Source organism: Ursus arctos, unplaced genomic scaffold (assembly GCF_023065955.2).
Source record: "Ursus arctos isolate Adak ecotype North America unplaced genomic scaffold, UrsArc2.0 scaffold_23, whole genome shotgun sequence".
NCBI lineage: Eukaryota > Metazoa > Chordata > Mammalia > Carnivora > Ursidae > Ursus > Ursus arctos.
Window position 1 is genome coordinate 40,042,110 of NW_026622908.1, and position 62,841 is coordinate 40,104,950.

The 62,841-nt window shown below is 52.9% G+C and overlaps 4 protein-coding genes and 1 long non-coding RNA gene across 7 annotated transcripts in view; 2 read left to right on the plus strand and 3 right to left on the minus strand.

The window, feature by feature from the left end:
- Positions 1-729: 729 nt before the first annotated feature.
- Positions 730-9,098, minus strand: LOC125282572 (phospholipase A and acyltransferase 5-like). The gene is made up of 3 exons (XM_057317606.1): positions 8,678-9,098; positions 5,714-5,822; positions 730-3,460 (listed from the first exon to the last, which is right to left on the minus strand). The coding sequence occupies exons 1-3, from the start codon at positions 8,804-8,806 to the stop codon at positions 3,129-3,131; spliced, it is 570 nt and encodes a 189-aa protein (XP_057173589.1). The 5' UTR covers positions 8,807-9,098; the 3' UTR covers positions 730-3,128.
- A 3,038-nt stretch (positions 9,099-12,136) lies between these two features.
- LOC125282588 (uncharacterized) lies at positions 12,137-19,955 on the minus strand. The gene is made up of 3 exons (XR_007189659.2): positions 19,439-19,955; positions 15,196-15,428; positions 12,137-14,984 (listed from the first exon to the last, which is right to left on the minus strand). It is a non-coding gene; the product is annotated as an uncharacterized LOC125282588 (long non-coding RNA).
- Positions 17,638-27,830, plus strand: LOC125282587 (galectin-12-like). Of its 3 annotated transcripts, none has more exons than XM_048217689.2 (9): positions 17,638-18,696; positions 20,374-20,462; positions 20,589-20,802; positions 21,620-21,739; positions 22,259-22,297; positions 22,924-22,950; positions 23,481-23,569; positions 26,498-26,651; positions 27,184-27,830. In XM_048217689.2, the coding sequence occupies exons 1-9, from the start codon at positions 18,628-18,630 to the stop codon at positions 27,328-27,330; spliced, it is 948 nt and encodes a 315-aa protein (XP_048073646.1). In that variant the 5' UTR covers positions 17,638-18,627; the 3' UTR covers positions 27,331-27,830. The 3 variants fall into 3 exon arrangements, with proteins under 3 accessions (XP_048073646.1, XP_048073647.1, XP_048073648.1); XM_048217690.2 differs by having other exon boundaries at positions 26,501-26,651; XM_048217691.2 differs by having other exon boundaries at positions 18,380-18,490.
- A 13,653-nt stretch (positions 27,831-41,483) lies between these two features.
- On the plus strand, positions 41,484-48,851 carry PLAAT4 (phospholipase A and acyltransferase 4). Its single transcript, XM_026487638.4, has 4 exons — positions 41,484-41,688; positions 44,783-44,891; positions 45,880-46,148; positions 47,517-48,851. Exons 1-4 carry the CDS (start codon positions 41,680-41,682, stop codon positions 47,613-47,615), a joined length of 486 nt encoding a protein of 161 aa, XP_026343423.2. The 5' UTR covers positions 41,484-41,679; the 3' UTR covers positions 47,616-48,851.
- Positions 48,852-59,176: 10,325 nt separating this feature from the next.
- LOC125282586 (phospholipase A and acyltransferase 4-like) overlaps positions 59,177-62,841 on the minus strand; it is a 7,360-nt gene continuing 3,695 nt past the window's right edge. Inside the window, exons 3-4 of the mRNA XM_048217685.2 lie at positions 61,884-62,152; positions 59,177-60,512 (exon numbers count right to left, since the gene is read on the minus strand). Of these exons, the coding sequence (XP_048073642.2) occupies positions 60,414-60,512; positions 61,884-62,152 (368 nt within the window). The 3' untranslated portion in view covers positions 59,177-60,413. The remainder of the gene's footprint in view (positions 60,513-61,883; positions 62,153-62,841) is intronic.

Genomic DNA, 62,841 nt, shown 5'->3' on the forward strand with positions numbered 1-62,841 from the left:
ACTGTCTCTCTTTGTCAAATAAATGAATGAAATCTTAAAAAAAAAAAAAAACTAAGAGGAACATACTTTATAAAACATACATTCCTGGTGGTTGGGTTTTACTTCCAAGGAAGTCTCCACCTGGACCATAACAAAGGAGGAGCTGAAGGAAGTGGCATCGGGAACTCAGCGGATTCTGGGGGGCGGGGAGGAGATGATTGGAGGGACTCAGGGTAATAAGGGCTTTATCCTCATCACAATCCACAGAAATGAGGGCATATGCTCTGCCTACCAACCCCCCGGAACAGCCATGCAAAGCAGAGAGAGAGGCCATTGGGAAGGGCAGATGGAAGACAGAGACACACACCCAGACTCCAGCGCCTAGAGAATAGGAGGATGCAGCCAAGTTCAGATGCTAAGAAAAGAATCGGGGGGGGGGGGGCGGTAATGGAAGAGTTTCACTGCGGGTCTGCTTTGTCCAAATAGGAGAAAGGCTCATGGGCGATCCTAACAGATCTCGTGTGAAATGCTCTGGGCTCTCCATCCTGTGCTTGTTCCTAGCCATTCTTTTTTTTTTTTTTTTTTTTTTTTTAAGATTTTACTTGTTTATTTGACAGAGAGAGCGCGCACGCACAAGTGGGGGGGGCAGCAGAAGCAGAGGGAGAAGCAGACTCCCCGCATAGCAGGGAGCCCGATGTGGGGCTCAATCCCAGGACCCCGAGATCATGACCTGAGCTGATGGCAGATGCTTAACGACCGAGCCACCCAGGCGCCCCGGTTCCTAGCCATTCTGAGAGTCCCTTCCCAGATGCCTTCAGCTCTCAACGGGCACCAACCATCCCTGGTCATAATTCTAGATCTGCCGTCAGGCCAACAGCGGTCAACACCCAAAAATTGCTCCTTCCTCTCCCTCATGAGCACAGAAGTCCACTGAGGAAATTATTTTAAATACTCGTCTGAAATCAGTGAAAATACCAGTTTCAAATCTTCTGATGATTCTAAGGTAGAAAAGCCAAGTAAATGTTGATTATACTTTAAAGCAGAGGGTGTTAAGCAACAAGGAGTGAGGCCGGCGTGGGATTTGGGATTTTGGATTAAGCCCAGATGGCCTTGAATAGCAAGTACTGAGTTTCCGTCAAGTCTCCTCCCCCGCACAGCGCTGCGGGTCAGAAAGAGCAGGGTTCGCGCAAATGCAAAAAAGCCGGAGACATTCGAGTTCAAGAACAAGAACTTCTGAAAAAGAGCTCTCCGTTCCTGGGAATGTTCCAGCAGAGGTTTCCCGGATGGCTTAGGTGGGATTCAAACATCACAGACCAGAGTCAGCCTGAGAAACGAGCAAGGCCCTTCCCACAGGGAGGGAGATAACGAGCCTGCCAAAGGCCTAGCACGGTGCCTGGCCTCTCACGGTTACGTACTAATAAATATTCACTTCTTCTCACCCTGAGAGTCCACGGATCTGTGATCACATATATTGGATGTATTTCTGGAGGGGTAATTGGATACATTCTAGATTCTTCCAGAAGCTCACAGTTTTCTCGAGTCGGGCTATGGAGAGAGAAGGCAAGGGGAGGCAAGGAGGCACATGGTCCTTGCGGATGGCAGCATTTCTTCCTCCGCTGGGAGTCCGAGAGCCTTCAGGCAGTTACGGGCTTGGGCCTTATGCTCTCCACAACGGCGGAGATGACCGCGCCCGCGGCCTTGGCGCCTTCCATCAGCACGTGCTCTACCTGCAAAGCAGACCGGTTCACAGGACTCTCAGGGGTGACCCCAGGCTTGTGCCCTGCCCTGCCCCTACCGCACCACTCCCCTTCAGCAACCGGCCTGCCTGGAGGAGGAAGCCACCTGTGCTAGCCTCCATTACCAAAGATCCTAGAGCTGCAAGGGACCTAGAGAAGTCAGGATGGCCCGAGAGGGACATCCCAGGCAGATGCACTCCCTGTCCCCCCGGGGGCATCCATAGCTCCTCGCCCCCTTCCTCCCTCAGGCCAGGTGTCTGCCTCTCGTGTAGGGCTCAGAGGCAAAGGACCTCAGAGCGGCTCAGCCACTGAGGTCGTCACTCTACACACAGGGAATCTGAGAGCCAAGGAGGAGAGCTCGCTTGGACAAAGTCACGGTAGGAATTCGTGTCTCCTCCGTAGAAGGCCCCTTATCATCCATTTGGTCCCTGGGGCCTCTTGTCATGTACAAATGCTCGTGGGACGGGAGAGCCCTTACACCAGAGCCTCCAAGCCTCCCGCACTGGAGCCAGGCCTCCGCAGAATGGAGGACAGGCCGGGAGAGGACAGAATATAAAGGAGGAAGGTGCAGAGAGTGGAGGGGGAGGGGTGCGTGACCTGCTCGCACCCACTCGGCAATAGCAGAGAGACCAGCGTTGGGATTTGAGCCCAGCGACCCCAGAGAACATAAGAACCACAGAAAAAAAGCAGAAAAATGATGTTCCTCCTTTAACTCATCATTTCTCAATCTATTAAAAAGGGGATAATAAATACACCCCCCCCTCCTCTCATGGGGTTTTAGTAAGGATCAAATAGGAATGAGGGCTGCTCAAGTCGTCACACGTATTTAGAGCTATTGTCCAAAGCTCTTGAACGCACAGACTGTGCCTCACCGGGTTATCCCCGCCCTGGGTGGTGGGGGGTCACGAGCCCGAATGCAGCCCGGACCAGGCAGGTAAGGTGGGCGAGGCTGGCAGGTGGCACGCCAACCCGCACACGCCCCATCTAAAGAAGCAGCCACTGCTCGGCCCCACGGGGTGTCACCAAACAGGAACAGGGGCCTGATGGCCTGATCAATGAGTTGTTCTAGAAAGGCTGTCAATCCAGATCTTTCTACATAAAATTTCTATGTTTTTAAATGTTGGCAAGTAATACAAATTAAAAAAAACAACACTATTTGTCCAAGCAAAACATGTCTGTGGGCCACAGGTAGCTGAAAACCTCACTTTATCCCTGTTTTGTAAGAGAACAAACAGCTCAGAAATAAAACGGTCTGACCAAGGACACCCATCGCCAAGCCGGGACCCCCAGGGTCCTAGCTCTGCAGCCCGGAGCCTTTGCGCTCCTCCACGGCCTAATAGACCCATCGGGTCCTGCCGAAGTGGAAGCCCACCAGCACCACAAAGAGCATGAAACCACTGACCACCGTTCTGATCACTGATGCGATGACGAGCCCCAAGACGGCTCAGCCAGAAGCCACCGTCCCAGCAAAAGGCGCCCTACCTGCTGGCTCCTGGGCACACCGTATCTGAGGCCATTGACAAAGTGCTCACAGTTCCCCTCGATCAGGCTGTACTGCACTATCTTGTTGACCATCTCTTTTGTGCGCTGGAGGATCTGGTCCACGGGCAGCGGCAGGTACGTCCCGTCCAGCTTGTTGTTGACCTTCCAGGAGCAGCCGTGCAGCACGTCCTCCAGACGACTGTACTTCACGACGGCGCGGTTGCTGAAGACGGAAGTGATGCTGCCGGCCTCGAATTCCTCACCTAGAGCCCAAGATGAGCAGAGGCTGGAAAGCTGCGAGGGACAGCGGGGCAGAGCCCTGGCTCGCTCTAAGATGCGGGTCCAGCTGCTTGCCTCCGAGGGCTCGGCGTCAGCTTCTATCAAAGGCGTGGCCGAGGATAGGGAGCTGGATGGGGTGAGTTGCCCCCAGGAAGACACCTGTCGCCTGGATATCAGCCTGCCTCTCAGCCTTTTTTTTTTTTAATGACCGATGATGTTGAGCATCTTTTCAAGTGCTTATTGGCTATGGAGAAATTTCTATTCAGATCCTTCTCCTGTTTTAAAAATTGGGTTATTTGTCTCTTTATTATTGAATTGTAAGAATTCTTTACATATTCTGGGTAGTAGAACCGTGTCAGATCTGTGTTTACAAATGCATTTTGTATTCTGCGGCTTGTCTTTTCACTTTCTTTTTTTGTTTTCTTTTTAAGATTTATTTATTTATTTATTTATTTATTTATTTATTTGAGAGAGAGAGTGTCAGAGAGAGCACAAGCAGGGGGAGCTACAGAGGGAGAGGGAGAAGCAGGCTCCCTGCTGAGCAGGGAGCCCGATGTCGGGCTCGATCCCAGGACCCTGAGATCATGACCTGAACTAAAGGCAGACGCTTAACCGACTGAACCACCCAGATGTGTGTGGCTGCCCGGAACCACCTTTCCCAGGAGACTTCTGCCCTGCACTGCACGCCCCATTGTCAGCGATCTTCCTCATAAAACTCTAGAAGTACCTTACAGTGGGACCCCAGATTCCATTCGTAGTATACGGACCTGACCAAGTCCTAGGACTTGAGTCTTGCTTTACTAACCAGACTTCAGTAATTTTCACAAACGTGTGCTAAGCACCCTTACGTGTGAGCGTCGCTCCTGGCTGCGGGGCTAGCATGGGGCTCTGTGACCTGCCTCCCTCTGCAGCCTCGGCTGGGCACAGGGGACGCCACGCAGACAGGGCCCTGGGTGCCACCCACTCAGCTTCCGCCCAGAGCCACACTGCCTTTCTCCCCACTCAGATATTGGGATTCAAAAACAGGTTCCACAGATTTGAAAAAAGAACGATTTGAGAGGAACTATATTGTCATATTCAGTCCCTAGAGGAGACAGATGTTCAGAGAGGGTGAAGAACCCGCCCAAAGCCAGGGCCGTCGTAATATAAAACCAAGACCGTTTTTCTGCTCTGACCATATGGATAGGCAAATGCGTGTACCTTCCCCTGCAAAAGTCGACCGAGAACAAAAAATGTCCCTTGTCCTCTTCTTACGTACTTGAAGAATATCTGCTGATTTTAGGAAAGCTTGCAGCGGGCAATTCAGCTTTCAGGAACAGAATTCATTTTTAGAGAAAGATCTGATGGGGAGGGTGGGGACATAAGAGTTAGCGACCTCCTTGGTTATACAAGAGGGAGGCTCCTGGACTTAGGGGATGTGGAGGTGACATGGAGCACTTTTTACCTTCTCAGCATGTAGGCGGGGCAAGGGGGAGGGGCTCCCTGCAGGTGAGAGCCCGGGTGGTGGGGGAGCCCAAGGAGGAGGATGGAGCCCGGGGGTGAGGGCCTTTGGTCTCAGTGCCCTTTGTCAGGGTCATCCTGAGTGGGCAGTACTCACACAGGATACAACATTGAAAAGGCATCAGACCATAAGCAGTGGTGTCCCCCAGCCTCCCCTTCTCCCAGCGCCTCCCAGTCCCTTCGAATGAGGAGACTCCTGTGACTCACTGTGTCTCCTGTTCTATCTTCTACCATCACCCCGTTCTCCCATCAAATCTCCACTAAATTTTAACTAGCCACCAGTTGGATCTCAGCCTTGTGTTAGGCAACCTTGAGGAATGAAAGGAAGGTTGTGTCCACGCTGAGGCGGGAGCAGCCTGGGACAGGCAGAAAGAGCAGGGAGATGAGCCAGGGAGGACGTGCCCAAGCCATCAGGAAGCCGGGAGCCGCATTTGGGGGCCATCGGAACATGGAGGCATCTGCACCCCTCCTGGGGAAGCCTCCGAAATAAGAGGAAGGATACGGAGGCTCAGCGAACACGGGGCCACCTTGTGCATTGCCTCTCCCTTGGCGCTGGACACTCGGTATGTTTGGCAGACAGAGATCGAGCTCCGTCACCCAGTCGACTAAGGGCCGGGAACGCGTTGCGTGTGTGCTTGTTAATGAAGGGAAGCAGCTGAGAAACAAGAGCTCATGCACGTCTTACTCCGCTAACTTCACTATCAATACCAATATGTCAATAGAGTATCCACCCTTACTCGGGGCTGCCAGATGGACCACGCAGTCATCTTCCACGTAGATGGCCCAGTGCTCATAGCCGATTCGAAAAATCTCAATCAGGTCTCCGGGTCTGGGTCTGGGTTTGCCCTGTGACGGGAGAAATAAGATAACATAAAGAAACCGCACGTGGCCCCGGAGCTCCGGAGACCCTGTTTGGGGATTAGCTACAGCTCGGCCTGAAGACACTGGGTTTCATCACTTTCTAGAAATCCAGGCTGCCAGACGCTTCCTTCCCAGGCAAGACCAAAGACCCCCCACACACACTGTCACTGGAGTTATTAAAGCCACAGAGGCTAACTGTGCCACCTATCGACGTACTGCCACTGGGCTCCAAATGCACCGTCCAGCTAAGCTCCGTGAAATGTGCCCGAACTCTTTTAAGCTTTTCTCCTTGAAAATGAGCGCGTCGTTAAGCATTGCAAGAGGAGAGGGTTCCCCTGCAGTCTGGCTTGGGGCAGGGGATGGGGAGGGCGATGGTGAGTAGTGGGGGTGTGAGGACTTCTGGTGGAGCTCTGCCTGAGCCAGAACCCTCCAATAATAACCTTTCTGAGCCCTTTGACAGAGAAAGCAGTGCCGACGCCTCCAGCGCCTGCTTGTGTCTTGATTCCCTCTGCACGTCTCCCATGTGGACCACGTGTGGTCCAGAGGGGTCCCCCCTCCTCTGTGTGCTCAAACCACCTGCTGACAACACCCCCGCCCCCGGCCTACACTCCAAAAGTTTGTACTTGCCCAGGAGTTACAATGCCACCCCAGCCTGGGCAAACCAAACTTCTCTGCTCTCCCCTCTAAGGAGGTGTGAAGTCCTTCCAAGCCTGTCCTTCCCTGAGTATTGTCCCTCAGCCCTGGGAGGCCATATCGAGGTTCTTCATTTCTTGTAGTTACTCATACACAGTTTAACAATTCTTTATAGTAAACTTCCTCCTGTTTAATCTACTGGAAGTAGATTCCCCCTGTTTAATCTAATTTCTATCTCTTGGCTGGACCCAGAATGCTGATACTCTGTCTCTTCAAAGAAGCCTGGGGAGGAGACAGTGTGTGTGTGTGCACAATATAGTATTGTACACTTAAAAATTTATTAAGAAGTTAAATCTCATGTTAAGTGATCTTACCATAATAAAAACAAACAAAGAAAAGAAATCCCAGAGCTTTGCAATTGCAAATCCAAACTAAAAAAAAAAAGAAGAAGAAGAAAGAAAAAGAGAAAGAAGAAGAAAAAGAACTCTCCTATCCCCTCCTTCTGTAAATATGCATCCCTCCCAAACTGTCCCTAAGGGTGTCCAGGAGGGGTCCTGGGCAGAAGTCCTGCTCACTGATAACTCCTGAGAAGGCGAGCTGGGCAATCAGAGCCTGGGGAGCCCGAGGGAGCCCATCACACCGCCCCACCCACCCATCAGCTTGACAGCGGCTTTGTCACTTAAGCACAATATGCCAGCTTTAGTCTAATTTGCTCAAAGCTGCATCTCGCCTCCCAGTTCCCAGCTCTATTTCCCTGGTGGAGGACAGCCCTTTGCCTGGCAGAAATTCACAGAAGTACAAGGGGGCTTTCTACCTGTTTCTTTTCTGAGATGCAATTTACAAAATTTGTGTAACCATCACCACCCTCCATTGTACTTCATCAAAATTTAAAAATTTTGTTCTTCAGAAGATATTGTTAAGAGAGTGAAAACACAAGCCACAGACTGAGGGAGAATACTGCAAACACGTATCTGATGAAGGGCTCGCACACAGAATTTCTGAAGAAACCAAGGGAAAAAATGGGCAAAAAGATTTGGACACTTCACCAAGGAAGATACATATGGAAGATGTTCAACATCGTTAGTCATTGGGGAAATGCAGATTAAAACCACAATGAGATCCCTACAGGCCCATGAGGATAGCTACAATTAAAGAGACTAGCCATACCAAATGCCGATGAGGGTGTGGAGGAACTGGAACTTTCACACTCTGCTGGTGGGAATGTAAACTGGCACAACCAGTTTGGAAAACAGTAGCTGAAAAATACAACTACCGTATGGGGGGCGCCTGGGTGGCTCAGTCAGTTAAGCATCTGCCTTTGGCTCAGGTCATGATCTCAGGGTCGTGAGACTGAGCCCATCAGGGCTCTGTGCTCAGCAAGGGAGACTGCTTGAGATTCTCTCTCTCCCCGTGCTCCTCCCCATCACTCTCTCTCTCTCTCCAAATAAATAAATAGAATATTTAAAAAATACATCTACCATATGATCTAGCCATTTCATTGCTAGCTATTCACCCAAGAGAAAAGACAACATATGTCCATACAAAGACTTGCACACTGATGTTCACAGCAGTTTTATTTGTGATAGCCAAAAACTGGGAACAGCCCAAATGGCCATCGACAGGTGAATGGATAAACAATAGTGTATCCATACAATGGAATACTACTCAGTAATAAAACAGAATGAACTATTAATCACATGCAGCAATATGGATATAACTTCAAATAATTACATGAAATTATGTGAAAGGAGACGGACAAAAAGAGCACAGAAGATATGATCCCATTGACATAAATCTCTAGAAAATGCAAATTAATGTATAGTGACAAAAAGCAGACCAGGTGCTGCCCGGGGATGGGGGCGAGAAGAGGCGGGATTTACAAAGGGAAACAACGTTTTGGGAGTTACGGAGATGTTCACCATCTTGATTGCGGTGATGGTTTCACGGATTCGCACATACTATACCAAACCTAGCCAAGCATATATTCTAACCATGTTGCATTTTATCGAATGTCAGTTGTAGCTCTGGAGTTACGCTCCAGTCAAGCTCATCAGGGTTCAACAAAGCTGTTTTAAAAAAATTTTAAGGCACAACCAACATCCCAAATCAGTATGCACTTCCACCTGCCACACAGTCTAAATAAAGTACAACACAGTCTGCAGAGAAGTCGCAGTAAAGATGTGGCTAAGAGCTCTTGGGACGCTCACCTCCGCGGCTTGCTTTGTTAAGGTCCCAGCACTCTCAGGCTTCGGGGCTGAATTCCACTCCGCTCTTTTCTGCTTGGGTGTGGTCTCCAAGTTCACTACCGGCTTCTCCCTAATGAATTTTGTGATCATAGAATCAACAAGTAACACTACTTCACAATTACTGGAAATTCTGCGTTACTTCAGATCTGTGATTTTCAGAGCTCTTTCAATTTCGAGACCCTAGGAAACATCTTCCCTGAAGCTTGTTTCCGGAACCGCGCCATTAGCAGCCTCACAAAGTAATCACCGTTGACTGCTTTTCCGAGGAGTGTTAAACTGCTAATGAGAGCAGTGAGCAGCTTTCAGGGTTTTTTAAATAGCTGATCATCTTTCTTCCATGTTTATGAAAGTGACTTGCACATAGCTTTACAAAACTGGTAACGGTACGTAATGGCTTCTAATGAAATGCAGCTGGCCTCTGCTTCCTCCCTTCTCTCTGCCCATCCTCCTGGGAGAGGCAAGCCCCTTAAACGCTTGAGCTGTTTCTTCCAACAACTAGTTCCATATTTCTGAGAAATCGCATTAAGCCTCAATACTATAACTGCAAGTATCGTGAGAGAAATCCGTATATTTTGTCCCTTGAACCAAAACGTTGTTAGCAGAGGACTGAAACCAAAGGCAGGAATATGCTTTGGGATAGTACAGTGAAATATATTGGGGTCACAAAGGCCTGGGTTTGGGGCTCCTGGCTGGCTCAGTCAGTAGAGTGCTAGAGTCTGTGACTCTTGATCTCGGGGTTGTGAGTTCAAGCCCCACGTTGGATGTGGAGATTACTTAAAAAATAAAATAAAATCTTAAAAAAAAAAGAGCTGGGTTTGAACCCTGGCTCTGATCCTTGCTGCCCAAGCTTGAGCTAGTAAATGAATGTGTCTGAACACCAGTTCGATTATCTATGAAATAGAGATGAGAGCATTTGTCTCGCAGAGTTGTCGAGGGGGTAAAGGAGAGAGCGGGCACACACGTCTAGTACATTACCAACCAAAACTGGCATTTTCTTTGCCTTTCCCCCACGCTTTACCTCTTCCAAAGTACAGTGTATGGGGGTGGCGTATAGCTCTTTGGGGGAACATTCAGACCCTTGAAATTTTAAAAAGAAGCAAACTGTGTGTTTAATGAAAGTAAATTGAGGAAATTTGCAAGATCACAGCATTCATTAGTGAGACCGAGTGGCCACGTGGAAAGAGCCAGTTCTCAGGGTTCTGGAGGTCTTGGGGCTAGAAACTGCTACCAGGCAGGTCTCATCAGTGGGCCCCAGGCCTGGTGGTAATCTGCTGTCTGGAGCACACCAGCCTTCCCTTCACTGGTTGGGGGGTGGTGTAGGCTGGTTCCTATGGAAACCCCTCAGGATTTGCTTTATATAACTGCCATCAGAGTTGGTTCTTCAAAGGCTTCCCCTCCCTAAGACCCAGTCCTTCCACAGCGAGACTCTTACCCCTCCTGGATGCTTCTGCTCAGCTCTGAGGCTCCCTGCCGTGGCTCCTTGGGAGAGAGCTGGACCAACGCTTGAGATGGTTCTTCTAGGGGGTTGGGGGATGGGAAGAAGATGCTGTTTAAACCACAGCTGCCTCCTATAGGGAGCCAGATCTGTGAAGGGAGAGTCAGAGCCAGCACCTTGACGTCTCTGTGAAGGTGGGCTCAGAGCTCCAGTCCAGAACCCTGCCTGGCCTGGTCAGCACTCCACCAGTTTGGGGGTAAAGGAGGGGGATGGTGGGACTAGGTGCTGGAGAGGGCTCCGTTCCCCTGGGAAGGAGAGACTTTGGAACTCCCACGGATGAAACTGGGAGAGGATGAGGTGAGATCCCAGAAATCTGGGGGCTAAACCTGAGCGCAGGAGCTTCTGAGGCCTCAGAGCCCTAGAGCCACGGTCAGGTCTGCTGGGGAGCGGCCACCTCTGCTTCCACTTCCACCCGAAGTAGAGTCGGAGGCTGGATCCCCGAGAGAGACACTGGACGCCTGGCTCGCTTTGATTGAATTACCAACAGAAGGTCATTCCCCAGTATGTGCTCATTCCGGTTAAGGGGCATTGGCAGGACCGACACGGAGCTAGGAGAAGAAGCCTTGAAGGCAACTCTGGTGCCTTTTCCGGGGGTCCGACGGCCCGCTGGACCTGAGAACCCCCCCCCCCCCAGTAAGGCCTGCAGGCCGCGGCGCCGCGGTTCGGTGGGGAGGAGCCCGGTTCCTGTGGCCGGGCCTAAGGGGCACAGCTGAACCGCCTGGGGCTGGTGGCCTGTCCCCAGGCCGCTTACCTGGGGCTCGAGGGGCGGGGCCGGGGCGGGGCCGGGAGAAGCGAGAGAGGCGGTGCCTGCTCTCCCCGCTGGCGGCCGGGGTGAGGCCCATCCCGCTGCTGCGGCTCCGCGCCTGACCGGGCCCAGTCGGCTCTGCCTGGGGCTAGCGGAGCCGGGGGGGCGGTGGAGGGCGCTGGCGAGGCGCAATGAGGCTCTGCCTAGGGCGGAGGGGCGCCTGGCTGGGAACCCGGGGCGCGCAGCAAACGGCGGGGGCGCGCGGGCGCCGTGCGCACGGGGGAGGGAATGGAGAGGGCGCTCAGAGGGGCGCTTAGAGGCCCAGGAAAGGCGGTGGCGGAGGTCATCGGGGGTGGAAGGTAACGGAGAGCAGTAGGCACAGAGGCCGGAGGTGCCATCCGACGTGGCTGCAGAAGCCGACTGAGCAACTAACGCACTGATGCCAGATTAGGAGGGCCTGGGAGGCACGCTGGGGAGTTAAGATCTTGAGGGATTCAAAGTTTTTATTTGAGGGGCGCCTGGGTGGCTCAGTCGGTTCAGCGTCTGCCTTGGGCTCAGTTCATGATCCCAGGGTCCCGGAATCAAGTCTCCTGTCCATCAGGCTCTCTGCTCAGTGGGGAGCCTGTTCTCCCTCTCCCTTTGCCTCTCCCCTGCTTGTGTGCGCGCACGCTCTCTCTCTCTCTCTGTCAAAAAAATAAATAAAATCTTAAAAAAAAAACAAAGTTTTTATTTGAATTATTTATATAACTTAAATTCTATGTTATGTAACTAATTATGTAATATATATATAATATATACAAAAGAACACATGGAAGGCCCCTGGGTGGCTCAGTTGGTTAGCTGTGGGACTCTTGATATGGGCTCAGGTCTTGATATAAGGGTCGTGAGTTCTAGCCCAAGGATGGCTCCAGGCTGGGCGCTGAGACTACTTAAAAAAAAAAAAAAAAAAGCACATGGAATACATGTAGTTGTGAAACACAGTAAGATTACTCCCCAGGAACACACCAGTCTACTTAAGAACAGGAACGTACCCAGCGCGGATGCTCCTGCCTGTGTCCCTCCCTTATCCCATCTCCCTGCCTCCCTCTGCCAGAGATAACCTCTCCCCACTCCTGTGTCTATTATGCCCTTGCTCTTTTTTTTTTTTTTTAAGATTTTATTTATTAGAGAGAGAGAGAGAGCCTGACAAGGGGCAGAGGGAGATGGAGAAGCAGACTCAGCCCTGGAGTGGGGAGCCCTTCCCAGGCTCTATCCTAGAATCCTGGGATCATGACCTGAGCTGAAGGCAGACGATTAACCAACTGAGCCACCGAGGCACTCTCATGCCCTTGCTTTTTAAGATAGCTTTTTAAAATCCCTTCTTTGTACTCCTCCTACATCATTTCATTTTGCATATGTGAAGCTTTATAAAAATGGTATGCTGTATGCTATCTTCTGCAACTTGCTTCTTTCAAGGCTGTTTCCATAATACATACATAGTACTGTATACATCTGTAATTCATTTTCCCTGCTGGAAAATATTCCATTCTGTGAATATACCACAATTGATCGACCTGGTGATAAAGTCACATGATTTTTTCCTAATTTGGAATTAGAAACTATTGAAAAGAACCCAAATTGTGCCCTGACGGATGCACACAAGAGATTCTACAGAATTTAGTACCTGGGAAGGTATGTAAATATTCAACTTTACAACAGAATACTAAAACATTTTCCCAAGTGATGGTGCCAATTTCACTTCTAGCAGCCATGTGTAAGCATTCTTGGGGATTTACATCTTCTCCAGCACTTAGTACTGTCATGCTTGCTTTCTCCAGGTAAATGGATAGAACTAGTATTTTACTAAGAAGTCTTACTGGAAGTTTCAATTTGCATGTCACTGATCACTAAGATTGAAACCTTTACATATATGTATCAGCCATTTAGATTTCCTCTTGTAAAAAGTGCCTGTTCATGTCTTTTGCCCAATTTTCGATGGAGCTGTTTTCTTGTTAGCGTGTTGAGGCCGTGTATGTGTTCTTGGCGCTCTCCTTTGTCAGTCGTGTTTGCTTACACGTATTTTCTTCCAGGTCATGGTTTGTCTTTTCACTTTCTTTATGGAGTCTCCCAATAAAGAGAAGCTATTAACTTTAATGAAGTAGAGCTTATCAGTCCCCTTTTTTGTAGCTAGCACTCTGTGTCTTGCCATGAAGTTCTTTCTTGCTCTGAAGTCAGAAAACTATTCTTCTATCTTTTCTTGTAGAAGTTTTAAACTTTTGTCTTGTTCATTTAAACTACCTGGAATTGATTTTTCCCCATATGAATAATCCCCATATGATTTATGTCAGCCTGGCATATTCATAGTTTCTTCTTCCCCCAGGAATGAGCAAGACCACCTCTGTCATGTGTCAGGCTTTAGTGAATGAGCAAGAAAATCGTTGGCTATATTCTACTCCATTGGTAAATGTGTCTGTCTTTGTGCTCCTATCATGTGATCTTAATCACTCTATCTTTAGGATAAATCTTGATATATGGAATTCTCCAGACTCCTCTCCCCATCCCCTTAGTCTTCCACAGAAGCTTCTTGGCTTTTTGCCCTTCCATAAATATTAGCTTGCTAAATTGCTCAAAATACTCTGTTGACATTTTGATTGAAATTACATTGAGTCGGTATATCAATTTGGCAATTTCAACATCTTTACAAAATGGAATCTTCCAACTGATTACATATTATCTCTGTTTGTGAGGTCTTCTTTAACATCTTTCAGTGAAGTTGTTTTTTTTTTTTAAGATTTTATTTACTTTTATTTGACAGAGATAGAGACAGCCAGTGAGAGAGGGAACACAAGCAGGGGGAGTGGGAGAGGAAGAAGCAGGCTCATAGCAGAGGAGCCTGATGTGGGGCTCGATCCCATAACGCTGGGATCACGCCCTGAGCTGAAGGCAGATGCTTAACGACTGAGCCACCCAGGCACCCCCCATGAAGTTTTGATCTTTGGTATATTACATTTTTCCCTCTACTCTTTTGGAAGTTTACACTCTATTCTTTTTTTTTTATTGCCCTTGAAATTTTACCATGCATACTCAAAGTCTAAAAGTAATATCTTAAACACCCCTCTACAACAATGCAAGGACGTAGAACACTTGCCCCTGTCTTCCTCTCCTGTGTTCTTTTAATTTTACCCTTTTTTAAAGCCTGAATTCCCTTTATCACCATTCATATACTACACAGACACGGGTATAGATTTGCCTGCTCACCACTACCTTTGCTCATCACTCCTTCCTGCATTGCAGACCTTCCCTCTGAGGTCATCTTTCTTCTTCTTAAAACATAGCCCTTTGGAGCTCCTGTCATGAAGATCTTTGGTGATTCACTTCTGACTCTCACGGTGCCCCGATGAGGACCCCAGTCGCCCTTCCAGGAAGTAAATATGTCTGCTTCTGTTTCTTTCTATGGTGTCACCAACATTGATGACCAGTGCTAAACTCTATTGACTTTCAGTAACCAAAAGTGATGGCAAAGTGACAGGAACCCAGCAGGAAAGAAAGAGTCAACCTACATGGTCAAGAGCCGTGGGTGGAAAAAAATCAAGCTACGTCACGTTTTTGGTTGAGATTCGTCCATAAACTTATGTTCCGTGGGGGAGGGAAGAAGGTTCATAGGATAAACATCAAAGGAATGAGAAGGGTTGTGTTAGCCTACTGAGGTTACGGGTGATGCTTGCTCTTCCCCCATTTTACAGTATTTCCATCCAGATGGTTCGATCTCTTTGGGGGGATAAAGGTAAATAAAAAGCAGCTGGCTTTGTCCTATTGGTTTTCTCCTTCAAGTGTATGTGGTCTCTCTCCAATTAGACTGAAATCTGCTTGAGAGTGAGAGTGATTGCCCCTCCTGTAATGACCACAACGCCTCGTCATACAAAATGGCCGCAGCCACAAAAACTCCCTCCCAGGGTAGAAGATCATCCAAATAAGTTGAAACTGTCTTCTCCAGAGTGTATTACCATGCTTTCAGGCCACAACACCTTCATTCCCTCAACAGATGCTGACTGAAATACAAACAATTATAAGAGAATATTATGAACAATTATATGCCAACAAATTGGGCAATCTGGAAGACAGGGATAAATTCCTAGAAACATATAAACTAACAAATGTTCAGGAACTAAACATCCCCTGTCTGGGCCATTTCCTGCCCCGTCCCCTTCCTCCAAAATGGTCCTGACTGGAATTAGCCAGCTCCCACCCTCCAGATTATACCTGCAGCTTCTCTGTTTTCCATTAGTACTCCAGACTCTTTCCAATCCTTTGGTTCAAGATGCTGGAAGCTTTTTTTTTTTTTTTTTTTTTTGGCCCCTTTCCCTCCTCTTTTTCATCAGCCAGCTATCCAGTTCTGTTGATTCTTCCTGTCCGGGATTTCTGCTCATACTCTGTTCCAGGGTGGTGCAAAACTCGTCCCGAGAGAAAGAGGATCCATGACGCTCTCCAGTGACCTAGAAGGGAACCAGATAGAGGAAGGGGGTAAGATGTAGACCAAAGTAGGTGAATCTGGGTATAAGTCTCTCCCTAGGCCCAGAGTTACACCCGTTCAGGAGCAGGGATAGGGAAAAAAGTTGCTGGATCAAAGAATGGGGGAGAGGAGGGCACCCTGAGATTCCTGACCGCAGATTATGATTCCCTGGCTACTAATTGGTTACTCATAGATAAATAGATAAATTTGCCTCAGTGAGGATCTGTGGCCAGTGAGAAGAGCACCTGCCTAGTGTATGCTTGGGCCAGGACTCCACACCTGCTGGAGGAGAGACAGAAGGAGCTGGTGGCCACATAGGAGCCAGAAACCACGACTCCCAATCATTCATTCCTTAAATACACCGAGCAAGTGCTTTATTTATTTAAGATTTTATTTATTTATTTGATAGAGACAGCGAGAGAGGGAACACAAGCAAAGGGAGTGGGAGAGGGAGAAGCAGGCTTCGTGCCGAGCAGGGAGCCCAATGCGGGGCTCGATCCCGGGACCCTGAGATCATGACCTGAGCCGAAGGCAGATGCTTAATGGCTGAGCCACCCAGGCGTCCCTGAGCAAGTGCTTTAAATACACCGAGCAAGGCATTGCTTGCTGCTGAGGGTTAAGTATAAATTTGCCCTCATGGAATTTATCGTCAGAAAGTAGGGGGAGGGGGAGACAAATATTAGACAATTCTTCGATGTATAATGACCAGTTATGATCAGCACTCTGAGGGACAAGCCCAGGTCTAGGGAGCTGGGGTGGGGTGGGGGGCACCAGCCTGGGGCAGGGGAATCCCCCGTCCTGTCAGGGTCAGGGTCATCATCAGCCCTTTCCCTTCTCCCACAAGTTCGCCTCCCTCTGGCTCAGGAAGAGGGATTTGCCCCCTCCCACCCCTGGGCAGACCAACAGACACTAAGGCCCTCCCTGATTCTGGAACCTTCCATATTCAACAAGCTCTGGAGATACACTTTAAGCCCTGCCAGATTCTCCCAGCTGTCAAAACCTGGGGCCAGGAGAAATGAAATGCAGCACCTCCTTCCTTCTCCTGCCTCGCCGCCTAGTCAGCCCCCACTCCTGACCCCTGCAACGGTCTTGGGGTGCCAGGGTGAGACCAGATATAGCTATTACTCTGTTATAGGCTGAATGGTGCTCTGCCCCCCAAAATCAGATGTTGAAGCCCTAACCCCCAGGAACTAGAATGAGACTATATTTGGACATAGGCCTTTTTAAAAAGGGTGATTAAGGTCAAATGAGTTCATAGACATAGAATTCCATATGACTGGTCTACTTAGAAGAGATTAGGACACAAACACACAGATCAAGGGGCAACGCTCTGCAAGCCTCAGGAAAAAAAAATCCTTGCGGACACCTTGATCTTGGGCTTCTAGCCTCCAGAAGTGTGAGAAAATGAACATGTGTGTTTAAAGAGCCCAGTCAGTGCTATTTTGCTATGCCACCTCCTGCCTTGATTCAGACTGAAGACTGAGGCTGGGCTGGGGAGGGGGGCAGGGCACATTTGCCTCGGGCCTAAAGATGGGCACTGTGAGGCTGGGACCAGGACCCAGGCCTGCCTCCCAAGGGCAGGGCCCCCTGCCTTGCCCAATGGGATTCTCCACCTTGGTTTCTCCTCCTTGGTATGTAGATTATTCTGTCTGAACGCACCGCACCGAGATCGAATTTCCCCACACAAAGCACCATCTGCAGCCCGGCTCCTCCTACCCAGCAAGACCTGAGCAAACTTCCTGGTTCTGTACCCCAAGCCCTGCCCATTAAAGCCTAAGTCAGTGAGTGCTTCTCAAACACCGATATGCATCAGAATCACCTGGGGAGTATGCGAAAATGCAGATTCCTGGGCCCCCCTGCCAGAGAGGTTCCTCTTTCCTAGGTCTGGGGTGGGGCCCAGAAGGACACATTTCTAACAAGCTTCCAGGCCTCACTGATGCCACACTTGAGAAGGCCCGGCTCAGATGCTTTTCCCCAGAGCTGACCCTGCACCTGCCTGGCCATCAGAGCAGCCTTATTCTTCCCTCAGCTCCCCAGGCCTTGGAGCCTTTGTCCAGCCTGGAGTGCTGCCAGGAATTCCCTGCCTCCAAGTCTGACAGGGTGCTCGGATCCTGGGACCTCCCAAATCAGGATAAAGTTGAGGGGTTGTGCTGCCTTTTAAAGGGAAGGCTTTACTGGAATTTGAGCCAGAACTGGAGCGACGCTAGTCCAAAGAATCCTGGGGGATCTTGATTAAAAGGCAGATACCTGGGCCCACCCCCAACACAGACCTCCTGTGAAGACACTCTTCTGGAGTCACCCTCTCAATACAGAGCTGAGCAAAGGGAGTCACAGAGAGGGCAAGTGACTTGGCCCAGGGCACACAGCATGTTAGAGCAGAGGCTGAGCGAGAACTCGGGTCACCTTCAGGGTGGAGTATATGGCCCACTGAACCTCGCTGCCTCTTCTGAGCCTCCGGGGTGGGGGGGCCCTCCTCTCTTCCAGCCCCTTCCTCACCATCTTCCACCTCCTTTCTGGTGACCGCAGCTGGGCCCTGGCATTTTTAGCTAAAGCTGAAATGGAGCCTCAGGGGACTAGAAATCATGCAAAAGGGAGAAAAGTGGGGGAACGGGCACGGAAGCCAGGGGAATGAAAATCTCTCAGGTGGGAAGGGGAGTCAGGAACCAGAAGCCACCCCATGATATCCAAGCAGCTGGGGCGGGGCTTCTCCTGGGACCTGCCCACGCGTGCCACCACTGGGGCCTCTGACCGGGGAGGGCTCCGATGGGAGCCCAGGAAACCACAAACCCTTGCAGGCCCTAAAAGAGCCTGCCTCTAACCTCCCTCTGCAACAGCTCCGTGCTTCAGATCTAAGTGCAGCTGGAGGCCGGGGTGCTGGTTAGTTAGTTGCTTAGTTCAAGCTTCTGGCTCCTGGACCCGGATTTCTGCTGACAGCCCCAGGCCAGCTGGTGGGACCGGATCTGGGGTGTGGACCAGGGGCGGACCGCTGCCCAGACCTGCCTCTCACGCCTGCTGCAAGGGGCACTGGGACCCTGCTGGGCGCAGGTGAGGCGAACAGCTGGGGGAGCTGCTGCCCTGGCCCCTCAGATCCTGGCTGGGAAAGGCAAGTCCGGCCAGTGGGGGCAGGGCCAGGGCTCCTGGAATCTGGATCTGCAGGCTGAGTTGGAGGCGCTCCACGCCCCATGTCACCTGGAGAAAAACTGGACCCACTTCCTGACCCCTTCATCCTGCAGCCGCCAGTCTTCCACCCGGTGAGCAGCCACTCTGGTCTGGAAGCTCCAGGTCTCAGCCCCCCCCCCCCCCCCACCGCTCCCTCACTCCAGCTGGACTCACACTCCTCCCAGGCGGTGGGTGGAGAGGCCTTGGGTCTTGGGCCCGGCTCCCCCGACACCTGCTCATGGACCTGGAAGGCCCTCCTGAGCTTAGCTGAGTGGCTGAGCAGCTAATTCCCACCTGGGTGAGAATGACGGGCTCACAGGGTCCTTACATTTTAAAAGTAATAGAGCCTGGAGTCAGAGCTGTGCTGCTAATGCCTGGCGGGGGGCTGGGAGGATCCGGGGCTACTGTGTAGTATCCTTGGGGGGGGGGCACTGAGCATCTTGGGTGGTCTCATCTCCAGCCTGGAAGAGAGTCAGCTTGGAACCTCCAACGGGGGGCTGGGTGTGGGTTCCCCTCACGCGGATTTTCCGAAGTCTGGCCTTGCTTTACAGGAGGCTGAATGCCCAGCATATTCTGCCCTCTCATTAATGAACGCTAATTATCACTTTCTCTTGACTTGGCCCTCTCCCTCCAGGAGAGCTGCATCAGCTCCGCAAATATTACCAGCCAGTCCTAGAGCCTGGGAAGTGGGAGGGACTGAGGTGCTGAGCCTGGCTGAGCTGTGGGCCCTCCGACAGCCAGGAGCTCCGGCACCTCCCCAGGTGCCTGAGTAATGGGGCAAAGCAGCTGCCCAGGTTGCAGCCCCTCCTCGCTTTGCAGGCTGCGAGCTCCTACCTGGAGGGCAGCACTGTTGGGGCTCAGCTCCTTCTAGATGGTTCGGACAACACGTGGAAGGCAGTCTTGTGTTATGCCGACCTGTATACACCTGGGACACATCCACAGTCGTTCCGCAAACACCTATGCAGAGCCCACGCTGTGCCAGGCCAGCCGCTGAGCACAGAAGGGAAAGGCAGGGCTTCTGCTCCGAGTGGCCTGTGCCTCCAGCAGAAACAGCCAGCCCCCTGGTCTCCCCGTGAGCCCGCCAACGGCCAAGCTAGCCATGCCAGTGAAGTGTCCTGGGAACACAGGGGAGGGAAGGAAAAACACAGTCACCATAGCAGGCAGCACTTGGAGAAGGTGTCAGAGGATGTTGAAAGTCCAGCTGGATCTTACAGAGCCGAGGGAGAGCAGAGGAAGCGCCCCGAAAAGGCAGGGAGCTGTAAACCTGTGTGTTGCGCTTTAGGAATTGGGCACAGCTTCTATGTGGGCGAGGTGAGCCTGGGAAGGTAGGCGGGGCCATTGTTGGGTGTCTCTCCAGGAATCCGTATCAGGGTCCCAACTTGTCCAGCCTTCTGCCCGCCTCCCCGCCCCCCCCAGTTCCTGGGCTCCAGCCAGTAAACAGTCCTCAGGATCTTGATACCAGGCTTCTGGAGGCCAGGGCCAGTCTCACAGAGCCCAAGGAGCTAGGGAGAGGGGCAGGGCTGGTGTTCTAAGTGGGCGATGGAGCTGAACTTGGCTTCCCCAGGGCAATGTGGCTTTGACATGTGAGAGTCTGGGAAAGGGGAGAAGGTGGAAGAGAACCCCAATATTTCCCCATCAGGACGTTTTCTGTTTGGGGCAGGAGAGTGGAGTTTTCTTGTTCTTCCCTCCCCACCTGCCCACCTGGCACGGGGCTCCCTCGTAAGACCTATTCTCCAGCCGCATATGGCTAGTTTTCTCCCCTTGTTCAGGTGGTTCCTTATGTCACGACAATTTTCGGTGGCCTGCGCGCGGGCAAGATGGTCATGCTACAGGGAGTGGTCCCTCTAAAGGCACACAGGTAAGGGGGTGCTCCGCGCGGGAGCTGGAGCTCAGCCCCAGCGGCATCGAGCTGGAGGCTCCTCTCTGCCTTCGGGGTCTCGGGGTTCCCGACCAGGGGTGCCCCTTCGAGAGCACCTCTCACCAGGTTCCAGGTGGACTTTCAGTGCGGCTGCAGCCTGCACCCCCGGCCGGATATCGCCATCCACTTCAACCCGCGCTTCCACACCAGCAAGCCGCATGTCATCTGCAACACCCTGCGCTTGGAGCGCTGGCAGGCCGAGGCCCGGTGGCCCCGCCTGCCCCTGCAGAGAGGGGCGCCCTTCCTCATCCTCTTTCTCTTCGGAAATGAGGAGATGAAGGTGAGGGGAAGGGATGGGCGTCGGTGTGTAAGACCTGCATCCCTCCACTGCTCCTTCCTTCTGCCGAAATCCCCACGTCACTGTTGAGGAGGGGTGTCACCCGCCGGGAGAGCCTGAGACCCGAGAGGACAGAGCAGCCGCCCAGCCCCGTCCCAAGCTGCCCGGGGCCCACGTGGCCTGGGATCCGGGGTGGCAAGAAAGGTCTCCCGCGCCTGGCCCTGGGGAGGCCCCCACTGCCATCGTCCTAGCAAGCTCTTCAAGAGCGCCTGCAATATGCTGGGCTCTGTTCTAGCCCCTAAATATCCGCTGGGTAGGTCCTCATGGGGCGGATCTTCACATCCTCCCCATCTCTGGGCCTCAGTGGAGGGGGGCGGGGCGCAGGGACAGAGACCTCCACTTCAAGGCTTTCTCCGTGGATGGGAACTCCTGCCAGGAAGATGCCAGGACCTCGACCTCTCCAGGGGAAAGGGGAGCTGGTGGGAGCAGGCAGTGGGGGGAGGGGGGAGGGGTCATCGGCCTCCTGAACCCCCATTTCCTCTCCTGGGGCTGAGGCTGCTGCAGAGGGATGGTGTGGGCAAGTGCCATGGCAGGGGCAGAGGGAGAGTGACAGGGGCTTTGGTTCCAAGGCCAGCTGGGCAAACTTGGGAAGGTCCCGGAAGCTCCCCAAGCCTTGGGCACCTCGTCTGTCCAACGTGCCTGCCTCTCAGAGTGGGTCTGAAGTGAAACGAGGGACATTTCAGGTCAGAGCGCCCAGCGACGCCAGGCACGTTAGTGCGGATTCAGTGCTGCTGAGCTGTCTGTCTGTCCGTCCTTCCAGGTGAGTGTGAACGGACAACACTTTCTCCACTACCGCTACCGGCTCCCGCTGTCTCGTGTGGACACCCTGGGCATATTTGGTGACATCCTGGTGGAGGCCGTTGGATTCCTGAACATCAGCGTGAGTTCCCTGAGTGGCAACGGCCCCTGTCTTCCCCTGGTGCCTGGGCGGGCCCAGGACCCCCCACCCCACTGCCCCAGGCAGGCCCTGTCACACCCGTTTTACCCAAGGTGGAGGGGATCCAGCAAGTTGTGGGATACGAGTGGGGTGCAGAGGGTGCCCACCGAAGGGGACCCGAGAGCAATGGCCGGGAGGTGACCCGCTTGCGCACCTGGAGCCATGGGGCCCAAACAGCAGCTAGCTCTGTCATTCGCCCCAGAGCGCCTTATTAAAAGTGCAGATTTCTAGGACCTGCCACCAGACCTTCAGATCAGCACGTGTGAGGAGGGGCCTAGGAATCCGCATGTTCAAATGCCAGGCTTGAGAACGGCCGGCAAGGCTTCCAGGGAGAATGAGGAGCTACCAAAGCAAGCCTCTGCCCACCTCCCGGCACGGCCAGGGGGCGGGAGCTCCGGGAATGACTCACAGGGCCTGCAGAGGGCCTGAACCCCTCGTGTTGCTTTTCCTCTTTCCTGACAGCCGTTTGCAGAGGGCGGCAGCGAGTACCCGGTTGGATACGTGAGTCTCCAGGGAGCAAGGTTGTCCCTTGTGGTTCCGGCCACACTAGCTGAGCCACCGGGGCTCCCATCTCCCCCGGCTGGACCTGCCGGTCACGGGGCTGCCGCCCAAGTTGGCGAAAGCCAGCTGCCCTTCCCTCACTGGGCAGTTGCCATGGATCCTGTCCCCCACCCCCAACCCCCGGTAGCTGGCAAGCCTGGATTCTCCTCTGGCAGCCCGAGCTGGGGCCAGCTTGGGAAGATGGACGGGGTGGGCTTGCTGCCCAGGATGGGCAGAGCCCCAGGACTCCTATCGGAAGATCCTGCCAAGTTGCAGCTTTCTGTCCTCAGCAACCGGCAGAGGCAGCCAGGGTCAGCCCGCAGGACAGGGGGACAGATGAGGCCCAAGGCCACACAATAAGTGAATGCCAGACCCTCTGTCCTGTTCTTCCCCGTTCTTCCAGACCTAGTGTCTGCTGAATCCAAGAGGGGCCCCCCGGGACTCTAACCGTTCACCTGTGTTGCGTTTGAGAGAGACAAGCCCCAGATCCCCCCAGTTCTTAATAATAATACTGAGAAGCTTTCCTTCACTGAACAAACACCGCATGGTTTCTATGTCCCCTTTCTCTTTCTTTCTCCCCTTGACAGCCTTTCCTGCTGAAGAGCCCCAGCCTGGTGAGTGACCTCCCTCCTGGGTCACCTGGTGGGAAATGCCCTCAGCATCAAGCTTCCCCCTTCCTTCATAGACACCTGCGGGCTGCAGTGGGCCAGGCAGCTTCAGGCTGAAACCCCAGCCTCGTTTTACCTTTTCTCCATTTATTCTGCATACAATTATTTGCTACTCTTCTGTGCCAGGCCCGGTGCCGGCTCTAGGATAGAGGGACCAGCCAGTCCCAGCACTCCAGTTGCTCGCAGGCTGGTGGGGAGACAGACTGGTGAACAGGACATTACAGTTCAGGGTGCAGCAATGGGGGATGTGTCTGGTGCTCCTGGGCCCCGGGAAGGGGGGCGGCCACTGAGCTCAGCCCTGAAAGGCCAGGGAGAGCCGAAGCCTGCGGTAGATGTTTGGTGAATGAGCAGAGCTGAGTGTCCTCTTGGCTGCGGGCCTTGAGGCCGACTTACCAGCCCCAGGGCTCCCCTGGGGGCAGCCGCTCTCCCCAGACCCCTGTGTGCCCCCTTCTCAGTCATCTCCCCTCTTCCTACAGGAGCTGCCCTGCTCGCATGCCCTCCCCCGGGGTCTCTGGCCCGGACAGGTCATCGTACTGCGGGGACTGGTCCTGCCGGAGCCAAAGGAGTGAGTATCCAGATGGAAGGGAGGGAGAGGCAGCTCTGATGGAGCACGAGCTCTACAAGCGTCCCCTCTGCCATCTCCAACACCGCTGCCCCATCGTGGAGCTTGTGGTTGGAAGGGTGCTCAGTGCTCAGTCCCACCAACTGAGCACTGGTCGGTGCTCGGTGCTCAGGCTCCCCCCGCAGCCCTGACAGCCCCAATTCTGGGAGTACCTTCCCCGCCTGTCCCTCTGGTCAGGCCAACCAGCCTCTCATCGCAGGTGCCAGCTCAGGCCTCCGGAAAGGTCCTTTAAGGGCTCAGGCTGAGACCCAGAGAGAGAATTCAACCTCCCAGGGTGACAGAGTGCCCTAGTTTCCGGCGGGGGCGGGGGGAGGCCCAGAGCCAGGCAGGAGGGGCTCAGAGCCACACACCAACTACCGGGACGCTGCCTCACCTCTCCCACAGGGGGCGCTCCTGCTCAGCTTCCCCAACCTGCAGGCTCCAGGCTGCTTTCGCTTTCTTTTTCCTTCCTTTTTTCCTTCTCCCCTCTCCTTCCTTCTTTCCCTCCTTTCCTTGCTGGAATTGCGTTGGATGTCGTGACTTTTCTGGGCCAGGTCGCCTGGGTCTCACTTCTGCTGAGGACACTTACTGCCTCTGTACCCCTTCAAGGAAGTTACTTTTCCTTTCTGTGCCTCAGTTTCCTCGTGTGTAAAAAGAGGTAATGATTAGTGCCAGCTTCGGGGGTGGTGTGCATGCTTAGAACTGGGCCAGGCGCATCGTAAGCGCTCGACAAATGTCATCAAAATGGTCTCTGTGGAGGGGCAGGAGGGAAGGGAATTGCCCTGTCTTCTTCTGTTTCGGTTTTGTTGTCTGGAGTCACTGACCTCACTAAACTCTTGCCCTGCCTGCTCTTTCTGGAGCGGTCCTGTGAATTCTGGAGCAGGCATGCAGCACAGCCCCGGGCAGCATGAACCTCCAAAGCCCGGCACAGCGGGGCTGGGGTCTGGCTTGTGCCTCTTATAAACTGTGTGGTCTTGGGGAAGTCACGACACCTTTCTGAGGCTGGAGTCCTGAGTTTCCCCATCAGAATAAAAGGAGAAAGATCATCTCAGTCCTAGAGGGAAAATGAAAAAGTTCCCAGGGGTAGAAAGAACACTGTCCCCCCAAAAAACTTGGGAGACGTGACACCAGGTTCATGTCCTAGCTCAACGTCGAATGGTTATTATTAGGGACGCGGCAGGTGACTTAACTGCTCTCTCTCGGGGACCATGAATTCACACGCCCTCCGAGGTCGGACAGGTGACATAAATAGTGAAGCCCTGGTTGGGAAGGGAACTTGGAAAGAGTATTTCCATAAAGCCACTCAGGCCGGACCTTCTGATTATTTTACAAAGAGAAGCTGGAAGCCATCTTTCATATAAACTTTCCCAGTTTGGGCACGTGGTATTGCTTTGAAGTTGAAGAACACTGTGGATCCGCCAGGACATTTCTACAGGGCCACTTCCGCCACAGGCCGCCAACATCAAGACTTGGCGTTTAGCCAGCCCGCAATAAATGCTGTTACTGTTGTTTTCTGGAAGCGACTGTGGCTTGAATTGGACAGAGGGAGTAGGAGTTGGAGGGCAGGGAATTCGTCTGCATTAAAAATCCGTCCTTCCCTTTCCATCCTTCCTCGCAAGCACCGGGCAGGTGGGCGGCTGCACCTGCTGAGAGCCAGCACGGAGCTCCGCTAGGGCATCTGGAAGGAGTCGGTTACCTGGCCCAGGGCTGTGCTGGACAGGGATGAGGTTGCGGGGGTGGGAGTTGGGGGCAAACACCGAGGCCTCCAGGAGTTCCAGGCCAGTGGGAAGGGCATGGGCTGGTGCTAGAGGCTCCGTGCGGTGCACTCTCCAGGGCCCCTGCCTTCCAAGCTTCTTCCCAGTGGTGAGCCCTTGCTGGCTCCTTCCCAAAGCTGGAGAATGTCTGCGGCATCCTCCTAGAACACATCCAGCTGGAGTCCCTGAAAGACCCGCCCAGGGCACACTAACGCCCCCTTTTATCCCTGCCCTTTGCCTCCCGGTCTTCCAGCAATCAGGCTCTTATCCACCGCTTCCTGCCGAGGTCTCAGGCAACAGTTGAAGGGGTGTTGTTTCAAAGGTGACTTTGGAAACTTCCTGGACATAAAACAGAATCCGGCTGCCCTATGAGGGGCAGGTGCCAGGCAGCAGAAAGGCACCCAAATCTGGAGCCCTGCACTGTTGCCAGCCCGAAGCCCCGCAGCTATTACTAGTGACAGGGCCAGCCACGTGACTTCCTGTCCTCGTCAGTTACACGGGCTGCTGAACCTCAAGGCCCAGGATTTCTGGGAGGACTCCGGAAATCACCTACTGTGTGCCAGGCACTCGCTCGATTCCACGTACATTATCTCCTTTGTTCCTTCCGTGGCCCTATGAGGGAGGTATTGTATTCGAGAGTGACATTTGTTACACATGCCCGGTGCTGTTCTAGCACTTTACACAGGACGACTGGTGAGGCAGGTACTCTTCTCCCCATGCTACAGATCAGGAAACTGAGGCACAGAGACGTGAAGTGACCTCCCCAAGGTCACAGGACTGGAAAGAGCAGAGCAGGGTTGAAGCCGGGTAGCCTGGCTCTAACCCCCACGCTATTTGCAAAGCACTTCAGGCGATACCTAGCATATAGCACCCAATAAATCTTAGTTACTATTAATATAATGCTCCCATATCGAGGAAGGGAAAAGGAGGCTCAGGCAAGGTAATGTGCTCCCCAGGGTCCTCCGGCCAGTGGGTGGCAACGTGGGGATTCAGTCTCAGGTGTGCCTGAGCCTCGCTCAGGTGTCCCCACCCCTCTGAGGTGCCGAATCTTCCAGCTGCTCTCCCACATCCATCCCTGAGCCCAGGATCCAGCAGCCACGGCTCAGAGGAGTCAGGGAGCCCCTTCTGCCCCTTCTAGCAGCTTCACATTGAGCCTGCGGGACGAGGCCGCTCACGTGCCCATGACGCTCAGGGCTTCCTTCGCAGACAGAACCCTGGCCTGGATCTCACCCTGGGGGTGCAAGAAGCTGATCTCGGCCCCCTTCCTCTTCTACCCGAAGCGATTCTTCGAGGTCAGTCAGAGCCAAGTGGCCCGGTCCCTCCGGGGCGGGGCACAGAGCAGCATTCCCATGGGGAGACAGGGGTGCATCCTAGGGATAGGGGGGCAGAGGATGTGGGGCTGGGAAGCCAGAGCCCGCCAGGAGAAGCAGACTTCCACGCTATGGCTCTCAACCCTCCCTACGGCTGCCAGCGATCCCACTTCCAAAAAAGGGATTTAATTAATCAAAGCAGACCCTGGCATTAGGGTTTTCAAAAAAAAAAGCTCCCTTTTAAGGACTCCCAAGTGCAACCAGGGCTGAGAACCAGTGTGCGAGGGCAGGCGATGGGCACAGATGGTGAAACAGGGCTGGGCTGATCCTTGTGGAAGGTCGCAGTGATCTGGTGACAAGCTGGGCGCCCCAGCCCTGTTCTTTCCCACCACCAGGTGCCCCGTGGTCCCGGTCTTTGTGACCCTGAGGGGAGGGCTCGCTGGGTGGGGCAACAGGCAGGCGGTGGACCGTCCGTCTGTCTGGAAACCTGCACACCCCTCCCGGCCTTTCCCAGGTGCTTCTCCTGTGCCAGGAGGGAGGCCTGAAGCTGGCGCTCAACGGGCAGGGCCTGGGGGCCACCAGCCTGCGGCAGCAGACCCTGGAGCGGCTGCGGGAGCTCCGAATCAGCGGCAGCGTCCAGCTCTACTGCGTCCACTACTGAGGAGTGAGCCGGGGACCCCGCCAGGGAAGGGAGGGGCCCACCCAGGCCCGGCGCCCCTCAGTGCGGCTCCACTCTCCTCCCTTCCTGGAACCATGTGCCTGTCACCACCACCTGAGTCTGCAGGGGCTTTGGGCCCCACAGCAGAGGGGAGGCCCCAGAGTGAGAAGGCTCCTCAAAGGCAGTGGCTCCCTCCGCCAGGAGCCTGGGACTTGGCTCCATCCTTCCTGCAGGGCTGAGACAGCGGGCAGGTGGAGCAGCCCAACAAAGACAGTGGCTGAGGGGTGCCCGGGTGGCTCAGTCGGTTGAGCATCCGACTCTTGATTCTGGCTCAGGTCAGGATCTCAAAGTCATGAGATCGAGCCCCGCATCCAGCTCCGTGTTCAGCAGGGAGTCTGCTTGAGATTCCTTCCCTTCCTCTCCTCTGTCCCCCCCCCCCGCCCTTGCTCTCTCCGAAATAAATAAATAAATAAAATCTTTAAAAAAGAAAAGAAAGAAAAAAACTGCGATTAAATTGGGTATTAAGCCCCAGTTTGGGGACTCAGTCTAAGTGACACCATTTGGGGTCACTAAAAAGTGACACTTTTTTAGCCACCTCAATAAACTCAACTTAAAGAAAAAGACTAATCCAGAGGGGTGCCTGGCTGGCTCACTTGGAAGAGCGTGTAACCCTTGATCTCAGGGTCATGAGTTTGAGCCCACATTGGATGTAAATATTACTTAAATAAATAGAAACTTAAAAAAAAAAACGAGTAGTCTGTGGAAAGTAAGAACATGATAATCATTCAGAGCTAGTTCAATTAATTAATTTATGAAACGATTAGAGAAAGAATCTTGCTTTCATTACTTAAATATTAAAGACACTCTGTTAGAAGTGAAGTCAAAGCTGAAATACGTTCCAAAGCCATCTCCGGGACTGAGACACAAACACTTTCAAAGTCAGATCAGCTCCTTCCACCCGCAGCCCCTCCCTGACCGTACATTCCAGACATCTGGGGAGTTTTTAGAACATGCTGGTTCCTGGTCCAAACCCGAGACCGATGAAATCAGAATGTCTGGGTGTGGGGCCTGGGCCTCAGAATATTTTAAGAGCTCCCGGGAGATTCTGACATGGAGCCAGGTTTGAGAATAACTATTTCAGGCCTTGAAGACTCTGGAAATTCCCATACCCTTTGACATATGAAATATCTCCAGGAAAGAAGGCGCCTCCCGCGGGGCCAGCACAGCCCTTGGTAGGGACTAGTGACCAGACAGCTGAGAGCCAGGCTTGAAAGATGGGACCCAGCCTATGGGAGGGCAGGGTAGAGGGGAAGATAAAGTAGCAATGCCAGAGAAGGTGGGGACACCCCAAATTAGGGAGGCAGGACCCTAGTACATACCAAGAGCAGGAGGGAGAGTAGAGAACGTGGCAGACTCAAGGTGACGGGATCTATGCTGATGAGCTTAAGGTAGGCCCCGGGACCTCTCTGAGCCTCGGCTCCCTCCACTGCAGAAGGGGGACGGTAAGTCATCGCTCTGATCACGCCACAGGGCTGTGAGGCTCACATGTGAGCAGCCCTCTCTGTTTTCCTGCACTTTCCCACACATTCCATTCCGGTAAAAACCCTGTGAATGTAGACAGGATAAGGAGGAAGCGAGGCAGACTGGCCCAGTAGCTTATCAGAAATCACAGAGCTGGGCTGGGGATGCCAGAGTTGGAAGCAGCCCTTCCCGTCTCCTGGTCGGTGCAGGCTCTCGGGGCTCTCCGCCGACTAGCCCCCTGAACTCGGTCCCCGAAGCACACAGCCTGAGCTCAAATCCTGCTGCCTGCACGAGATTAGACGCCCGGCTTTGGGCAAATTCCGCGTGTTCGCATGGAGAGGTGCGGGCAGTCACATCAACCGAGCGGGATGGTGGTGAATTTATAAGTCAAAATTACTTTAAATGTCTCATACTGAGTTGGAACTCAATGAATGGTGGCTCTTGCTGGAAATGTGAGAAATGCCATGCTGCCCCCCCCCCACGTTGCCAGCGTCCCCTCCCCCAGCACGAGCAGAACCCTAGGAGATGGGGCCTCACACCCAAAGTGTGTCACCTATGGGGACATATCTCAGATGGGTGACGAAGTGCTCACCATTGCTTTCCAGAAGTGTGGACGTCTTCATTCAACGATCTCTCCCTCACAGAACTGATGACCTTGTGTGGACCTTGTCCACACGCCGGGTGGGGGGAGCGGGTTGTTGACCTGGTTGCTTTAGGATGTAAAGAACTTACTGGGAATCATAGACAGATGCACTCTCGACTCTGGGGGAATCGCTGTGGCACCAGGAGTTGGAAGCAGAACTCACAAATTCTGGAGAGCCAGGCTGACACTGTGCCGACCGTTTTGCAAACAAGTTCTGTTTGGGACCCAAGCAAGGGCTTGCCAACAACAGCGACAACAAAAAACACATTCCGACTAATGTACAACAAATCCCATCCTGTAGAGAATAAAGGTCCAGAGTCTTTTTATTTCCAAAGAAGCCAAGGTACTCAGTAGGAAAGAACATAGTATTACGAGTCCGTAGGCACACGCTCGGGCTTCTAAAGCCAACAGCTGATGTTTAAACAGAAAATCCTTCCCTGCTTGCAGGGGCCATGTTCCCGTCTCCCGTGTGGATGGCCCCGCGCTCATAGCCACTCCGAAAATTCTCAAGCAGGTGTCTGGGTCTGGAACTTGGCCTGCTCCGCGGTGCATGGGAAGAGCAGCGATGTGCGAGCGCTCGTCGCGGGAGGGATGCCCAGCCCCACTGTCCCTCTCACAGGGCTCCCTTCGGGCAGGCGCTAGACACTGGAGTCTGGGAAAAACGACCTGCTCTCCCACCCCAAGTCGTGGAAAAGGAGGGGGTGTCCCGGGAGTACACATTCGTTCAGATGTGTGTTCACACGCACGTGCGTGTGGGGCTGTGTTTCTGCATGTATGTTGTCGTGACACCATATGTCCCAGCATCTTTCCAACGTGTCCTAGCACCGCGGCCAGCCAAGGCAACATTGGGAAGTCCATGCTGAGCCCCTTTCCTCCTTGCAGACTGACTAAGGGCCAGCACACCCCACCCCACCCCGCTCATGCTGTCCATGACGACGTCGAGGCCCCTTCTTAGATCCTCTCCTGGCCTCGGGCTGCCTTTCTATCTTGGCTGATGTCCTGACAGCCAGCTTGGCCAGGGAGCAAGAACTCGTGCGTCACACAGCTGTAGGAAGTGGGGTGGACTTCTGCCAGCCAGCCCTCCCATCCACACAACCTGAGGAAGAATCGTTGTCCTCCCTCGTTCAGAGGCAGGAACCGGGCTCCCGGACTGCAGTGATTTGCTCAAGGTCACTTGTGTGAAAAGGCTGAGCTGGGTCTCTCCTCTGCTCACATCTCCCACTAGTGGCCCCATGGCCCTGTCTTCCACACCCCGCTCCTTGTCAGTGTTCGACCCAGGACGCCCCAGCTGCAAGGATCAATGCCTTTTCTGTTCCTCTTTTGCCTACATTCCTGATCTAGAGAATGATATCCTGCACTCCAACCCCTCATTCCAGGTTTCCCAATCCCAAAAGAGGGCCAACCTAAGTCCACCATCTCCCTCACAACCCCTTCCCTCCAACCCACCTCCAACTCTGCCCCCGGCACCTGTGTTCAGCCACAAAGTCCAGTCAATGCTAACTCCAGAAGTTTCTCCTGAATTCTCCTCCTCGTCCATCTCCCACCCTCTGACTTGGTTCAGTGCAGTCGCCATCCCTGCCTCTGTGACCCCCACAGCCTCTTGACCAGCCCTCCTGTCTCCTGTGCCTGCTACCCCACATCCAGTCTCCCCAAGACCCATGGTGGCCTTCCCAAAGGGCATATCTGGCCATGACCTTCCCATGGCCTCAGGGCACGGGGCACGCACTTTGGGCAGCTCACAGGTGCCCAACCCTCCTGACCAAACCTTCCTCAGCCCTCCTCACCCTGGATGCCCTCTGCCCCCGGGCTGACTGGTTTGCCCTTCTCCTCACCACAGAGCTGGCTCCTGCCTCCGCCCCTCCGCACAGCTGGCCCTCCAGTCGTCTTGCCCACTCCTCCCTCCTCTTCTCCGCCACACCGCCCAGCCCTCTCTGAGCAGCTGCCCTCAGCACCCAGCCTGGCTCAGCGGCTACTCTCTGGGTCCCCAGGCCCTGGGACCTGCCCCTCCCTTGGCACGGATCACGTCCTGCGGGGATCCCTGTGTCTGTCTGCACCTCCCTCTGCACTTCGAGCTCCACTGGGCAGGATCCTGGGTGCTGCCCCCGGCCCCTTCCTCTCCAGCAGCTGTGATGGGCCTGGCCTGGAACGGGGCCGAGGGAATCTACATGGAAGAGGGGCTGGAGGATGAGCGGGGCCAGGACCCGGGGCCCAGCTCCTCCCCTCTCTCGGCCAGGGCACAGCAGGTGCAGGAGGGGCAGACACAAGGGGTGTATTCACTTCCTCTCTAAATATAGAAGACCACAGCCGGGGCGCTGCCAACAGGAACCAAATTCGGAGCTTGTTCTCTATCTGGATGAGGAAACGGGGCAGTTCCCTTCCAGGGCTAAGCCAGATGGCCTTTCTTTCTCCAGATTATAAAATATGCCTTCCAGGAATTATTCCGTTTCCTGGAGTAAGTGTATAAATCTGGCAGTGTCGTCTGGCGGTGTGCCACTGAGCTGAGACCCGGCCTCCTGCAACGTCCACGCGGCAGAGAAGGGGCTGCTGGGACTGGGTGCGTCACAGCCTGGGCAAGACTGGGCTGCAACTGAGAGGAAAGACCGTGGAAGGAAGGGGAGGGACAGAGGTGCTGTTGGGGGGAGTGAGAAGCTCCAAACCCTGGCCAGGAGCAGAGGCAGGCAGGGTGGGGATTAGTTCACCTCCCCGAGCCCCAAGGCTTCCCCCCTAGAGGCTCCTTTGTGAACTGAGTGTGAGCAAACTGGGCCCCCAAGGCCCAGACAGACACAGCTTCTAGAACAGGGAGCCAGCTCCCTTCACATATCACTCACCGTGCCTCCCCTCCTTACACGCCAGGCGTGCAATCGAGTCCTGTGGACACAGACAGGAGGTAGCCCCACAGCAAAGACCTCATAGCCCCCCAGGGAAAGCAGACTTTCATATAATAACGGAATTTTCACACGAGTTTTCAAAATAGCAGCTGGTACCCCCTCTCCCCAAGACCAGCAAAGCAGACCGAGGGAGCCAACCCACTGTAGATTTTCCCTTGGAAGCAAGAGGACTGGGCATAGACATCAGGAAGGGGAGGCTGAGCGAGGCTGGCACCTGCTGGTTTCCTGCTCCGCCTTCTAGATGAAGTCCGAGAATACCGCTTCTGGGTTCATTCTGCCCTGCCCAGGGTCAATCACGCACTAACCAAGCAATGAACAAAACTCTGAAACCCAAGAAATGACCATGATGGCCCATCACCCAGGGACCCCTGACACACAGAAGCAGAAGAGAAATAGTGCCCCTGGGCAGTCAGTGTCGAAGCCAGCACGACATTCCTGACTCCCCCACCTGAGGATTTCATCAGCGATGCAGTGCTAACGAGCGACCCCGAGAGCTCGGAGGCTTAGCACGACAAACGCTTCCCGTAACCTGGGGGCTGGGGGTCCGCTGAGATTCTTCTGGGCTCCGCTGAGTTTGCCTCGTGGACTTCAGGCCTCCAGCACCCGGGTTTCAGGCCGGGATCCCGGCTGAAGGGGCAGCCTCTAGCTGGGACACGTGTTCCTCGTGACCGAGGGCTCACGAGCTGAAGCTGAGCCTGACCACGTATTCTTACTTAAACCTTCTGCTCGGATGTGGGAACGGCCATGGGCGCTCCTTTGCTCCCCTTGGCCACAGCAGATCCCACGCCCAAGCCTGATCAGTGAGGAACGTGGACAAGTGACATGATAATGGCAGGGAGATAGAAGCTATTACTGTGGCGGAGCATAATGGGGGGAAAAGAATCCCATCTACCGCAAGGACATTCTTTCCACAGCCCTTCAGAAACTGAACTCTCAGGAAGTGTTTAGCTGGAAGGGACTGGAGAGTGACAGGTGGAAGGCATGGCATCCACAGCAAAAGCACAGGTGGGATCTAGGTTAGGTTCTTTGGGGCACAAAGTATTCACTGCATTCACTGGAACATCTTTAGCTAAAAGTAACAAAGTTAAACTACAATGGATTCAGCAGTGAGGAGATATTACTATCCCTTGCTTATCAAGAAGTCAAGAGATGGGAACATCCACGGAATCAGCCTGAGACGCAGGAAGATACATCTGGATCTCTACAAATGAACATCTCCAGCGCTGAGTATTGAGGTACTAAGCGGGGAGCCATGAAACCGCGCACAGATTTCGGAAGATAAACGGAAGGGGGAGGGAGCCGCTGCGTTCAGGCGGCGGGAAGCGGTAGCCACCTGCACAGGGGAGCGGGCGGACTCGCGGACCAGCACCCGCGAGAGAGCAGCCTGAGACCGTGAGCCAGGAGCACGCGCCACCAGACTGAAACGGAGCTCCGGTGTGCTCACTGGAACCAGACTGAGACTGGGAGCTCCAGAGCGCGCGGGGGCGGCTGGTGGCTGGCGGTGTTAGAAACACAAAGGACAGAGACACGCCGGCCCTGGAAGTGAGGGCTGGGACGCTGGGTGTGGGGCGCACATCCCAGGACGCTGCAGGGTTGAGCAGCACCAACAGAAACAGAGTTAAAGTGACCAGAACATCAGTGGAGAAAGGTCCGCAATCCCTCTGTTCTGAGACAGAGGCTGAGATTCGGCCACTGCTGCTCTGACTCTCAGAAGAGGCACAGCAAACCACCAGGGAAAGCCGCCAGAGAACAAAAGCCTGGAAATACCGGCTCAGAGAGTGCCCATCCCCATCCCCCCTCGCAGGGGACACGGAGACTCTACCCAAACAGGGTTGCCTGAGTATTGGCGCGGCAGGCCCCTCCCCCAGAAGGCAGGCTGAAAAATCAAGAAGCCCACATCCCTAAGATCCCTATAAAACAAGGGCGCACGGCCTGGGACCCAGTCAATAATTTGGGCTCTGGACAACCCCGCAACCTCTCCTCATCAGAATGATGAGAAGGATAAGTCCCCCTCAGCAAAGAAAAGACAATGAGTCTGTGGCCTCTGCCACAGAACTAATGGATATGGATATAAACAAATTATCAGAAATGGAGTACAGAGTAACAATGGTCAAGATGATGTGTAGACTTGAAAAAAGTATTAACGAAAATGTTAAGGAGAATATAGAATCTCTAAGGGCAGAAATGAGAGCAAATCTGGCAGAAATAAAAATTCTATGAGCCAAATGCAGTCAAAACTAGAGGCTCTGATGGCCAGGGTCACTGAGGCAGAACGTATTAGCAATTGGAGGATGGGTTAGTAGAAGAAAAAGCAAAAATAGAATCTGGACTTAAAAAAATCCACGCCCACAAATGTAGGTTATGGGAGATCACTGACTCAATGAAACGATCCAATGTCAGAATCATCGGCATCCCCGAGGGGGTGGAGAAAAACAGAGGTCTAGAAGAGATATTTGCACGTCATAGTGCATTTTGCAAATATTAGATCCAAGGATACAGTATTGAAAGCAGCCAGGGCAAAGAAATTTCTCACGTACCAAGGCAAAGGTATCAGAATTACGTCAGACCTATCTACACAGACCTGGAATGAGAGAGACAGGGGCATTTTTAAAGCTCTTTCAGAGAAAAACATGCAGCCAAGGATCCTCTATCCAGCAAGGCTGTCATTCAGAATGGGTGGAGAAATGAAGACCTTCCAGAATCGCCAGTCATTGGCCAATTTTGTAACCACGAAACCAGCCCTACAGGAGATATTAAGGGGGGTTCTATAAAAGTAAAAAGGCCCCAAGAGTGATACAGAACAGGAAGTCACAATCTATAGAAACAAAAACTTTACTGGCAACATGGCATCATTAAAATCATATCTCTCAGTATTCAGTCTCAATGTAAATGGCCTAAATGCTCCCATAATGCCACAGGGTTGCAGATTGGATAAAAAGACATGACCCATCCATTTGCTGTCTACAAGAGACTCATTTTGAACCTAAAGATACATTCAGACTGAAAGTAAAGGGATGGAATACCATCTTTCATGCCAATGGACCTCAAAAGAAAGCTGGGGTAGCAATTCTCATATCAGACAGATTGGATTTTAAACTAAAGACTACAGTTAGAGACACAGAAGGGCACTATATTATTCTTAAAGGATGTATCCAACAAGTGGATATGACAATTATAAACATATATGCCCCCACCAGGGGAGCAGCAAGATACACAAGCCAACTCTTAACCAGAATAAAGAGACATACAGATAAAAATACGTTAATAGTAGGGGACCTCAACACTCCACTATCAGCAATAGACAGAGCACCGGAGCAGAAAACCAACATAGAAACAAGAGCTTTGAATGCCATACTCGACGAGTTGGACCTCATAGATATATATAGAACACTACACCCCAGAACCAATGAATACTCATTCTATTCTAATGCCCATGGAACATTCTCAAGAATAGACAATGTTCTGGGACACAAAACAGGTCTCAAACGATACCAAAAGATTGAAATTATCCCCTGCATATTCTCAGACCACAATGCTCTGAAATTGGAACTCAACCACAAGGAAAAATTTGGAAGAAACTCAAACACTTGGAGACTAAGAACCATTCTGCTCAGGAATGACTCGATAAACCAGGAAATCAAAAATCAAATTAAACAATTTATAGAGACCAACAAGAATGAAAACACAACGGTCCAAAACCTATGGGACACTGCAAAGGCAGTCCTAAGAGGGAAATACATAGCCATCCAAGCCTCACTCAGAAGAACAGAAAAATCTAAAATGCCGTTTTTATATTCTCACCTCAAGAAGCTGGAACAGCAACAGAGGGACAGGCCTAATCCACGCACGAAGAAGCAGTTGACCAAGATTAGAGCAGAAATCAATGAATTAGAAACCAGAAGTACAGCAGAGCAGATCAACAGGACTAGAAGCTGGTTCTTTGAGAGAATCAATAAAATTGACAAACCACTGGCAAGACTTATCCAAAAGAATAGAGAAAGGACCCAAATTAATAAAATTATGCATGAAAAAGGAGAGGTCACGACCAACACCAATGAAATTGGAAGGATTATTAGAAACTTTTATCAATAGCTATATGCCAATAAATTAGGCAATCTGGAAGAGATGGAGGCCTTCCTGGAAACCTATAAACTACCAAGACTGAAACAGGAAGAAATTGATTTTTTAAACAGGCCAATTAATTATGAAGGGATTGAGTCAGTGATAAACAACCTTCCAAAAAACAAAACTCTAGGCCCGGACAGTTTTCCTGGGAATTCTACCAAACATTCAAAGAAGAAATAATACCTATTCTCTTAAAGCTATTTCAAAAAATAGAAACAGAAGGAAAGCTACCAAACTCATTCTATGAGGCCAATATTACCTTGATCCCCAAACCAGGCAAAGACCCCATCAAAAAGGAGAATTACAGACCGATTTCCCTAATGAATATGGATGCCAAAATTCTCAACAAGATCCTGGCTAACAGAATCCAACAGTACATTAAAAGGATTATCCATCATGACCAAGTGGGATTCATCCCTGGGATGCAAGGGTGGTTCAACATTCGCAAATCGATCAGTGTCTTAGATTTTATCCAGAGGAAAAAGCCAAAAATCATATGATTCTCTCAATAGATGCAGAAAAAGCATTTGACAAAATACAGCATCCTTTCCTGATTAAAACCCTTCAGAGTGTAGGGATAGAGGGTACATTCCTCAATCTCATAAAAACCATCTATGAAAAGCCTACAGCAAATATCATTCTCAATGGGGAAAAGCTGGAAGTCTTTCCCTTAAGATCAGGAACACGACAAGGACGCCCACTCTCGCCACTATTATTCAACATAGTACTAGAAGTCCTTGCAACAGCAATCAGACAACAAAAAGGGATCAAAGGTATCCAAATAAGCAAAGAAGAAGTCAAAACGTCTCTCTTCGCAGGTGACATGATGCTCTATATGGAAAACCCAAAAGAATCCACTCCCAAACTATTAGAAGTTATAGAGCAATTCAGTAATGTGGTGGGATACAAAATCAATGCTCAGAAATCAGTTGCATTTCCATACACGAATAATGAGACTGAAGAAAGAGAAATTAGGGAATCCATCCCATTTACAATAGCACCAAAAACCATACGTTACCTTGGAATTAACTTAACCAGAGACGAAAAGGGTCTATATTCTAGAAACTATAAATCACTCTTGAAAGACATTGAGGAAGACACAAGAAGATGGAAAAATATTCCATGCTCATGGATTGGAAGAATTAACATAGTTAAAATGTCCATGCTACCCAGAGCAATCTACACTTTCAATGCTATCCCAATCAAAATACCAATGACATTTTTCAAAGAACTGGAACAAATAGTCCTTAAATTTGTATGGAACCAGAAAAGGCCCCGAATCGCCAAGGAACTGTTGAAAAGGAAAAATAAAGCTGGGGGCATCACAATGCCGGATTTCGAGCTGTACTACAAAGCTGTGATCACAAAGACAGCATGGTACTGGCACAAAAACAGACACATAGACCAATGGAACAGAATAGAGAACCCAGAAATGGACCCTCAGCTCTTTGGGCAACTAATCTTTGATAAAGCAGGAAAAAACATCTGGTGGAAAAAAGAGAGTCTCTTCAATAAATGGTGCTGGGAAAATTGGACAGCTACATGCAAAAGAATGAAACTTGAACACTCTCACACACCATACACAAAGATAAATTCCAAATGGATGAAAGACCTCGATGTGAGACAGGAATCCATCAAAATCCTAGAGGAGAACATAGGCAGCAACCTCTACGACATCATCCACAGCAACCTTTTTCATGACACATCTCCAAAGGCAAGAGAAACGAAAGAAAAAATGAACTTGTGGGACTTCATCAAGATAAAAAGCTTCTGCACAGCCAAGGAAACAGTCAAAAAAACTAAGAGGCAGCCCACGGAATGGGAGAACAGATTTGCAAATGATACTACAGATAAAAGACTGGTATCCAAGATCTACAAAGAACTTCTCAAACTCAATATGCGAGAAACAAATAAATAACTCATAAAATGGGCAGAAGATATGAACAGACACTTATCCAATGATGACATACAAATGGCTAACAGACACATGAAAAAATGTTCAAAATCATTAGCCATCAGGGAAATTCATATCAAAACCACACTCAGATACCACCTTACGCCAGTTAGAATGGCAAAAATTGACAAGGCAAGAAACAACAATTGCTGGAGAGGATGTGGAGAAAGGGGATCCCTCCTACATTGTTGGTGGGAATGCAAGTTGGTACAGCCACTCTGGAAAACAGTGTGGAGGTCCCTTAAAAAGTTAAGAATTGAGCTACCCTATGACCCAGCCATTGCACTACTGGGTATTTACCCCAAAGATACAGACGTAGTGAAGGGAAGGGCCATATGCACCCCAATGTTTATAGCAGCATTGTCCACAATAGCTAAATCGTGGAAGGAACCGAGATGCCCTTCAACAGATGACTGGATTAAGAAGTTGTGGTCCATATATACAATGGAAAATTACTCAGCTATCAGAAAGAACGAATTCTCAACATTTGTTACAACATGGACGGCACTGGAGGAGATAATGCTAAGTGAAATAAGTCAAGCAGAGAAAGAATTATCATATGATTTCTCTCATCTATGGAACATAAGAACTAGGAAGATCGGTAGGGGAAGAAAGGGATAAAGAAAGGAGGGTAATCAGAAGGGGGAATGAAGCATGAGAGACTATGGACTCTGAGAAACAAACTGAGGGCTTCAGAGGGGAGGGGGGTGGGGGAATGGGATAGGCTGGTGATGGGTAGTAAGGAGGTAACTTGCATGGTGCACTGGGTATTATATGCAACTAATGAATCATCAAACTTAACATCAAAAACCAGGGATGTACTGTATGGTGACTAACATAATATAATAAAAAAATAAAAATAAAAATAAACACCTTTAAAAAAATTAAATGGAGATGAGACCGATTAACAGGAGAAAATCAAATTTAATTTTGCGCGTATGGGGAATCCACACAGACATGGAAATTCCAAAGTCAGGCAAAATGAGGTATACACGTCATTCTGAACTAAGGCAGGGAGGGGTCTGGGTCTGAAAGAAGACATGTGCTTCATCGGAAGCTCTGAAAAAGTAAATGTTTGGTAAATAAATATTTGCAGGACCTACCAGAGACAATGGGACACAGAGGACATTGATCAAACAGGCGTTGCTAGCCTCCTCCCTGTTCACCATACCTAGCTCATAGTATAATGCACTTATCTATGCGATAGCTCTCCTGCTGGAGCAGGACTCCTCATAAATTCTCTTAGGCATTTGTGGGAGAGGCAAAGAGCTCTTTCTGAATCTACTCCTGAATCTGATTGCCTTTAACTGAAAAATAATCTTCATGCCAAGGTGGCCCATCTTAGGACAGCCTGTCTTTGGCCCCTCCAGACTTGTAGGCTCCTTTTAGAAATAACGCTCACTTGGAAGCGGCGGGTAGTGCTGGCCAAGGCCAAGGCCAAGGCCAAAGGAGCCAATAGACCTTGGACCGTCAGGAGCTCTGGTCCAAAGAACCTGGAGCCCGGGGATGATGTTGGCAGAGGTGATGGCCTTCCTGAGCCCCCCCAAGCGTAAGTTCATTCTCATGGGATCTCTGCTCACAGCAGCAAGCCTCCTGTATTCTCTGCCAGCCGCTGAGTCAATGCCCCCGCTTTTCCTGCAGGATCCCGTAGGGAACCGGTCTGATTGTCTGAAAACCCGCGCCAGCCTCTTTGCACCTTTCTAATAAGGCTGTTGTGACAGTGCGTGGGATGTAGGCGAGCGCATCTTACGTGCTGTTGGCCTAGCCAATGGCCATCTCCCCGTCCCCACCCCCACCCCACACGGTCGCTCACCTTCTCCCAGGCGCACAGAGCCCTGCTGTGCACGGGGCAGCAGGAGCCCCTCCGCAGCTCCACGGGATGTACCGGGAGTGTTCTGAGCCTGCCAAGGAGGCCCTCGATTGGTTTAGGAGAAGACAGGTGACCCAGGTCCGAGCAGTGAAGGGCGGGAGTGAGACCGTCAGGGGATGATGGGAAAGCTTTTACTCCCAGAAACCAAGAGGCAAGCGATAGGTGGTACAGTCGGTTGGGTGTCCGACTCTTGGTTTCAGCTCAGGTCCTGATCTCGGGGTCATGATATCGAGCCCCGTGTCAGGCTCCAAGCTCAGCACAGAGTCAGCTTGGGACTCTGTCTCCCCTTCCTTCGGTCCCTCCCCCCATGCTCACCCACAGGCATGCGCGCTCTCTCTCAATCAAATAAGTAAATAAATCTTTAAAGAGAGAGAGAGAAGTGATGAGCAACATCTCCCTTCACTGCTTTTGGACATTGCCAGGTGAAAATGTGCCCCTTGAACCTGCTGCAGCCACAGGGGACGAAGGGGGCCAGGCTCCAGGTGGCTTTGAAACGGTAGCAGGACTAATTCCATCTTGAATTCGGTTTGCCTTGAACACGTCTCCCTCCCTTGTCGGTCCACAGTGGAACTATTTGCACACTGAAAGCCCGTTGGGGGAACTAGCTGACCTTTAAATTGTAATGGGAGCACTGAATTAAGACAGAACACACTGCACAAAATAAACCAGTCAGCACTTTCTTGCATGTCACTCCTGAGCCTTAATTACTATGAGCTTATCGTAATCAATTCCGTTTACAGTTTCTTAGGGAACTTGAAGAACCTGGCCCATGTTTATTGAAGACGTTTGATTGATTGGTCAAGCCGTGGTGGAGCTGTGGCTGGTCTCTTTTCCATTCCTCTTCTCCTTTCAAAGTCCTGCCTGCATGGATACGGGACAGTGGTTTTTTGGGGACATCAGTATACCATCGTCTCGGTTTGCCGGCTTTCTTGAGAAAAATCGCTTTTCTTGCCCCAACACTTTGTCTCTCTCCATTTATTGGCCTGTCCTGCAGTGAGCAGATCGGACCCGGGTTCAACAACAAGCCACAGTGATTCTGTCTTTTGAGTCACGTAAGCACCGGCCCTTCCATTTAGAGCAAATGTTTAGTATCCCTGGGGGAAAAATGTTTATGTGGCTCCTGGGTGACTCAGCTGGTTACCAGTCTGACTCTTGACCTCAGATGAGGTCCGCATCTCAGGATCAGGAATGTGAGTCCTGCTTTGGACTCCAACCTGGGTGTGGAGCCTACTATAAAAAGAAAAGATTCGTCTGTGATAGTTTTTAAATAGTATCAAAAGGAAAGTGAAAGCAAAACTCTCAACTTTGGTATAAAAGTCGGTCCACATGTAGCAGGACAGCAGACACGACCATGGCTGAGGTAAGCCCCTGGAACTTTCTATTTGCGGCTCTCCAGCAGCAGGGCAGCCCCCTCCTGTAAAGGCCTGAGTCTGGGTGTCTGGTCTGGGCCACACTGAACTGCAGAGTTTGGAAAGGCTTTTGAAGGAGGTTATGGAAAAGTCTTGGGTGTTTCAAAGTCCCTATTCCTGCAGCACAGTGAGGGCTTCGGTCCCAGTGAGCCTCCCCTCTCATCTCAGCATGGGGGGCTCAGGGGCTCTCGGGGAAGGAGCTGTGGCTGCCTGGGGGCTTGGCCCGCCTGAGCTGGGAAGCACCTGGTGTTTGGGCCGAGGGGGGTGACCAGAATTGGGGATCCCCAATGTGCCTGTCTCCCTCACTGGGAGAGTTCAGTGCCTGCTCAGTTCTCTCCTTCTCTCTCCTCTTCCCTCTTTGGCATCTGTCCTGCCTCGGTAAGGATGCTTCCATTCCAGCTTTCTGACTCCGGATCTCCCTTCCTGTCGGCCCTGATACGCAGATCCACAAAAGATCCAGGCAGGGGCAGGTCGGACTCCGTGGTTCGTGTGCACTGAAGGGGAAGGAGTTGAACTCAGGCAATTCGGGGAAATGAGGCCATTCTGGGAAGAAGCTGCCCACTCCGCACACCTGAGGGCCTGGGGTGGGGCCAGGGCCTGATTGCTGCCAAAAGAAATCCGCCTTTGTTGCCTGGGCAGCCTCTCCTCCTCAAGGCGGGGCCCGGGGTCACATTTGATCGGCCACCAGCTACTGTGCAGGGTGTCTGGCCCTGATCCTAGCCAGACGTTGACTCTCAGAGTGAAAAATCCCCTTTTGATTCCCCCATGGCGACCATCCCTGTGCCTGCTGTGCCCTGGCCGAGAGGGGAGGAGCTGGGGCCCGGGTCCTGGCCCTGCTCATCCTCCAGCCCCTCTTTCACGTAGATTCCCTTGGCCCTGTTCCAGGCCAGGCCCTTCACAGCTGCTGGAGAGGAAGGGGCCGGGGGCAGCACCCAGGATCCTGCCCCAGTGGAGCTCAAAGAGCAGAGGGAGGTGCAGACAGACACAGGGATCCCCGCAGGATGTGATCTGTGCCGAGGGAGGGGCAGGTCCCAGGGCCTGGGGACCCAGAGAGTTGCCGCTGAGCCAGGCTGGGTGCTGAGGGCAGCTGCTCAGAGAGGGCTGGGCGGTGCGGGGGAGAAGAGGAGGGAGGAGTGGGCAAGACGACTGGAGGGCCAGCTGTGCGGAGGGGCGGAGGCAGGAGCCAGCTCTGTGGTGAGGAGAAGGGCAAGCCAGTCAGCCCGGGGGCAGAGGGCAGCCAGGGTGAGGAGGGCTGAGGAAGGTTTGGTCAGGAGGGTTGGGCACCTGTGAGCTGCCCAAAGTGCGTGTCCCATGCCCTGAGGCCACGGGAAGATCATGGTCAGATGTGCCCTTTGGGAAGGCCACCGTGGGTCCTGGGGAGACTGGATGTGGGGTAGCAGGCACAGGAGACCAGGGTGGGAGTGGGGGTCCAGTCAAGAGGATGTAGGGTCCGGGCACCTGGCTAAGTCAGAAGAGCATGTGACTCGTGTTCTTGGAGTGGTGAGTCGAGCCCCATGTTGGGTGTGGAAATTACTAGAATAAATAAAATTAAAAAATAATAATAAAGGCTCAACTTCATGGAGTGGGGTCAGGTCTCAGATTCAGGCGCAGAGACTGCCCTGATGAATTCAGAGGGTGAGAAGTGGACCAGATGAATTCAGGAGAAAGTCCGGGGTCGGCCTTGGTTGTTGGATGCTGGCATGACCAAGAGGACTAAGGAAAGCTGACCACGGGTCTCTGGTTAGGTGGCCTGCACTGAGAGGGAGCGGTGTGTGGTTTGCTGAGGGCAGGCCCAGAGAGGGAGAGAAACTGAAACATTCTCAAATCAGATGCTGTGGCCCCCTGGGGTGACGGTGGGGGACACTGAGGAGCAGGAAAGAGGTGTGGAGGGGGAGGGAGGCAGGGAAAATCACGGGGAGAAGGGGCAGCTCAGCTGAGTGCTCTTGGCCAAGCCCCTCTCTCTGATCTTCAGTTGCCCACCTGAGCAATGGGCTGATGCTTCCTTCCCCTGGGGCTGCGGGAAAAGTGCCCACAGAGGCGAGCTTTGTGCACGCTGGGTGTAAGCCCCCAGGGCCAGAAGCTGCCAGCCCTACAGAGCCTCGGGTCCCCTCAGGTTGCTGTCAGCTCGTGTCTGTCATGTTGGCACCTCCAAGGGCGGGTGTCCTGGGACTGGAGGGGATGGCGTCTGAGGAGAGGCAGGTGTCTGTCGCGGCCGTGGACAAGGAGGGCCAAGAGGTGTGACGAGGACCTGCGAAGGGTCGAGAAGCTGGTGACTCTCCTCTCTGACTGCTGGGGAGGGGTCTGGGGCTCCCAGGCTCCGCGAAGGGGTTTTCATCCAGGTGGTCAGGTCCACACTCTCAGGAGCAGGTGTGCAATGCGCCTGCACACGCACACTCACAGCCTCGGTGTGCACCTGCATCTGCCCGACACACACACGCAACCCCAACGTATACACACACAGATGTGCGCCTGCGTACGCCCGACACACACACGCAACCTCAACGTATACACGCACAGATGTGCGCCTGCGTACGCCCGACACACACACACACACACACACACACACACACACACACACACGCAACCCCAACGTATACACACACACAGATGTGCGCCTGCGTACGCCCGACACACACATGCAAACCCAACATAGACACTCACGTAGTTGTGCATGGACAAGGAACACTACACTCAGAACACACATACACCACATGTGCATACACACACTTGTGTTCCCTCACCCACACCCTGTACAACACGAGTGCACACATACATACATAATAATACACGCACGCTGAACAAATCTCCACTCTCCCGTTCCACAAGGTCCATTTCTCCAGGCTTCCAGCCCCCGGTTCTTCAGAACCTCTCGAAGTGACAGCAGGATGAGGACCCCACAGGGGCCAGGGGGGCCCCTCCCACTGCAGGCTCTCACCAATGATGAACATCACGCAGTGGGGCCCCGGCCAAGCTGCAGGACCCCAGCTGGGCTCTTGAATGTTGCCTAGAAGGCTGCCTACACCATCCTGGGTTTTTGTGTTGCAGTTTGGTGAAGAACCCAAGCCCGGAGACCTGATTCAGATTTTCCGCATTGGCTATGAGCACTGGGCCATCTATGTGGGAAATGGTTATGTGATCCATCTGGCTCCTCCGAGTAAGCGCTGTTGGAAATACTATTTTCAAAATATTTGTTACCATCATGAGAACAATTAGAGGAAAGAGCTGAGCCAGGGAAACCTGACTCGGTTTCTCCCTGAGCTTTTGTGAGCAGACCGTACATCCATACCCCGCTGAGTAATTGAGCGGAGTCCCATAGGTCTGCGGGCGGGAAGTCACGTGGAATGCACATTCCAAGGATGGGGATGAGATGAGGAGCCTCTGATTGCTGGAGACCAGCTCATGGTCACTGGTGGTCACATTGCCTGGATGACCTCCCCACCACCAGTATTCTGATTTTCTTTCTTTTTTTTTTAAAGATTTATTTTTATTTATTCGACAGAGATAGAGACAGCCAGCAAGAGAGGGAACACAAGCAGGGGGAGTGGGAGAGGAAGAAGCAGGCTCATAGCAGAGGAGCCTGATGTGGGGCTCGATCCCATAACGCTGGGATCACGCCCTGAGCCGAAGGCAGACGCCTAACCGCTGTGCCACCCAGGTGCCCCAGTATTCTGATTTTCAAATGGAGATAATATATACCTCAAAAATTAAGAGGTGATGAAGTAATACATGGAAAGTAAACAGTGTGTGATCAAATAAATTGGATCTCTTTCTGAAATGCACACATGCACAAAATTGAATAAATAGTAAATATTTGACTATCACTGTTTATAGTGGCAAAAATCTTTGAACAACCCAAATGTTCAATAATAGAGCTGGATCAGATCGATGACCCATATCCCTGTGATGGAAGACAATGCCACTGCGTATGCAATCATGCCATTCTCTGACTTGAAAAAATATCCACAGCCTGTTCAGTAAAAAGAACAAAATCTGAGAATGCTCCAATCGCATTTGTGAAAAGACAAACATCAGGGCCTCAGTAGAGCACTCCCTTGGTTCTCTTCCTCGTCCCGCCCCTTCTCCCTCCCTGTCTCGCCTTCCCCTGCAGCTCCCCGTGACCATGGTGGTGTCTCTGATTCCAGGTGAGTACCCAGGGGCTGGCTCCAGCAGCGTATTCTCTGTTCTGAGCAACAGGGCGGTGGTGAAACGGGAGCGCCTGAAGGATGTGGTGGGGGGCTGCCGCTATAGGGTCAACAACCTCTTGGATGACAAGTATACACCACGACCTGTGAACCACATCATTTACTCTGCAAAGGCGAAAGTTGGTCAGGAGATAGAATACAGTCTTCTGCGCAGGAACTGTGAGCACTTTGTCACCGACCTGAGATATGGTGTGCCCGAGTGCAGACAGGTAAGGTCCTCTTTGAGACGATCCGTCTCCCTCCTGGTGGTCCCCTTGGGGTGGCGGTGACCAAGCTGTGCAGGCAGAGGGAAGAGTCACCGTGCCACACTAGCTGGGAGTCAGGAGGTCTGAGCTCAACTCTTCAATCAGCCTCTGATGCACGCGGCTCTGTGGACAGGTCACTCCCTCCCTGGGCCTCAGTTTCCCCATGTGTGGGAGGAGGAGTTGGATGGAGGACCTCTGGAGGCCTGCCAGCTGACCTTCTAGGATCCTTCACCTCTAGGATCCACACTAAAGGCAGCTCTTGATGCCCCGAAGGGATGTCAGGAAGAGTGTGGGCCAAGCCAGCACCATGACAGCTCTCCTAAGGCCCCGGAGAGCACTCAGGCAAGGGATGCTCAAGGTCCATGGGCCTGTGTACGAGCTCAAGGATTCGTTTATGGAAGATCTGGGGCACAGCTTCCATGCCCACCCGTTCTGGCTTCCACGTTTCTTGTCCCCAAAACGCACCGCTAATAAGTGGCAGAGGCAAGATTCCGACCCCAGCTGTCGTTCTCTGGAGTCCCCACTCCCTACCCCCGAACTGCAGCACCTCCAGGGCTAATAATTGAAGGTAGAGTGACACCACCACTCTGAGTTGTGTCATTTCTTTAAGAACTCCTAAAGAGCACCTCTGTGCCTGGCAGAACCAGGTGTGGGGGATGCAGCGAGGAACAAGACGAGTGACACACGTGAGGTCCTTGCTCTCCTGGGGGGCACAGGTGTGACATGGGAAGATTCGAGAGCCGTTCCTGAGCCACCTCGCACTTGCTGCACGGGCTCCCTGATGGCCGCAGGCTCTCAGCCATCCCACCTGCATCTCCTGGGCCTTCCCACCCCGCGCTCTGGGGATTCAGGTGCTTTAAATGCCCAAAAGTGGTTTGAGTTGCCTTCAGGCCCACGTACAACCCTGGCCAACGGGCTCCATCCAGCGGTTCTTTTCCCTTCCAACCCTCTTCTCCCCGTTTCCCTGCCAAAGTTTGTTGTTGTTGTTGTTGTTTTTAAAAATTTTATTTATTTATTGAACAGAGAGCGAGAGAGCACGAGCTGGGGGAACAGGGAGAACAGCAGAGGGAGAGGGAGAAGCAGTCACCCCCTGAGCAGGGAACCTGATGCAGGGCTTGATCCCAGGACCCTGAGATCAGGACCTGAGCCGAAGGCAGACGCTTAACCATCTGAGCCACCCAGGCGCCCATCCCTGCCAGTATCTGTAGACTCCTGAGTTTGTCAAGTGGGCCAAGGGGCCCGTGAGTTCCCTTGAGCTGAATGTTCTTGTTGAATGTACAGCCTGTCCTCGGATTCACGACGGAGTGTGACCTCCCCTCCTCTCTCCTGCAGGTCAGAGATGCCGTCGTGGCGACTGGCATCGCAGGAGCGGGCTTAGCACTCGTTGCCGCCTTTGCACTCATGGCAAGAAACAACAAGCAGAAGCAATAAGCTGAGGGGCCCGTCCGGTCAGCAGGGACTTTACACATGTACGGGGTCTGGTTGGGCCAGAGCTTTGGTTTGTGGATTTCATTCAGTTTTATAATAAGGCTTATTTTTACAGAATAAAATAAAGCCCAACAGGGGAGCCCTTTACTGGAGGAAATGCAGCAAGAACTGCCTGGTGTGAAGTCTGTGGAGGGCGCGGCTGGGCTCCGGGACTGGCCACACCAGGTGGCGCCCTGGGCCTTCGGTGCTTTTCTCTTGCTTTCTCTCTGGGGCTGTGTTCCTGTCTTGCAGGAGCCCGTCCAGCTCCAGCTATTTCAAGTCGTGGGTATTTCTGGGTGTGGGGAGACGGGGGAGCAGGGGGAGACACGCGGCCCTGGCTGAGAGGCAAGAACAGGAACCATCAGACAACCAGGACCCTTGGCCTGGAACTGGAGGCAGCCGGCTTCTCGACTCCGCGGCTGGAGTCCGCAAGTTCCGCAGAGTCAAAACCAAAGCACAGCCAAGCTCTTCCTGGAGGAAACTCAGTCTCGTGAAGTCCTCTCCTTCTCCCTCAGCTCTGCACACCTTTCCTCAGCCTCGTCGCGTCCACCCCCAGCCCTCCTGCTTCCTCTCCACGTGGGCAGCGTGCAGACACACACACACAAGTACAAAACCCACGCTCTCTCTCTGTAATTCTGAAATCCAAAAAGCTCTACAAACCCAAGTTAGGCGGCAAACTCCCTTGAAGGAAAACCCGCCTAGAACGGATCTGAGGCTTTTCGTAAGCTTCATGTACCCCATTTCGTGACTCGGTCACGCCTCTCACTGCAGAAACAGCAGCATGTTTCCTTAGGAGCAAACACCTGAGCGCCCATTCCCATCCTTGACCTCATGCACCATATTTTCTATCGGAAACCCAAAAAATATCAAATCCCAAAACACACGTAGTCTCAAAGGGTTTGCATGAGCCTTGTTGTCCCATGTTTCCTATTTCCTATAGAGATAGCTAGGTGTTTACAAAGAAACAGAACACAAAGGCTATATTCAAACCTGATATGTGGTTACCTTGGGGACCGGGAAGGGGGACTTCAGTTTTAACTGAGGCGTCCTGAGTGTTTGCAAGAACGACATCATTTCTTATTGCATGGAGCACTGGGCGTTATACGCAAATAATGAATCATGAAACACGACATCAAAAACTAAGTATGTACTGTATGGGGACTAAGCTAACAAAATAAAAATTATTATTAAAAAAAGAAAGAACAACATCATTTCTCATTTCATCATATTACGCTATTAACTCTTAAAAATACAGAAACGACCAGAGGGACAGATGTCATCTTACTAATGATAGAGCTAAATGCAGCCTCTAGGAAGAAGGCATAGAGGGAAGGAGGGTCTCCACCAGGAAACGCTATTGGAAACAGGGTCTTCACAGAGGTAATCCCGTTAAGACGAGGTCATCAGGGTGAGCTCTGGCCAACATGACTGTGTCCTTATCAGAAAAGGTAACACAGGGACGCCTGGGTGGCGCAGTCGTTAAAGTGTCTGCCTTCGGCTCAGGGCAATATCCCGGCGTTCCGGGATCTAGTCCCACATTGGACTCCTCTGCTGGGAGCCTGCTTCTTCCTCTCTCACTCGCCTGCTGTGTTCCCTCTCTCGCTGGCTGTCTCTCTGTCACATAAATAAATAAAAAAAAAATCTTTAAAAAAAAAAAGAAAAGGAAACGTAACACAGACACAGGGAGAAGAATGCAACGTGAAAAGAGACACACAGACGGCCGACAGAAGCCAAGACTGAAGGCCTACGGCTAATGCCAAGGAACGCCGAGAACGGCCAGCGAACCAGCAGGAACGAGGACGGGGCAAGCACGGACTCTTCCCCACAGGCCAGAGAGGGTGCGGCCCTGTGGACAGCTTGAGTTCTGACGGCTGGACTCCGGAACCGCGAGACCATAAGGCTGTGTTGTCTTAAGCCCCCTCGTCTGTGGTACGTTGTCACAGCAGGCCTCACACAGCACCCGGGCCTACTCAGCGTGACCTCTCACTGACTGACAACACGGTCTACCTCAGACGTGAGTGTGTCTACAGCTCGGGGTCCACTGCCTCACACAAGCTAGGTGTCCAAAACAACGTGCAAGAGGAAGGAGCCTAGAAAGAAGTTTCAGGTGACAAGGTGTCAAACTCAAGTTTTGACGGAAATGTTTCAGGAGCAACAGCTCCCAACCCCGGGGTCGGGACACCAGAGTAGAACCACAAGTTACAAAGTGTAAGCCAAAGTGAGGAATTCTTTTCTTTGCTTTTTAAAGGAATCGAGGTTAGACCTAACTCACAGTAATCCCCATAATAAATGACTCTCTCATCCCGGTGCATGCTGACCTGTTTCCTTTTTTTTTTTTTTTTTTGAATGTAAAATGTTAATTTATTTTTTTTTTATTAATAATGATTTTTTATTATATTATGTTAGTCACCATACAGTACATCCCCGGTTTTCGATGTAAGGCTCGATGATTCATTAGGTGTGTACAACACCCAGTGCACCATGCAATATGTGCCCTCCTTACTACCCATCACCGGTCTATCCCATTCCCCCACCCCCCTCCCCTCTGTAGCCCTCAGTTTGTTTCTCATAGTCCATAGTCTCTCATGTTTCATTCCCCCTTCTGATTACCCCCCCTTTCTTTATCCCTTTCTTCCCCTACTGATCATTCTAGTTCTTATGTTCCATAGATGAGAGAAATCATATGATAGTTGTCTTTCTCTGCTTGACTTATTTCACTAAGCATTATCTCCTCCAGTGCTGTCCATGTTGTAGCAAATGTTGAGAACTCATTCTTTCTGATTGCTGAGTAATATTCCATTGTATATATGGACCACAACTTCTTAATCCAGTCATCTGTTGCAGGGCATCTCGGCTCCTTCCACGATTTAGCTATTGTGGACAATGCTGCTATGAACATTGGGGTGCATATGGCCCTTCTCTTCACTACGCATGCTGACCTGTTTCCTGAACGTCAGTGGGACGGGGGGATCAGAAAGGCGTGCCAAGACTGGGGGGAGGTTAAGATGGCGGAGGAGGAGGGGACCCTAAGCTCATCTGGTCCCTGGAATTGAGCTCGATAGTCGGGAACTCGTTCTGAACACCTGCAAAACCAATCGTGGATCTGAGAAAAGAAACGGGGCAAACCTACAGATAGAAAAGTGACCACTTTTGCGAGGTAGGCGGTGTGGAGCCTTGAATCTGGGGTGACATGTTGGAGGATAGGGCAGGGGAGGTAGCGCTGCTCTTTGGAAAAGAAAAGATTGCAGTCCAGCTCTTTCATTTAATTTTTTCCCGTGTGGCATGTCCACTGCATTAGACGGCGTCAGGAACGGTGAGGGAGAGGGGGATGCTGTCCCTCCACCTGCCCCTTACCTGGCCAGCCCCCGTCTGCGCTGACGGCCCACCCGTGAAGGGAAAGGGGGCCGGCACCTGCGAGGGGCCTGCTGTGGCCCCGGAACCAGCTCTGTGAGCCGGAGCCTGGCCCCCGCAGTGGCAAATCAGCCGAGCGGGCACCTCCCTGCCCAGTTGACGCCTCACGGTAACCACGGAGACGTCTGAGCGCCTGCGCGTGAGCCACGGCCCCAGGCCTCCCCCTCGGCTGCTGACCAAGCAAACCTCAGACCGATTCCGTCGCAACCGAGGCACCGATGCCACACGTGCTCCCCGAGGAGGCAGCGAGCCCCATCCCGCCTGCTCTGAGCTCAGAGAGGAGATGAGGAGAGGCCAGGCCCTGGGCGCTCGCCCGGGTGGCCCAGCCGGGGGGAGTCTGACTCTTGACTCTGATCAGGTCTGGATCTCAGGGTCGGGAGTTGGAGCCCCGCTTTGGGGTCCAAGCTGGGTGTGGAGCCTACTTTAAAAAGAAAAGATTCCTATGTAGCAGTTTTTAAACAGTGTCCGAGGGAAAGTGAAAGCAAAACTCTCAACTTTGGTATAAAAAAATCGGTCCACATGCCACAAAAGACCCCACCATGGCTGAGGTAAGCCCCCTGGAACTTTCTATTTGCGGCTCTCCAGCAGCAGGGCAGCCCCCTCCTGTAAAGGCCTGAGTCTGAGTGTCTGGTCTGGGCCACACTGAACTCCAGAGTTTGGAAAGGCTTTCGAAGGAGGTTATGGAAAACTCTTGGTTGTTTCAAAGTCCCTTTTCCTGCACGACAGTGAGGCCTTCGGGCCCAGTGAGCCTCCTCTCTCATCTCAGCGTCGGGGGCTCAGGGGCTCTCAGGGAAGGAGCTGTGGCTGCCTGGGGGCTTTGCCCACATGAGCTGGGAAGCACCTGGTGTGCGGGCCGAGGGGGGTGCCCAGGACTGGGGAAGTGAGGGGATCCGCAATGTGCCTGTCTCCCTCACTGGGAGAGTTCAGTGCCTACTCAGCTCTCTCCTCCTCTCTCCTCTTCCCTCCTTGGCATCTGTCCTGTCTCAGTAAGTATGCTTCCATTCCAGCTTTCTGACTCTGGACCTCCCTTCCTTTTTTCCTTTTTAAGATTTTATTTCTTTATTTGACACAGAGAGAGAGCACAAGTAGGGGGAGCTGCAGACCAAGGGAGAGGGAGAAGCAGGCTCTCTGCTAAGCAGGGAGCCCGAACCGGGACTGGATCCCAGGACTGTGGGCTCATGGCCTGAGCTGAAGGCAGATGCTTAACTGACTGAGTCACCCAGGTGTCCCATGAATCTCGCTTCCTGTCGGCCCCTATGTGCGGACACTTATGGTCCAGGCAGGGGCGGGCCAGACTCCGTGGTTCGTGTGCACTGAAGGGGAAGGAGTTGAACTCAGGCAATTCGGGGAAATGAGGCCATTCTGGGAAGGAGCGGCCCACTCCGCACACAGGATGGCCTGGGGTGGGGCCAGGGCCTGATTGCTGCCAAAAGAAATCTGGCCTTTGTTGCCTGGGCAGCCTCTCCTCCTGCAGGCGGGGCCCAGGGTCACATTTGATCGGCCACCAGCTACTGTGCAGGGTGTCTGGCCCTGACCCTAGCCAGACGTTGATTCCCAGAGTGAAAAATCTTCTTTTGCTTCCCCCATGGTGACCGACCCTTGGCCTCCTGTGCCCTGGCCGAGAGAGGGGAGGAGCTGGGCCCGGGTCCTGGCCCCGCTCATCCTCCAGCCCCTCTTCCATGTAGATTCCCTCGGCCCCGTTCCAGGCCAGGCTCTTCACAGCTGCTAGAGAGGAAGGGGCCGGGGGCAGCACCCAGGATCCTGCCCCAGTGGAGCTTGAAGCACAGAGGGAGGTGCAGACAGACACAGGGATCCCCGCAGCACGTGATCCGTGCCGAGGGAGGTGGCGGTTGGGCCAGGCTGGGCTCATGGTCTACGGGCCAATGTAGGAGGTCACAGGTTTGCTTATGGAAGATCTGGGGAACAGCTTAACCCCCTCCCACCCTTCTAGGCTGCCACGTTTGTCCCCAAAACACAGCTAGGAGGCAGAAGCAGGATGCCAACCCCAGCTCCTTCTCTGGAGTCTCCACTCCCCACCGCCGAGCTGCAGCACCCCAGGGCTCCAGGTCCAGGAGACTGAGTGGATGCAGGCCCCTGAGGAGAGGAGGGTGAGGACGGGAGGAGCAGGTGTGAGGAGGGAAAGGAAGATCTTGGATGTGGTTGGCGATGCGTGGCCATTAGAGCTCCCGGTGGCGATGTTGAGTTGCAGTCGGACCTCGGAGTCTGGAGCTCAGAGCTGAGGTGGGGCTGGCGACAGAAGTTTCCAGGCTGCAGGGTGCAGCACTCAGTGGACCCAAACTTCGCTTCCCGTGGCCACGGTTTCCGGAAGCGTCTCCTCAGCTTCTGCTGCAGCCCCTCCCTCCACAGGGCTGCAGTGTGGCCCAGACTGCAGAGCAGTTCCCAGGCTCAGCCCCGGAGCTCTGCTGGACCCCAGACACAAAGCACAGGCCTTCCTCCCTTCCCACTGGTCAGGAACAAATGGGGTCGCCCAGCAAACTCGCACAAAAGGATACCCCCCGCCCATCCGCTCGTTGTCAGAAGCCCAGACAAGACCACCACGCAGAGGCCTCCTGGAATCCATGTCTCCCAGGAAACGGGTCCCCGTGACTCAGCCAGCACCTTCCTGGGAGAGGACTCTGGGCTGGCAGCTCTGAGGGGGGGAGAGGGAGTGTAGCCTCCAGGCCCCTGGAAGGGAGGGAGAAGCTGCCTGCACTTGCCTGGGATGCTGACAGGGCTCCTCAGGTTCAGGCCACACCTGCCCTGACTTGGGGATGGGCCGCCCTGGCGATGAGCCTTCTAGGCCTGTTTGGAAACTTTCTTTTGGAGAGGTGATCCCCAAACCAGGGACAGCCCGAAGGAGCCACAGATCTGTGGCGGCAGAGACCCGTGCTGACACCCCAGGGCTCCTCTGTCTGCGGGACCCTCGCCTCGGGCCACCTAGGTTCTGTCTCCCCTTTCCCTCTCTCACCGGCTCCTGGACGGGCTGATTGTGCCAAGTCCAAAGAGTCAGTGAGTGTATCTGCACAAAGGGCTCCACCCTATTTTTATAGACTTCTGAACAGAAAGAAGAAAGGAACATTCATTTTCACGTGGTGGGTTCTCCCAGCAATTTTGAGCTGAGTGACCTTGGGGAAAGCTCTTGGCTCTCAGAGCTTGGGTCCCGCCTTCTCCGGGATGGGGGTAACGAGCCCTTCCCAGTGGTGTTGTCCAGATTCAGTAGGGTCATGTGGAGAAGTCACCCCCCAGGTGTCTGGTGCCCAGCTAGTAGTCAATGGATGGTCTACATCCTTCCATCAAGACTCACCACTCTTGTCACGACACATCATTCATTTTACCGTCGGGCTGCCAAAAAACCCAAACGCAACCACTGAATTCTGTCCCTCCGTACGCACTACCACCTGGCGCTCGAACCCCCTGACTCTGCGTACACAGTTCCCACATCTTCCCGAGCCCCTCCTTCACTCAGTCCACATTTAGCTTTCTCTGTGAGCTCCCAGTCTGGTGCTCATCGTCTGTGAGGAGCACGTGGACGTGTGCTCACTTTCCCTGCCGAAACTGCCAGGGCTCCAGCTGCCCCTAGGTTGAATGCTGAACGTCAGCCACCTCGATTTTTAGGGCAGTGGAACTACTCCGTACGAGGGTGTAATGATGGGTACGTGTCATTACACACTTGTCCAGACCCACAGAGCGTACAACCCCAAGAATGGACCCAAAGGCGAACTGTGGGCTTTGGGGCTTTATGATGTGTCATAAGGTGCAGAGAGCTCCAGCACACCCCTTGCTCGCCCCGTGCACAGCCTCCCCCACTATAAACATCCCTCAGCAGAGGGTCCACTGTTGTTAGGGCTGATGACCCCACACTGCCACAGATCTGTGGCTCCTTTGGGCTGTCCCTGGTTTGGGGATCACCTCTCCAAAAGAAAGTTTCCAAACAGGCCCAGAAGGCTCATCGCCATGGCCGCCCATCCCCCAGTCAGGGCAGGTGTGGCCTGAACCTGAGGAGCCCTGTCAGCATCCCAGGCAAGTGCAGGCAGCTTCTCCCTCCCTTCCAGGGGCCTGGAGGCTACACTCCTCTCCCTCCCTCGGAGCTGCCAGCCCAGAGTCCTCTCCCAGGAAGGTGCTGGCTGAGTCACGGGGACCCGTTTCCTGGGAGACATGGATTCCAGGAGGCCTCTGCGTGGTGGTCTTGTCTGGGCTTCTGACAACGAGCGGGATGGGCGGGGAGGATCCTTTTGTGCGAGTTTGCTGGGCGACCCCATTTGTTCCTGACCAGTGGGAAGGGAGGAAGGCCTGTGCTTTGTGTCTGGGGTCCAGCAGAGCTCCGGGGCTGAGCCTGGGAACTGCTCTGCAGTCTGGGCCACACTGCAGCCCTGTGGAGGGAGGGGCTGCAGCAGAAGCTGAGGAGACGCTTCCGGAAACCGTGGCCACGGGAAGCGAAGTTTGGGTCCACTGAGTGCTGCACCCTGCAGCCTGGAAACTTCTGTCGCCAGCCCCACCTCAGCTCTGAGCTCCAGACTCCGAGGTCCGACTGCGTCTCAACATTGCCACCGGGAGCTCTAATGGCCACGCATCGCCAACCACATCCAAGATCTTCCTTTCCCTCCTCACACCTGCTCCTCCCGTCCTCACCCTCCTCTCCTCAGGGGCCTGCATCCACTCAGTCTCCTGGACCTGGAGCCCTGGGGTGCTGCAGCTCGGCGGTGGGGAGTGGAGACTCCAGAGAAGGAGCTCGGGTTGGCATCCTGCTTCTGCCACTTCCTAGCTGTGTTTTGGGGACAAACATGGCAGCCTGGAAGGGTGGGAGGGGGGTTAAGCTGTTCCCCAGATCTTCCATAAGCAAACCTGTGACCTCCTACATTGGCCCGTAGACCATGAGCCCAGCCTGGCCCAACCGCCACCTCCCTCGGCACGGATCACGTGCTGCGGGGATCCCTGTGTCTGTCTGCACCTCCCTCTGTGCTTCAAGCTCCACTGGGGCAGGATCCTGGGTGCTGCCCCCGGCCCCTTCCTCTCTAGCAGCTGTGAAGGGCCTGGCCTGGAACGGGCCGAGGGAATCTACATGGAAGAGGGGCTGGAGGATGAGCGGGGCCAGGACCCGGGCCCAGCTCCTCCCCTCTCTCGGCCAGGGCACAGCAGGCCCAGGGACAGTCACCATGGGGGAATCAAAAGGGGATTTTTCACTCTGGGAATCAACGTCTGGCTAGGGTCAGGGCCAGACACCCTGCACAGTAGCTGGTGGCCGATCAAATGTGACCCTGGGCCCTGCCTGGAGGAGGAGAGGTTGCCCAGGCAACAAAGGCCAGATTTCTTTTGGCAGCAATCAGGCCCTGGCCCCACCCCAGGCCATCCTGTGTGCGGAGTGGGCCGCTCCTTCCCAGAATGGCCTCATTTCCCCGAATTGCCTGAGTTCAACTCCTTCCCCTTCAGTGCACACGAACCACGGAGTCTGGCCCGCCCCTGCCTGGACCATAAGTGTCCGCACATAGGGGCCGACAGGAAGCGAGATTCATGGGACACCTGGGTGACTCAGTCAGTTAAGCATCTGCCTTCAGCTCAGGCCATGAGCCCACAGTCCTGGGATCCAGTCCCGGTTCGGGCTCCCTGCTTAGCTGAGAGCCTGCTTCTCCCTCTCCCTTGGTCTGCAGCTCCCCCTACTTGTGCTCTCTCTCTCTCTGTCAAATAAAGAAATAAAATCTTAAAAAGGAAAAAAGGAAGGGAGGTCCAGAGTCAGAAAGCTGGAATTGCAGCATATTTACTGAGACAGGACAGATGCCAAGGAGGGAAGAGGAGAGAGGAGGAGAGAGCTGAGTAGGCACTGAACTCTCCCAGTGAGGGAGACAGGCACATTGCGGATCCCCTCACTTCCCCAGTCCTGGGCACTCCCCTCGGCCCGCACACCAGGTGCTTCCCAGCTCAGGTAGGCAAAGCCCCCAGGCAGCCACAGCTCCTTCCCTGAGAGCCCCCGAGCCCCCCACGCTGAGATGAGAGGGGAGGCTCACTGGGCCCGAAGGCCTCACTGTCGTGCAGGAAAAGGGACTTTGAAACAACCAAGAGTTTTCCATAACCTCCTTCGAAAGCCTTTCCAAACTCTGGAGTTCAGTGTGGCCCAGACCAGACACTCAGACTCAGGCCTTTACAGGAGGGGGCTGCCCTGCTGCTGGAGAGCCGCAAATAGAAAGTTCCAGGGGGCTTACCTCAGCCATGGTGGGGTCTTTTGTGGCATGTGGACCGATTTTTTTATACCAAAGTTGAGAGTTTTGCTTTCACTTTCCCTCGGACACTATTTAAAAACTGCTACATAGGAATCTTTTCTTTTTAAAGTAGGCTCCACACCCAGCTTGGACCCCAAAGCGGGGCTCCAACTCCCGACCCTGAGATCCAGACCTGATCAGAGTCAAGAGTCAGACTCCCCCCGGCTGGGCCACCCGGGCGAGCGCCCAGGGCCTGGCCTCTCCTCATCTCCTCTCTGAGCTCAGAGCAGGCGGGATGGGGGCTCGCTGCCTCCTCGGGGAGCACGTGTGGCATCGGTGCCTCGGTTGCGACGGAATCGGTCTAAGGTTTGCTTGGTCAGCAGCCGAGGGGGAGGCCTGGGGCCGTGGCTCACGCGCAGGCGCTCAGACGTCTCCGTGGTTACCGTGAGGCGCCAACTGGGCAGGGAGGTGCCCGCTCGGCTGATTTGCCACTGCGGGGGCCAGGCTCCGGCTCACAGAGCTGGTTCCGGGGCCACAGCAGGCCCCTCGCAGGTGCCGGCCCCCTTTCCCTTCACGGGTGGGCCGTCAGCGCAGACGGGGGCTGGCCAGGTAAGGGGCAGGTGGAGGGACAGCATCCCCCTCTCCCTCACCGTTCCTGACGCCGTCTAATGCAGTGGACATGCCACACGGGAAAAAATTAAATGAAAGAGTTGGACTCCAATCTTTTCTTTTCCAAAGAGCAGCGCTACCTCCCCTGCCCTATCCTCCAACATGTCACCCCAGATTCAAGGCTCCACACCGCCTACCTCGCAAAAAGTGGTCACTTTTCTATCTGTAGGTTTGCCCCGTTTCTTTTCTCAGATCCACGATTGGTTTTGCAGGTGTTCAGAACGAGTTCCCGACTATCGAGCTCAATTCCAGGGACCAGGTGAGCTTAGGGTCCCCTCCTCCTCCGCCATCTTAACCTCCCCCCAGTCTTGGCACGCCTTTCTGATCCCCCCGTCCGACTGGCGTTCAGGAAACAGGTCAGCATGCACCGGGATGAGGGAGTCATTTATTATGGGGATTACTGTGAGTTAGGTCTAACCTCAATTCCTTTAAAAAGCAAAGAAAAGAATTCCTCACTTTGGCTTACACTTTGTAACTTGTGGTTCTACTCTGGTGTCCCGACCCCGGGGTTGGGAGCTGTTGCTCCTGAAACATTTCTGTCAAAACTTGAGTTTGACACCTTGTCACCTGAAACTTCTTTCTAGGCTCCTTCCTCTTGCACGTTGTTTTGGACACCTAGCTTGTGTGAGGCAGTGGACTCTGAGCTGTAGACACACTCACGTCTGAGGTAGACCGTGTTGTCAGTCAGTGAGAGGTCACGCTGAGTAGGCCCGGGTGCTGTGTGAGGCCTGCTGTGACAACGTACCACAGACGAGGGGGCTTAAGACAACACAGCCTTATGGTCTCGCGGTTCCGGAGTCCAGCCGTCAGAACTCAAGCTGTCCACAGGGCCGCACCCTCTCTGGCCTGTGGGGAAGAGTCCGTGCTTGCCCCGTCCTCGTTCCTGCTGGTTCGCTGGCCGTTCTCGGCGTTCCTTGGCATTAGCCGTAGGCCTTCAGTCTTGGCTTCTGTCGGCCGTCTGTGTGTCTCTTTTCACATTGCATTCTTCTCCCTGTGTCTGTGTTACCTTTTCTGATAAGGACACAGTCATGTTGGCTTAGGGCTCACCCTGATGACCTCGTCTTAACATGATTACCTCTGTGAAGACCCTGTTTCCAGTAGCGTTTCTGGTGGAGACCCTCCTTCCCTCTATGCCTTCTTCCTAGAGGCTGCATTTAGCTCTATCATTAGTAAGATGACATCTGTCACTCTGGTCGTTTCTGTATTTTTAAGAGTTAATAGCGTAATATGATGAAATGAGAAATGATGTTGTTCTTTCTTTTTTTAATAATAATTTTTATTTTGTTAGCTTAGTCCCCATACAGTACATCCTTAGTTTTTGATGTCGTGTTTCATGATTCATTATTTGCATATAACGCCCAGTGCTCCATGCAATAAGAAATGATGTCGTTCTTGCAAAAACTCGGGGTGCCTCAGTTAAAACTGAAGTCCCCCTTCCTGGTCCCCAGAGGTAACCACATATCAGGTTTGAATATAGCCTTTTTGTTCTGTTTCTTTGTAAAACCCTAGCTATCTCTACAGGAAATAGGAAACATGGGACAACAAGGCTCATGCAAACCCTTTGAGACTACGTGTGTTTTGGGATTTGATATTTTTTGGGTTTCCAATAGAAAATATGGTGCATGAGGTCAAGGACGGGAATGGGCGCTCAGGTGTTTGCTCCTAAGGAAACATGCTGCTGTTTCTGCAGTGAGAGGCGTGACCGAGTCACGAAATGGGGTACATGAAGCTTACGAAAAGCCTCAGATCCGTTCTAGGCGGGTTTTCCTTCAAGGGAGTTTGCCGCCTAACTTGGGTTTGTAGAGCTTTTTGGATTTCAGAATTACACAGAGAGAGTGTGGGTTTTGTACTTGTGTGTGTGTGTCTGCAAGCTGCCCACGTGGAAAGGGAGCAGGGGCCTGGGGGCAGACGCGAGGAGGCCAAGGAAAGGTGTGCAGAGCAGAGGGAGAAGGAGAGGACTTCATGAGACTGAGTTTCCTCCAGGAAGAGCTTGGCTGTGCTTTGGTTTTGACTCTGCGGAACTTACGGACACCAGCCGCGGAGTCGAGAAGCCGGCTGCCTCCAGTTCCAGGCCAAGGGTCCTGGTTGTCTGATGGTTCCTGTTCTTGCCTCTCAGCCAGGGCCGCGTGTCTCCCCCTGCTCCCCCGTCTCCCCACACCCAGAAATACCTACAACTTGAAATAGCTGGAGCAGGACGGGCTCCTGGAAGACAGCGAACACAGCCCCAGAGAGAAAGCTAGAGAAAAGCACCGAAGGCCCAGGGCGCCACCTGGTGTGGCCAGTCCCGGAGCCCAGCCGCGCCCTCCACAGACTTCACACCAGGAAGTTCTTGCTGAGTTTCCTCCAGTGAAGGGCTCTCTTGTTGGGCTTTATTTTATTCTGTAAAAATAAGCCTTATTATAAAACAGAATGAAATCCACAAACCAAAGCTCTGGCCCAACCAGACCCCGTACATGTGTAAAGTCCCTGCTGACCGGACGGGCCCCTCAGCTTATTGCTTCTGCTTGTTGTTTCTTGCCATGAGTGCAAAGGCGGCAACGAGTGCTAAGCCCGCTCCTGCGATGCCAGTCGCCACGACGGCATCTCTGACCTGCAGGAGAGAGGAGGGGAGGTCACACTCTGTCAGGAATCCGAAGACAGGCTGTACATTCAACAAGAACAGCCAGCTCAAGGGAACTCACGGGCCCCTTGGCCCACTTGACAAACTCAGGAGTCTACAGATACTGGCAGGGATGGGTGCCTGGGTGGCTCAGATGGTTAAGCGTCTGCCTTCAGCTCAGGTCCTGATCTCAGGGTCCTGGGATCAAGCCCTGCATCAGGTTCCCTGCTCAGGGGGTGACTGCTTCTCCCTCTCCCTCTGCTGTTCTCCCTGTTCCCCCAGCTCGTGCTCTCTCGCTCTCTGTTCAATAAATAAATAAGATTTTTAAAAACAACAACAACAACAACAACAAATTTTGGCAGGGAAACGGGGAGAAGAAGGTTGGAAGGGGAAAGAGCCACTGGATGGAGCCCGCTGGCCAGGGCTGTATGTGGGCCTGAGGGCAACTCCATCCACTTTTGGGCATTTAAAGCACCTGAATCCCCAGAGCGCGGGGTGGGAAGGCCCAGGAGATGCAGGCGGGATGGCTGAGAGCCTGCGGCCATCAGGGAGCCCGTGCAGCAAGTGCAAGGTGGCTCAGGAACGGCTCTCGAATCTTCCCATGTCACACCTGTGCCCCCCGGGAGAGCAAGGACCTCACGTGTGTCACTCGTCTTGTTCCTCGCTGCATCCCCCACACCTGGTTCTGCCAGGCACAGAGGTGCTCTTTAGGAGTTCTTAAAGAAATGACACAACTCAGAGTGGTGGTGTCGCTCTACCTTCAATTATTAGCCCTGGAGGTGCTGCAGTTCGGGGGTAGGGAGTGGGGACTCCAGAGAAGGACAGCTAGGGTCGGAATCTTGCCTCTGCCACTTATTAGCGGTGCGTTTTGGGGACAAGAAACGTGGAAGCCAGAACGGGTGGGCATGGAAGCTGTGCCCCAGATCTTCCATAAACGAATCCTTGAGCTCGTACACAGGCCCATGGACCTTGAGCATCCCTTGCCTGAGTGCTCTCCGGGGCCTTAGGAGAGCTGTCATGGTGCTGGCTTGGCCCACACTCTTCCTGACATCCCTTCGGGGCATCAAGAGCTGCCTTTAGTGTGGATCCTAGAGGTGAAGGATCCTAGAAGGTCAGCTGGCAGGCCTCCAGAGGTCCTCCATCCAACTCCTCCTCCCACACATGGGGAAACTGAGGCCCAGGGAGGGAGTGACCTGTCCACAGAGCCGCGTGCATCAGAGGCTGATTGAAGAGTTGAGCTCAGACCTCCTGACTCCCAGCTAGTGTGGCACGGTGACTCTTCCCTCTGCCTGCACAGCTTGGTCACCGCCACCCCAAGGGGACCACCAGGAGGGAGACGGATCGTCTCAAAGAGGACCTTACCTGTCTGCACTCGGGCACACCATATCTCAGGTCGGTGACAAAGTGCTCACAGTTCCTGCGCAGAAGACTGTATTCTATCTCCTGACCAACTTTCGCCTTTGCAGAGTAAATGATGTGGTTCACAGGTCGTGGTGTATACTTGTCATCCAAGAGGTTGTTGACCCTATAGCGGCAGCCCCCCACCACATCCTTCAGGCGCTCCCGTTTCACCACCGCCCTGTTGCTCAGAACAGAGAATACGCTGCTGGAGCCAGCCCCTGGGTACTCACCTGGAATCAGAGACACCACCATGGTCACGGGGAGCTGCAGGGGAAGGCGAGACAGGGAGGGAGAAGGGGCGGGACGAGGAAGAGAACCAAGGGAGTGCTCTACTGAGGCCCTGATGTTTGTCTTTTCACAAATGCGATTGGAGCATTCTCAGATTTTGTTCTTTTTACTGAACAGGCTGTGGATATTTTTTCAAGTCAGAGAATGGCATGATTGCATACGCAGTGGCATTGTCTTCCATCACAGGGATATGGGTCATCGATCTGATCCAGCTCTATTATTGAACATTTGGGTTGTTCAAAGATTTTTGCCACTATAAACAGTGATAGTCAAATATTTACTATTTATTCAATTTTGTGCATGTGTGCATTTCAGAAAGAGATCCAATTTATTTGATCACACACTGTTTACTTTCCATGTATTACTTCATCACCTCTTAATTTTTGAGGTATATATTATCTCCATTTGAAAATCAGAATACTGGGGCACCTGGGTGGCACAGCGGTTAGGCGTCTGCCTTCGGCTCAGGGCGTGATCCCAGCGTTATGGGATCGAGCCCCACATCAGGCTCCTCTGCTATGAGCCTGCTTCTTCCTCTCCCACTCCCCCTGCTTGTGTTCCCTCTCTTGCTGGCTGTCTCTATCTCTGTCGAATAAATAAAAATAAATCTTTAAAAAAAAAAGAAAGAAAA

Coding starts and splice junctions, on each gene's coding strand:
- LOC125282572 (XM_057317606.1), bottom strand. CDS start 8,806: ATGATCACAAAATTCATTAGGGAGAAGCCGGTAGTGAACTTGGAGACC. Junction 5,823..8,677: donor TAACAAAGCAAGCCGCGGAG/GTGAGCGTCCCA, acceptor CTCCCGTCACAG/GGCAAACCCAGACCCAGACC. Junction 3,461..5,713: donor GGTCCATCTGGCAGCCCCGA/GTAAGGGTGGAT, acceptor CTTGGGCTCTAG/GTGAGGAATTCGAGGCCGGC.
- LOC125282587 (XM_048217689.2), top strand. CDS start 18,628: ATGTCACCTGGAGAAAAACTGGACCCACTTCCTGACCCCTTCATCCTG. Junction 22,951..23,480: donor TGCTGAAGAGCCCCAGCCTG/GTGAGTGACCTC, acceptor CTCTTCCTACAG/GAGCTGCCCTGCTCGCATGC. Junction 26,652..27,183: donor ACCCGAAGCGATTCTTCGAG/GTCAGTCAGAGC, acceptor GGCCTTTCCCAG/GTGCTTCTCCTGTGCCAGGA.
- PLAAT4 (XM_026487638.4), top strand. Junction 44,892..45,879: donor GATCCATCTGGCTCCTCCGA/GTAAGCGCTGTT, acceptor CTCTGATTCCAG/GTGAGTACCCAGGGGCTGGC. Junction 46,149..47,516: donor GTGTGCCCGAGTGCAGACAG/GTAAGGTCCTCT, acceptor TCTCTCCTGCAG/GTCAGAGATGCCGTCGTGGC.